At 38.3% G+C, this 69,983-nt stretch overlaps 3 protein-coding genes across 3 annotated transcripts; 1 reads left to right on the top strand and 2 right to left on the bottom strand.

The window, feature by feature from the left end:
• Positions 1 to 20,085: 20,085 nt before the first annotated feature.
• On the bottom strand, positions 20,086 to 23,482 carry LOC118814871 (elastase-1-like). The gene is made up of 8 exons (XM_036580722.1): positions 23,391 to 23,482; positions 23,143 to 23,249; positions 22,950 to 23,050; positions 22,742 to 22,867; positions 22,368 to 22,504; positions 20,607 to 20,752; positions 20,350 to 20,499; positions 20,086 to 20,231 (listed from the first exon to the last, which is right to left on the bottom strand). The coding sequence occupies exons 1-8, from the start codon at positions 23,428 to 23,430 to the stop codon at positions 20,220 to 20,222; spliced, it is 819 nt and encodes a 272-aa protein (XP_036436615.1). The 5' UTR covers positions 23,431 to 23,482; the 3' UTR covers positions 20,086 to 20,219.
• Positions 23,483 to 28,908: 5,426 nt separating this feature from the next.
• LOC118814870 (elastase-1-like) lies at positions 28,909 to 30,709 on the bottom strand. The gene is made up of 8 exons (XM_036580721.1): positions 30,659 to 30,709; positions 30,411 to 30,517; positions 30,218 to 30,318; positions 30,011 to 30,136; positions 29,730 to 29,866; positions 29,403 to 29,548; positions 29,146 to 29,295; positions 28,909 to 29,024 (listed from the first exon to the last, which is right to left on the bottom strand). The coding sequence occupies exons 1-8, from the start codon at positions 30,696 to 30,698 to the stop codon at positions 29,013 to 29,015; spliced, it is 819 nt and encodes a 272-aa protein (XP_036436614.1). The 5' UTR covers positions 30,699 to 30,709; the 3' UTR covers positions 28,909 to 29,012.
• A 3,849-nt stretch (positions 30,710 to 34,558) lies between these two features.
• LOC118815130 (elastase-1-like) lies at positions 34,559 to 36,403 on the top strand. The gene is made up of 8 exons (XM_036581067.1): positions 34,559 to 34,650; positions 34,762 to 34,868; positions 34,961 to 35,061; positions 35,143 to 35,268; positions 35,413 to 35,549; positions 35,728 to 35,873; positions 35,981 to 36,130; positions 36,252 to 36,403. Exons 1-8 carry the CDS (start codon positions 34,608 to 34,610, stop codon positions 36,261 to 36,263), a joined length of 822 nt encoding a protein of 273 aa, XP_036436960.1. The 5' UTR covers positions 34,559 to 34,607; the 3' UTR covers positions 36,264 to 36,403.
• The last annotated feature ends 33,580 nt before the right edge of the window (positions 36,404 to 69,983 follow it).

Raw genomic sequence — 69,983 nt, 5'->3', positions numbered from 1 at the left:
TACATTTCCATTTACATTACGTTTATGGCATTTGGCAGATGCTCTTATCCAGAGCGACTTACTGATCATTTCACACATACACAAACTATGTTTCGCTAATGTGAAGTCTTTGAAGCTCAACTAGAGCTGCAACTCCAAAGCTCATAGCACTTAGACAGCATATTAAGTGATGTTCTGGCCTTGAATGCTGCAGACTGGGGTTAAAATCCCTATTTAGGCAGTAATGCTAATGTCTTTGACTACCTTAAGACCTCTTAAAACTTTGTTTAGTTCCCATTGAAGCCTGATAACTGTCTTCCCCAAAATCTTGAAGTAGTGTGAAAGGATCTTGCCTGGAGTATGTAGGGTTAATGAAGATACTTCACACCTTTCCTTAAAGATAGAAGATGTATGGGACTGGTGACCCAGTAATACACTGAGCTGACTTCATAAGCCTGTGGAGGTGTCTGTGGTCTGATGCAGTGGCTCTAGAATGGTTCTGGAAAACTTAGTGTTTTCGCGTCTCCAGTCCTGACATTCATCAACATTCAAGAACAGTTCATTCAGCAGGTTCTGGCTCCTGAAAGGACTCTAGATACTAAAACTAGAGCTTGTTTAGGCAGAAACTGGAGCTCTGGAAGATCATGGAAAAGTACCGCAGTCTGCTCAAGCAGGTTTTTCAAAGATTACAGCTTTTGCTGGGAAAATGATAAGAAAGAACAATGGGCCTCATTCACCAATATCTTTTTAGGTCCTAAGAAAACATCTACATGAGATTCATGATGTTTTCTTAAACCACAGAACTGTTTGCACCTTTGTGCTCTTGAGCCCAATATGTTATTTTTTTTAAGTATGTTTTTTAATTAAAATGTTACAGGTTGTCTTCAACTTTTCTTGCATATAATGGGTCTGATATCTAAAATCAAAAACAGTTTTTTTTTAATTTTGTTTTTTAAATTGGTAGTACATTTAGGGTAGGTTGCCTTGAGGCAACATTGCCTAACAATGGAAAGAAATTATACATCGTGTAGGATGCTGATATATTACATAAAAAATGAGCAACTACACAATCTGTTAAGCTTGTAATAATAGGAATGCATAAAAAAAGAATAATTTAATGTCATATTATTTTCAAGGAAACCATGTTCACACAATAAAACTTTTAAGTAATGTTGCAATTTATTAAATACCACACAATCATTTAAAATCACAAATAAGAGTGATTTAAGAGTAAAACATAAAAAAACTTATTTTTCAAAAAAGTATTTGTCAAATAATGGGAATTGTCCTTCTCTTTCTAAACTAATGGTACTAGTATCATACATTGGATGTTCACCTCTACATGACACAACTGATATAGCACTCAGCCTCTGTCCTCTAAAATTGAATACACATTAAATACTTTATAAGTCAAAAGTATTTAACAGATAATTTGAATCATATTTTTGGATTGGTGAAACATGACAAAGCTTTTATGAGCTTGCATGTGTATCATGTTATTGTAAAGTGAAGAAAATAAGTTTGTTGCCTTGAGGAAATATTGTGCAAGATAGAGTTAACTAAACATAAAATAATAATAATAAAAAACATTAAGGCAGCCTGGTAACTAACTTTTTTATGTTAATTAGTTACTAAACGATTAAAACATCACTACAAAAAGCTTTCACTTTCAATGTCAGTGCCACTACAAGCCCTCACTGAGAGTAACTGAAATAAAATAAGTTTGTTTCCTGCTAATGAGAACTGTGTTGTGGTTCATGTGTTTCTGTTTTTAACTTTGTTGTGATTGTTATCAGGATGGATTCTCGACAATCGCCTGTCTGCAGGTTTTCAAGAAAAGGGCAAAGCATTTCTTGGCAGAAATGATTTCAAATTATTTTTGGAAATCTTACTACTACTTACAAAATACAAATGCTTTTTGATAAAAATGAAAAAAAGGATAAAAATGCATGATCACTTTTTAGCATATAGACAGTTATTGTGGATTAACATGTACAGAAGTGTGTCTGTGTAGAGGATGTGTTCACTTATTTTCACTGAGAATCAACAAAACATGGAATTTGACCAGGGGAAACCAAACGTTTCCTACTTACTGTATAGTACTGTGCAAATGTCAGACACCAAAGTTAATTTATTTAATATCCAATCAAAACGGGCATAAAGTACCAGTTATTCTTTTTGCGGTGTTTGAAAAAAGGACACCTTAATGATTACATATATACAGCATTTAATGTAAGTCAATGCAACCAGACTTTTTTTAATTAGTAATTTTGGGCCATTTCTTTTGGTTAATTCATCATGAAATTTACACACAATGTGAAGGCCAACAGGTACTTACAAATTATTATATTGTTCCAACAGCAGCGATATGTGTGTGTGTGTATATATATATATATATATATATATATATATATATATATATATATATATATAATGTATGTACAGTAGCATTCAATGTTTTTTCTTTATTGTATTGCATTCATCAAAGCAAAATGTGTCTACTTTGAAATATCTGATGTGTAAAACATATTCTAGCTTGTTTTACATAGATCCATATGTGTTCTCTCATAGTTTTGTATAGTATATATATATATTCAGTAACATCTTTTTGACAGCTACATATTCTTTCAGACCTATAGCACTAAGCTTTAGATGTTGTTTTTTCTAATGGCAACAGTTTTGGTGGTCTACCAGATGTTGCATTGTTGTCTCATTTTCTCTGTATCTTATTCTTTGAGTCCCCTACCTTCCACAAGTAGATTATCTTTACGTCTACTTTATATTTTGTGTGATGTCTCATGTTCTTGTTATGCAAAATGTCACATGTCCACACTTGGGACATTTATTGGTAACACTTTACAATATTGTTTCATATTGTTCTGTAACTGATGTGCTGTATTCCAAACAATTCTAACAGTAGTGAAATACACTACACAGTGTGCAGTCTCTACAATATAATGGATTATATCCTCCATTTCTCTTCACAGAAACAGGTATCCTCAGAGAAGATAGGGGGCATCACACCACACTGTACTGACTGGTGTCCCTCACATGTTTGTTTGGATCAAAAACCTTAAAAGGCTAATGCACATCCTCATATTTGGCAGTGTGAACCAATTTGCACATCAGCCTACAAATGGGACAACTGCTAAAATACTACAGTATTCAGTAGACCAGTCTGCTTACATCTCATCTTTAGAAAAGAAAACACCATTCTTTTCTGCAGGAACGTGTGCCAGTGTTTCTTCTGAACAGCAGTTCTCCTTTAAAGTCATTTTGAGGGCAGGGTCAGTTGAAGAGAGAGCTTGGGGAAATATCTGACTGTGTATGTGTCCTGCCTTCAAATTCACTTGGTTCTAAAAATCACCAAGTGATTATGTTATTACTGTCTGTTAGATAATGAAAGAGGTGTTGCTTTTCTTCATTAGGAGCTAATGATGATCAGGAACAGTATTATAAATGATGATCAGGAACAATATTATAAAGTGAAACACCTGGTAACTCATCATTAATGAACTAGGAGTAAATGACGATCTGGAACAGTATTATGATCTGAAACACATGGTAACTCATCATTAATGAACGAGGAGCAAATGATGATCGGGAACAGTATTATGAAGTGAAACACATGGTAACTTATCATTAATGAACTAGGAGTTAATGATGATCAGGAACAGTATTATAAAGTGAAAGACCTGGTAACTCATTATTAATGAACTAGGAGTACTGGAACAATATTATAACATGAAATACATTAGAAATAACCCCCCTAAAAATGATGTACTGTAGTACAAAAATATCTAATGAAATTTTGAAAAAAGTAATTGTAAATAAGTTGTTTATTGATGGACGCATTCACTTATTTATGTTCAAAACCTCCATTGTGGAAGCTGCAAGGCGTAGCTGTGGCCAAAAGCTTGTTGGTGCCTGTCAGGGCAGTAACCCGAGAACCCCCTGGTGGACGCCGGTGGTGAGGGAGGCCGTCAAGCTGAAGAAAGAGGCCTTTAGGGACTGGATGGCCCGAAGGACTCCCGACTCAGCAGATAGGTACCGACAGGCAAAAAAGGTGGCAGCTGCAACAGTGGCAGAAGCAAAATCCAGGGCGTAGGAGGAGTTTGGTGAAGCCATGGAAAAAGACTTTCGGTCAGCCTCAAGGAGGTTCTGGACAACTGTCCGGCGACTCAGGAGCGGTTGGGGTGGCTGTGCCCAAGCTGTATTTGGTGGGGGGGAGAAACTCGGTCGGTGGAAGGAGCACTGTGAGGAACTCCTTGATCCAGGAGGCATGCCTCCCTCTCAGGGGACAGGGCCAGAGGCTTCTGGCGTGTCAAGCTTCATTTCCCTGGTGGAGGTCACTGAGGTAGTTGGCAAGCTCTTCAGTGGCAAGGCACCAGGGGTGGATGAGATTCATCCAGAGATGTTTAAGGCTCTGGATATTGTGGGGCTGTCGTGGCTGACATGCCTCTGCAATATTACATGGACCTCGGGAACAGTACCCTTGGACTGGCAGACTGGGGTGGTGGTCCCTATTTTTAAGAAAGGGGACCGGAGGGTGTGTGCCAACTATCGGGGTATCACACTGCTCAGCCTCCCTGGGAAAGTCTATGCCAAGGTGCTGGAAAGGAGACTTCGACCTATAGTTGAACCTCAGATTGAGGAGGAACAATGTGGATTCCATCCTGGCTGTGGAACAATGGACCAGCTTTTCATCCTCTCACAAATTGTTGAGGGGGCATGGGAGTTTGCCAACCCAGTCTACATATGTTTTGTGGATTTGGAGAAGGCTTACGACCGTGTTCCCCGAGATATCTTGAGGGAGGTCCTCCAGGAGTATGGCGTGCCGGGGCTACTACTCTGGGCCATTCAATCTCTGTACTCCCGGAGTGAGAGCTGTGTTCGTATACTCGGCATTAAGTCGGACTCTTTCAGTGCTAGCATTGGAGTCCACCAGGGTTGTGCCCTGTCTCCACTCCTGTTCATGATATTCATGGACAGGGTGTCAAGGCATAGCCGAGGTCAGGAGGGCATTATGTGTGGAGGCCAGAGGGTGGCATCTCTGCTATTTGCAGACGATGTTGTTCTTTTGGCTGGATCACATGGATGCCTCCAGCACGCACTGGAGTGGTTTGCAGCTGTGTGTGAAGGGGTTGGTATGCGGATCAGCACCTCCAAGTCTGAGTCCATGGTCTTAGCCCGGAAAAGGATGGCATGCCCACTCCAGGTAAGGGGAAAGGACTTGCCCCAGGTGGAGGAGTTTAAGTATCTCGGGTTCTTGTTCACGAGTGATGGGAAGAGGGATCGTGTGGTCGACCACAGGCTGGGAGAGGCGGCAGCAGTAATACGGTCGCTGTACTGGACTGTAGTGGTGAAGAGGGAGCTGAGCCATAAGGTGAAGCTCTCTGTTTACCGGTCGGTCTACATCCCGACCCTCACCTATGGTCATGAGCTGTGGGTAATGACTGAAAGAATGAGATCACGAATACAAGCGGCAGAAATGAGCTTTCTTCGCAGGCTGGCGGGCTACACTCTATTTGATAGGGTGAGGAGCACGGCCATCCGGGAGGAGCTCGGAGTCGAGCCGCTACTCCTCCGCATTGAAAGGAGCCAGCTGAAGTGGTTCGGGCATCTGATCCGGATGCCCCCTGGACACCTCCCGGTGGGGGTGTACCAGGCACGGGCGACCGGGACAAGACCCCGGGGTCGTCCTAGGACCCGCTGGAGGGATTATATCTCCAAGTTGGCCTGGGAGCGGCTTGGGGTCCCTGGGAATGAGCTGGAGGAAGTTGCGGGGGACAGGGTCGGCTGGGATTCTCTGCTCTCCCAACTGCTACCGCGACCCTATCTGGACTTAGCGGTTAACGATGATGATGATGGTGATGTTGTCCCGTTTGATTATTATATTTCAAACATACATATTTATGGTTACTTCATTATTTCGAGACATAATTATTCCAGAATTTGATTTAGTTTTTATTTTCCTTCTGTTTTTAATGTTTTAACTTTTTCTGTTTCTTTTCTTATGCTGACTTTTTTTTTTCTCTTAATCTGTATAAAACACTTGGAGCTGCTTTATGATGTATGAAATTAGCTATATAAACAAAGTTTTGGTCCCACTTTGTATTAAATGCCTTGTGATTATATATTAACAATACATGCAACAGCAATGTAACTACTAGCGATATATTTGCTGTTATACAACAGGTACTTCCAGCCATACAAGCTGATTGGTTGAGAAGTATTTTTTCACAATCACTCTGCTGATACGCCGTTGCTAAGCAATGACTGACAGCTGTAGGAGATGCTCAAGCCATTTGAACGTTTTTACTTCTTACTTTGCCACAAACAGAGAATGGACACTTTTAAGATCACATTTGACCGACAGCCGATTTGGTCAGACTCTGAAGATGTGACTACATGTTTGATGAATGGTTTTGGGTCCATTTCTGGCTGATTCCAGGTTGTTTAGCTGTTCTTCTGTGTCACAGCTGCTGACTGAAAAGCTACTCCATCATAATGACAGTTTGGGAATTTAGTGTAGTCTCATCTTCAGAGTCTGACCAAATCAGACTGAGCCATAAAACTGACGCAAGATCAAGTTTACCTCAGTTTTGTCAGTTTTTGCCAGATCAATATTAATATTGTTTTGTTCCAGACAGTCTGTAAAACATCTTACAGGCCATTTTGTTTGGCAAATTGTATTGGATTAATTTCTGGCTGATCCAGGTTGTTTAGCTGTTCTTCTGTCACAGCTGTCGACTGAAAAGCTGCTCAGTGGTGATGACAGTTTGGGAATTTAGCGTAAGGAGCTGGAGAATGAACTGCCGGCTGTGCAGCGAGTGAGCGGACTTTGTTACTCTGACGTAGTGACAAACTGCTTGATAAGGAACTATAATTTGGCGGAAGGAACTGAGAACATTAAAACATATTAAACGCCGCGTTCACGGCCCAGTTTATTAATTTATTACTTTATTTATTTAACTGTTGTATAAAAGCAATAGAACATTTTAAGGTTATGTGTTATTGCAAATAACATCACAGCTGTGATGTTCTACTGTGACCAAATCACAGCCGTGATGTTATTTCACAATGACGCACTCCCTCTCGTGTTCTATTGCTTAATTACAGATGGATTACAGACGTCCAGCTGTATATGTGTATCAACAAGTATACAGAAGCGTATAAAGGTATATAAGCTTAACATTGTGACAAATGCAGAACACTTTTTGGTGCTAAACAGAACAATTTTCTAAAAGGTTCTATATAGAACAATATTCAACACATTCTCCATCAATCTGAAGACTAGTTCCAATGGGGCCTGATGGCAGCCGCGAGAGCCGGCAGGAAGGTGGGGCCCGAGTGGGAATGAAGCCCGAAGAAAACGGCAGGGAGAGGAACTCCGCTCCCGCAGTGAGGCCATATAATTAGCCTTACGTTCGACCAACCCCCCACTCGTGGTGTTCCTCTCCCTGCTGTTTTCATCAGGCTTCGTCCCCACTCGGAGCTCGGGTCCCGCCTTCCTGCCGGCTCTCACGGCTGCAATTGGGGCCCGGTGGATGGGCACACACCACAGTGATGTATTTCACCAGCAATTCTCTCTATTGCATGTGTAATCACATTGAAAAAGAAAGTAGAAAATAGAAAGTATGGATTTACAATTCACATCAAAATATTTGTTTGTATACATGTTGATACATATATGTATTTACATAAGCTGTATTGTATGAATCCAACTGTGAATGGCAAACCAGTTGTTACATTGTTGTTGCATGTATTGTAAGCAAACAATTACATATTACATTACTTTTCTTTAGAGACACAATGTAAAGTGGGGCCATTCCTTCTTCTTCTTCTTGATTTTGATTTTTTTACAGATAAATTAAAGGGAAAACGTAAGGCCAAAATTTTCTTAAGATGTTTTATGCTGATGACCACTGGCCTTGAATCAGTCACCTAAAATATTAATTTTTAGACCTCCTGGACATATTTCTCAGTGATGCTCTGCCATATTTTCCATTTGGGTCAGGGAGGCCAACATCTAGAATGGTATTTACCAACCCGGTCTTCAGGGACCCCCAGACAGTCCATATTTTTACGTCCATACTTTACTTACTTTTAGTTTTATTTTCTCTTCCCTATGCAGGAGCAAGAATGTCGGTCTGGTCTAGAGGTACTTATCAGTACTTATCAACTGCCTGATAAGACCCATCTGTTCCAGAACACTGACCTAGTGATTATAATCTTCAACTTTTAGCTAGTTGCATCAGTTACTCATCATGCCTACAGTGCAGACTGTTGAACTACAGATATCAGTTGGAAACTGTTTAGAAACGTTAATTGTTTTCCCCCAAAATAAACCCTGAGTATCACTTTGTATTAAATCACAATTAATAACTCAGTGGTGTGTTAATATTTTACATATTAAACATAGACTCATGTCTTGCGCTAAGCAAAGAAAGCTGGGTATTTTGCACTTCTACAAATTTTTGTTGTCAACGTTGCAAACTGTGCTCTCCCCAAATACATCTTTTTTGGACACTGTAGAGGATGTGTAGAGTAACTTAAAATTGTTTTAGGTCAAAAAGTGAGCTTCCACATTTTCCTGTTGCAAGTAGTTGATACAGTGAATATTAAAAAGCTGTTTTAGTGGTTCTTATTGACTGGAAATTGACAGTTCCCAGTCAAACATCCAGGCAAATATGAAGGAACATGTTATTATATGTATTATACAAATAGAATTTTTTTTTCCTTTCGTTTTATGACGTGAAATTGATACAGGATCAAGTTTTCCAAGATCACCTTTACTCCAGCCTGAAACATCACTCTTTAAAAAGACGGTACTACAGGGGTTCTTTATTAAAGAAAATGGTCCTGTCTAGAACCATGAACACTCAAAGAATCCTATGCATGAGTAAAGGCTTCTTTGCATCATTAAAGGGTTCTTCAGACTAATGGAGAATGTGCTGTAGTTGATTCTATAGTATATGGAATCTTTTTGAAAATGGTTCTAAAAATCACCAAAAAAGATTCTTATATTATTATCGTGTCAAGCTTATATTTGATTATAATATTATATATTTTAAAAAAGTAATTTTTTATGGTTACTTTATTATTTTTTTAGAAATAATTATTTTAGTATTTGTTTTACTTTGTATTTTTCTTGGTTTTAATGTTTTAACTTTGTCTGTTTCTTCTCTTCTGCTGACTTTTACTTCCCTTCATCTGTGTAAAACACTTTGAGCTCCTTTATAATACATGGGAGGTGCTTTATAAACAAAGTTTTGGTCCCACTTTGTCTTAAATGGCTCTAATAACTATGTAGTTTCTTATTAACAATACATGCAACAGCAATGTAAATACTACTGATGTATTCACTGTTACAGATGGATTACAGATGTACAGCTGTATATGTGCATCAACAAGTATAGAGAAGTGTATCTTCATAGTTGTGACACCATATTGTCTTTAATGTAATTACAGATCCATAAATGGATGAGGGAAATTATGTTTGTGAGAACTGCTATTTTTAGAAATACTTTTCTGACTGTAATGTGTGTGATTATCTACACTCAAAAGTCTTCAGACTGATACACCACCAAAAAGGGTATAAGGGTAAAAGGAATCATTTTCTAAAAGGTTCTATATAGACCCATATACAACTCATGCAAAGAACCACTTAAGCATGTAATGATTCAGTGAATGTTCATGGTTCTATTCAGAACCATACAGGCAATTACAAACATTTAGTTGGCTGTAAAATGTACTTTTTTGGTATGATATGGCATGTGATGTATTTCAACAACAATTCGCTCTATTGCATATGTGTAATTATAAAATAGAAAATATGGATTTACAATTCAAATCAAAATACTGTACTTGTATATGTATCAACATGTATACTTGTATACATGTTGATACATATATGTATTTACATAAGCTGTGCAGTGGTAATCCAACTGTGAATGTATAACCAGAAGTAATATTGTTGTTGCATGTATTGTAAACAAGTAATTACACATTACAGTACTTTACCTTAGAGATACAATGTAAAATGGGACTGTTTCTTCTTTTTCTTCTTCTTGATTTTGGATTTTTTACAAAATCCAATTAAATTAAAATTTAATTACAACATAAGGCCATAATTTCTTTAAGATGTTTTATGCTAATTGCCACTAGCCTTGAATCAGTTACCTAAAATATCAATCTGTAGAGCTCCTGGGCATATTCCTCAGTGATGCTTGGCCATATTTTGCATTTGGGTCAGGGAGGCCAACCTGGTCTTCAGGGACCCCAAGATGGTCCACATTTTCACTTCCATACTTTACTTACTTTTACTTTTATTTTGTCTTCCCTATGTGGGAGCAAGAATGTGGGTCTGGTCTAGAGGGACTTACCAGTACTTATCAACTGCCTGATAAGACCCATCTGTTCCAGAACACTGACCTAGTGATTATAATCTACAACTTTTAGCTAGTTGCATCAGTTACTCCTCATGCCTAGAATGCAGACTGATGAACTACAGATATCTGTTGGAGTTTTCTTAGAATTTTTGATTTTCCTCCAAAATTTGGTTTTCCCCTAAAATTAACCCTGAGTGTCACTTTGTATTAAATCATAATTAATCACTCAGTGGTGTGCTAACATATTACAGATTAACCATAGAATCTTGTCTTGCACTAAGCAAAGAAACCTGCATCTTCGGCACTTCTACATATGTTTGTTGTCATCATTGCAAACTGTATTGCCCACTTCTCCCAACTCCCCTCATTTTCCCATGCCAACTAGCTGATACAGTGGATGTAAAAAGGCTGTTTTAGTGGTTCTCATTGTCTGGAAATCAACAGTTCCCTGTCATACATCCAGGTAAATATGAAGGAACAAGTATTATACAATTAGAAATGTTTTTTTTTTTTTCTTTTTGTTTCAATATGTAGAACTAAAACAGAATCAAGTTTTTTCTAAGATTACCTTTAAAGTGGCATTCCAGCCTAAAACTGCACTCTTAAAAAGACTTTGCTTTAAGGGATCTTTATTAAAGAAAATGTTTCTATATAAAACCTTAAACACTCAAGGAACTCATTGCATGATTAATGCCTTCTTTGCATCATTAAAGGGCTCTTCAGACTGATGGAGAATGTGCTGTAGCTGGTTCTACAGTATATAGAATCTTTTTGAAAATGGTTCTAGAAATCACCAAAAAAGATTCCTCTATCATTATAGAGTCAAGCTTGTTACAATATTATGTAGATGCTTCATAGAAGCCTTCTAAAAAAGGCAGAGGTGTGGACTCGAGTCATATGACTTGGACTCGAGTCCGACTCAAGTCACGATTGATGACTATTTAGACTCGACTCAAGAAAATTGAGAAAGACTAGCAACTCAGACTTGGACTTGAGTGTCATGACTTGCAACGACTCAAGGTTCAAAGTGGAAGAAACGTGGGGAGCCTCACTGCACATGGGACTCTCTACACAGCAGAGAGAATGTGAATGGATTTGTTTCCTGCCATAAATTGAATAAACAGTAATGTTGTCAGGTGTCTGTTACTGTGCTTATGCTTTGCTTATTTTATTTCTGAAGAAAAGAGAAGTGTTAGAGCTCAAATTTGCCTCCATAAGCGATTTGATCACAAGCGAAGCATCAACAGCACTAATGCACCCTCGCTCAGCACTTAAACTCATCTTACTGCACAAACTTGCCAGGCGGACTGATCATTTTCCTCCTGGTAGTTTCAAGTTTCAAAGTTTTATTAAACAAAAGAAACACAGCTCTATTTGTTTTAAGAGCTTTAGTAGGTAAAACAAGCACAACATTCATCATGAGGCTAATGTTGACTTTTTATTCACCAGCTTCATATGCAAATTTTCTGTTACATTTTGAATTGTACGGCAGGCCGGGGAACGTAACGTAAAAGAAACAAACATCCACTCCTCAGCGATGATGTGGCAGAAATTTTAGAGTTTCATATCAACCTGTCCCACTAGACTCGGACAAACGAGCTGGCTATCTTGTGGATTATAATCTACAACTTTTATCTAGTTGCATCACTTACGCATCATGCCTACAGTGCAGACTGATGAACTACAGATATCAGTTTTTCTTAGAAATTTTGATTTTCCTCCAACCCTGAGTGTCACTTTGTATTAAATCACAATTAATCACTCAGTGGTGTGTTAACATCCATCCATCCATCATCTAAACCGCTTATCCTTCTGGGTCGCGGTGGGGTGCTGGAGCCTATCCCAGCTGTCATTGGGCGGAAGGCAGGATTCACCCTGGACAGGTCGCCAGTCAGACAGACACACACATTCACACACACACCTAGGGGCAATTTAGCATGTCCAAATGGCCTGACTGCATGTTTTTGGACTGTGGGAGGTAACCGGAGTACCCAGAGGAAACCCACGCAGACACGGGGAGAACAGGCAAACTCCACACAGAAACGACCCTGGTCACCCAGCCGGGAATTGAACCCAGGCCCTTCTTGCTGTGAGGCGACAGCGCTACCCACTGCGCCACCGTGCTGCCCTGTGTGTTAACATATTACAGATTAACCATGAATCTTCTGCACTTCTACATATTTTTGTTGTCATCAACCTATAGGCCTTGGGAGCAGTCATGGGCTGGACGTCAGGTAACCAGCCTTGTGACCGGATGGACAATGGTTCAATCCCCTGAGCTGACAGGACATGACTAAAGTGTCCTAACCCCCAGCTGCTCGCTGGGCGTCGTGGATAGGGCTGCCCACCACTCTGGGCAAGTGTGCTCACTGCCCCCTGGTGTGTATACGCATTCACTAGTGTGCTTGTGGGTGTTTCACTGCACAGATGGATTGAATTTCCCTGTTGTGGGATTAATAAAGGGTAACTTAATAAATACAGCAAATGCCCATGGGGTCCAGTATACCTAAATATGAAGAGACTGATGAAACAGATTGAATAAAACATTCTCTGATTAACAATCAATAAACTAAATATTGGCTGACTAGACAGTTTGGAGCTGTCCTAAAAAGGTAATATAGGGGAGCAGACTATGGACTGTATGCATTGGAATCTGTGACAGGGGTGAACTTCAAAACTCACAGAAGGGAGCTGTACCAGATGACAGTTTAAGTTATAGCTGAGGTAAACCTCTGAATGTATATGGAGGGTTGTGTAAGATGGCCCTGTGGGGAGTTGCGCAAGAGGGCCCTGTATGGAGGGAACAGCCTGATACGGATCAGACCAGAATGGGTTTTTAAAAAAAAAGGACACCGTATGCGTTTGGTTTTAAGGGTTACCAACAAAGGTGTAAGGTTTGGATATGATGGGGACTAAAATGGTATGGAATTGTGTAAAAAGGGGTGGGGAGATTACCTCATCACCCAAGAGGGTAATAAACAGGGATGTTTTGAGACGATATTCACATTGTGGTTGACTGGGAACCATCTTGCCATTTGATGCTTAATAAAGCAAAAGCCTTTTCCTTCCTTCCACAAGAACTCAGCGGCTGAAGTCTTTTTTTTTCATTCCTTTTTATCTTTTTTTTCATTTTCATTGATATTCTTTGATTCTTTTAATCAAAGACATTAGATTACAGATAGTTATTGGGGCAATAGTATAGACAAAATTAGAGTTACTTATAAATGTCCAGACTCTGGGCAAAAAGAGAGAGCTCTTGCCTGCTACAAGACCAATGCTAAAGCCAAGCTAATGTACTAGATCATACCATCACCCCACACACGGTAGACTGGGGTTTGACCTCCAACCCATACAAAGTCCCTGAGCAAGATGACGTGACATTGTAACCATTTTCAAAAAATGGTTCCATGTAGAACCATAAACAACACATTATCCAATAATCATCATGCTCTATGCAAAGAAACAATGAAGCATTTAAACGGTTCATCGAGTGTTCTTGGGTTTGTCTTGAATAACAGGAATGACTACACCGTTCAGTACATGTTCACAGTGACAGGGCATATCTCAAATACTTGACATGTAGCCTAGGTTTCTTTATGGGAAATCATGTTTCTTTGTTTACTTGTTTATGTTAAATATGCATGACCTATAAACTTGCTCTGCAAAAAGGTTTTCACAACTTTCTTCTCTGTACATCATCCTGATCACCTGCAAAGAAGCTGAGAATCCCCTACTTTAACAATTTCATGGCACTTGAACTGTGCATTCATTTACCTGAACGTAATGTTTATCAAATAAGGGGTTTTAACATGTGGCAAGCATAAGAAAGCACAAAGAACATGAGTCTACCTGAGAGTGGCAAGGAGCAGTTCTTTGGAGTCCGTACTGGATACATTCACTAAACTGGATCTGCAATCTGACTGCTGGATCTGTTGTAAAATGTTTCTCATTCATTTGAGTTGTTCCAATCATTTCAGAAGTCTTATAATAAAAAAAATGTGATATAAATATTAGACAAACTGGTGCAGTCTCAGATTGTATCCATAGCTCCACTATTAAAAAGGGTTTGTACCATGAAGACGGCATGAATTAATGACTTTTAATTCCCAATGGATGGTTCTGGAGGGAACCTGCTTTGTAGATGAGATGTGAAGAACCTGTTAGAAGTTTGAGAACCTTCAAGTATTATAGAGGTTTTCTATCAATTAATGGCAAGCTATGGGATTCTTCAGTGTAGATTTGTGTAGATTAATATTGAGTTCCCCAAGCAGCAAAAGATCGATGTTACTCCTCTTACTCTCAGGAGCGCTGTTGCTCTGATCTGCTTGACCACCAATGCCATCCTAAACTTTTATTGCTCACCGGTCCCACTTTATATTAAGTGTCTCTAATAACTGTGTAGTTACATGTGCACAACATATGCAACAACAGTGTAACAACTAATAATTAAGTCACTGTTACAGATGGATTACAGAAGTACAACTTATAATTACACAAGTGTATCTTAATAGTTGTAACAGCCTATTCTCATAGCTCATCTGCCCTCTGCAGGCCAGGTGCTCGCAGGCAACGCAGCCTATCATAACAGAGTGAGTGACAGCTTTATCTCTTATAGATAACACTGAGAATAATAATATCTCTATGGTTCATCAAGTCTCGTCATCTGTTTTTGTTGCCACTTGAAAGCCAGTCTCCTCCCTCTCTCTGTCTTAGCTTAGAGACAGAGTTCATTGTCTACAGTAGACAATGCTACCTGCAGTAGCATCACCTAGTGGTGTTCTGTGGTCAAAGCAACATGGTCTGTGCTGGTGGTACAGGCAATGCTGCTGGTTGTACTGTAAGAGCAGCATTTTTTTCCAATTTTTTAAAAAATATAAGCTAAACCGAACAGTTGCTAACTGTGTGTGGTTTATGGTCTCTCACTGTAGGATGACTCTGGTGGTCCTCTGAAGTGTGCAGTTGGAGGCAACTATGAAGTCCACAGACTTACCAGCTTTGTGTAAACTGCTGGTTGCAATACCATCAGGAAACCCTACTGTCTTCACTTACATGTCTGCCTTCCACTCCTGAGTTTAAATTAATTTTAATTAATCATGCAAACAATAACCTCCTTGTACATATTCTGGAATAGTGAAACAGATCATTCCCTAATTTGATAAACTGGCATAAATTCATGAATTCAGTCAGCACTTTATTCACATCAGATCACAGGCTAAAAGGAATGCAGCAGCAAAGGGAGGCGGTATTCTGATAATGATTGAATCCTGAATCATCTATGCCACAGTCCAAATATATACCACAATATATACCAATAAAGACTGATAAGTAAAAATGTAATTTTCCATTCATTATTTGAGTTACAATTGTTTTCAACACTCATTAACTCTTCACTTTTCTCATCCACTTTCACATCTACTCCTTTATTAGGAACAATAGATTCTTTTTCCTATCCTCTTGAGAATCAGAAAAAAATTAAGTTCGAGAATTTCAGCAATTTTAAGATAAAATAAATCTACTGGCTGAAAAACTTAAGTGATATTTTTTTAAAAATCACTTTTTATTTTTTCAATGTAATGTCCTTTATAGTGGACAACATGGCAGTGCATTGTAATTATGTTGATGTCCTATTTCTTGTTTCCTATACTGCATCAGACCAAAACCCTGCAACATCAGCAAGTCTTTTTTTTCCACTTGCAAAATAAAACAAAATACACCCCTGACATTTCAGCAGTCCACTCACAAGCATGTGTAAAAAAAAAATGTATTGTAGAAACATTCTATATTGTTTTTCACCATTCTGTTGATGTTTTATGTTCACTGATACATCACATATTGCAGGGGTAGACACTTCCACACAGCTATGTTGAAGATTTCACAAAATAAAAAAAATTATGAAATCCATTCTAGTGATAAATATGTGGGCCTTAAGACAAACCCTGCAAACATTTGGAAACAAGTGCTGTGGGCTGATGAAGTAATCACTGAACTCTTTGGTCCCACTTTATAAAACTTTATATTGTGTCTCTAATAATTGTGTAGTTACATGTAAACAACATATGCAACAACAATGTAACTACTAACGATTTGATCACTGTTACAGATGATTAAATTACACATGTATAAACTTAAATTTTGCCTCATGTAATTACACAAGGGTAATAACATAAATGTAACTACATTTGTAATCAGATCGGAACAGCCATTTTTTCAGAAGTGTTTTCCAGCAGTGAAAGGAAGTCTGTAATAACTTACATTAAACCATTATTTACACTGTATCTGCCAGCTTTCCTAACATTTAGCCAGCATTTATGTTGCTAGTGCTGCAACACTGTAACCAGTTTCAGCTTTAAACCATTCTGTAATGTGACAGAACAGCAGACGACCCCTTATCTTAAAATGGAACTCTTATAACATTAATTAAATGTGTCGCATTTCCCTCCAAAGTAACATCTACATTACCCCTCCATTATTACACAGTACCTACATAATAACTACACAGGAACTGTCCACTTATTTTAGAGTGTTACTTTAACACTGCACTACAGGAAAGTTTCTGTGTAGTTGTTATGTAGGTACCATGTAATTACAGAATGGTATTAATCAATGTGATGTGATTAGGTTACCTTGTTACAACACAGTTATTCCACAGTAATTGCATAAAACATGCATGTAAAACATACTTCCTTTAACTGCTGGAAAAGACTTCTGATCTGTAGTGTACCAAAAAGATACACTTGTGTAATTACATGAGGCAAAACTGAAGTTGATACAAATGTAATTACATAAGGTGTACTGTAATCCATCTGTAACATTGGCTTAATTTTCAGTAGTTACAGTGTTGTTACATATGTTATTCATGGGTAGCTACACAGTTATAAGAGACACCTAATATAAAATGGGATCAACCCTTTGGCCAGAATCACCAAGGGTAAGTTGGGAGAAAAAGCATGAAAGGGGATCGATCTATCTATCTATCTATCTATCTATCTATCTATCTATCTATCTATCTATCTATCTATCTATCTATCTATCTATTTGCCATCACCTACTTCAAGAAACTCAAGCTTAAGATCTTGGTAAGGCCCTCATAGTCCCCTAACTTGAATTTCAATGAAAATACTTACAGTAATACTTACAGTGCATGGAAGACAGGCCAAGAATATTGCACAACTGGACATGTTCTGCAAGCAAGAGTGGGTGAAAAAATCATGAAATAGAATAGAAAGAGTTCTAACTGCCTACCTACATTGCTGTGTTATCTGCCAAAGAAGCTGCTACTAAGTGCTGACTTTGCAGGGCGTATAAGCTTTTACAAATGATATTTGGTTCAAACACTTTTTGCTTCAAAAATCAACAAAATTTGAAGTTAGGCCAAGGGTTTTTTTTTTTTGTTGCAAAAGGATACAAATAGGCGCACTTAGAATGAAAGAAAAAATAATTTATGTTAAACAAAATACATCCTTATGCATTTAGTTTAGTTTTTGTAACACATTGCTGTTAACAGGCTCTCTCAGGAGTTAACAGACTCAGAAGCTAACCCTCTTAGGTTGACATTGTCGTATGTGACATCAAACGACGTCGTATATGAAAGAATCAATATCATGGGAATGCTAGACACTTACTTTTATTTTACCTGGAAGGGACATGCAGCGTTCCCCAGATGTATTCTTTTATGTACTATGCGCCTTGATGTTATATATGACATTGTTGACCTGAGAGGGATAACTTAGCTAACAGGCTACTACAATAATATATGTGCAATAATATCTATATAGTTTACTCCATTAGATTATTCAGTGTAAGTTTATTGTACTGGGGCTATATTTTTAAACAAAATGAAACCTGAATGACAAAGAAATAGTGCTGGTTGTTGACTGATGCTGATCATTTGTAAACGACATGCATACAATGCAGTTGCTAATTGGATTGAATGTCCATTTTCCTTGATGCACATTGTCACATATCAGAATGAATTGCCAAGCCTCTCTTGTAAAATAAGAAAGAAGAGATGGAAGAAAATGAACACTAACAACGTTTAGGCTCGAATAATTCAGAAAAACGGATCATTTAACGGACCAGAACTTTGTTCATTGTGCAGTTTTAGAATTTGCCTGCAGAAGTGAAGGATTTACAGTTATGAAAGAAATGTTGGAAAACTTTAAATTAACACCTTCAATGGCCAGAGCCTGTCGGCAGGCCCAAAGTTTTATGACACACTTCAATAATCTAAGAACAGCTCAGCCAGCTTGCATTGAAGTAGTTACAGAAAAATGAGCCCTAGTATGTAGGATGTGCGCATGTGGGTCATTTCAGGACGCCGGTTTGTTCACATTAATGACAGATTTGAATCACTTAGCTAAACGAGTGTGAACCATCGTGTCAGAGAGGTCGGATTTGAGCAAAAAATCGGATTGAGCAAAAAAATCGGATTGAACAATGAGGCTTGTAACGTGAATGTAGCCTAAGTGAGTTGCTGTAGTCAATTCCTTTGTATTTATATCTCTGTATGTGTAGGGGCGGCACGGTGGCGCAGTGGGTAGCGCTGTCACCTCACAGCAAGAAGGGCCTGGGTTTGATTCCTGGCTGGGCGACCAGGGTCCTTTCTGTGTGGAGTTTGCATGTTCTCCCCGTGTCTGGGTGGGTTTCCTCTGGGTACTCCAGTTTCCTCCCACAGTCCAAAGACATGCAGTCAGGCCAATTGGACATGCTGAATTGCCCCTATGTGTGAATGTGTGTGTGATTGTATATGTATGTATGTCTGTCTGTCTGTCTGCCCTGCGATGGACTGGCGACCTGTCCAGGGTGTATCCTGCCTTCCGCCCAATGACAGCTGGGATAGGCTCCAGCACCCCACCGCGACCCAGAAGGATAAGCGGTTTAGATGATGTATGTATGTATGTGTATTTCAGTAGGTCAGTGCCTATAGTTTTTTATCTGCTAAAGAAAATTGTGAGCAGCGTTGTCCCTTGTTGTCTTTTATTTGCATGTGTCTCACAGCATGAGTTTTAGAAGAACTGATGAAGTCTATTATGTACATGTATGGCAGTACATACCAGTCTATAACCTGAAACTTCACCATGTTATTTGCTGGATTTGTTTTTTATTTGTTATTTGCAAAATTAATAAGCATAGAATGAGCATCTGTAGGTTTGTCTAAATAGTGTTAATTCTGTTCTTCAGTTTCCTGCCCTGGGCAGGTGTGCTCACTGCCCCCTAGTGTGTGTGCATTCACTAGTGTGTATGTGCTTAACCATACAGATGGCTTAAATGTGGAGGTAAATTTCCCCGTTCTGGGACTCATAAAAGGTAAATTAAATTGTATATGGATTCATTTTTACAATGATATGTTTACATTTGCAACCTGTGTTTACATTTTTAATCATTAAAATGTGTCACTGAGCATGTTTTGGTTTTTTGTAGTATTAAATCAGATTTTGTGTTTTTAGTGTTTTTGGGTCCCATATTTATATCATATGTAAAATTGAAAAAATAATTGTCAGGTAATATTGGTGATGTGGTGCTGAAAAATAAAACTAATATTGGCATGGTAATCAACTTTAATGTTGTGTATATAAAGGCCAATTTAAAGTGTTCAAAAAAGATTCCAAAGGGTTAATAATTGATTCTATTGGAGTAGATGTGAATGTGGTTGTGAAAGTGAAGAATCTCAACAACAATTACGTGACTCAAAAAGCGAAAACAAATTTATTAGTTTGCATCCTTTATTGGCATATATTGTGCAGACATATTTTAATCAAATATTTGTAGAGTAGACTAATCAAAGTGAAGGAACTGAAGGATTCCCTCTGTGTCAGGATACTGTCTCCCTTTTCTGCTGGGTTCCATTTAGCCTGTGATCTGATGTGGATAAAGTGTTAAATGAATTAATAAAAGCTAAAGCCAGCTTATCAAATTACAATTTGTATTATAGCAAAATATGTAAGAGATTATAATTTAGACAGTTATATCTACTTACACCCTGCACCCAGGAGAGGTAGGCAGACACGCGGGTGAAGACGGTGGGTTTCCTGATGGTGTTGCAACCAGCAGTCGACACAAAGCTGGTGAGTCCGTGGACCACATACCTGCCTCCAACCACACAGTTCAGAGGACCACCGGAGTCACCCTACAGCAAGAGACCACAAGATTAGTCCTTATCAGTTATTTGTTCTGAGATTTAGAATAACAACCATAATAATACCAAATATAATGTATGAAAAAAGCTCTTCTCACATTGCAACCAGCAGCAGTTCCTGCACCGCCAGCACAGATCATGGTGGTTTTGACAGCAGTGCCCCACCAGGTGCTGCTACTGCAGGTAGCATAGTCCACTGAAGGGAGTGAAGCCTGTCTCAGCTGAGCAGAGAGAAAACCTCCATCTAAGAGAGATAGAGAGGGAGGAGACCGTTTAAACTCATGATATGAGCCTTCAAGTGGCAACAAAAACAGAAGACCAGGGCTACAACAAACCAAGGCTTGTGAATATATTATTCGTTTGTTCTTCATTTGTAAGGGGAAACCACATCACAAAGGTTGCAGGGCTTAAAATGATGCTTAAAAAATTAGACACAGCTCAAAAAAGTCAGTATGTACATTTACACAGTTTACCTAAGACTAAATAACTTCTCCTTTATGATTTCTCTGATTTTTCTTTTTTTAATCCTGTTTGATAGTCGCTCTGCATCTGTAAAACAACTCAACATTTGAGATACTATTTCTAATATAGAACAGCATTTTGAATAGGTTTAACTTATATTTAAGGAATTTGTATAAAACAGATTCATGTTTGCTTTTCATATCATTAATATTATACTACATTTGAAAAATCTGTATTTTATTACAAAAATTAATTTGTCACAGAGATTGTGGTCAGTGACATTATCAGAACTCTTACATTACACTTTAACACAGTATTGTCAGCTTTATTAAACTGCTTCTTTGCGTCGAGGCTCATCAGAGAGGAAGCAGCTCAAGGCATGAGAAGGTAAGTTCATACTTCCTCACTATATTTTATTAATTTATTAATAATTTTGTGTATCAGGCAGCACATAACTTCTATGTGTCACTGGTGTTATGTCCTTTAATGGCTGGACAATTAAATTTTGTCAAAATAATGTTGTTTTTCATTTTTATTACTGATTTTAAATAGATACACAAGGTCACCTGACCAACAATGAGTCAGACAATTTACAAAATCCTCAGTTTTAACCCGAATGTCACTGGAGTCACAGTCACTGGTGTTACACCACATTCAGATAACAACACTGACATGTTGTGACACCAGTTACTAATGTTAATGTCATGAATGATCAGAACACTTGAAAAACTAATAAATACAGAAAATGGATATTTATTATTGGTAATTTCATCATTTTGCTACCCTGGCTAGGTCGGCCAAACAGAGCGGGGGAGAGGCAAAGGCTGCATAGGTAAAGGTTTAGGTAAAGCTAGTTATTTGAAAACAAATATTGTTTTGTTTTGACGCATGTCTTTTGCTACCTTGTAAACAACATAATATATTAATTCTTTTTTTGCTGTTTATTGGGAAACATATTCAGTGTCAGGTGTACTGAACGTTTAGACTTAGGCGCATGAAATGTGAGAGATTATTTTTTTAAATTAGCATGTTTACAATTACCAACATAACAAGACACAAAGCAAGCACATTCTCTGTGTTAATATATGCACATTTGGATGAAAAAGTTTTTGAACTCTTGGAACCACCAGTACTTCTGCAGGAACAGCTTCTAAAATATTAAACAACTGTCACTGGTGTTGCAGATTTCTCATGATAACGTCTTCTCTTTGATGAAATATTGACTGTATTCAACCAGAAATATTAGAATAATTCATTTTTGCTCTGATTTTTTAAAATCAGTAGTTCAATTTCCTTGTTCAGTGTACAAATTATTATACATATCAGTATCCACCTAAATTCCCGCTCCAAATAGAGAATTTTCAATGTTATCGTTAATAGATAAAGTTGTCACTCACTCTGTGTGACTCCCCAGCCGGTGATATAGCAGGCCGTGTTGCCTGAGAGGATCTGGCCTGCAGAGGGCAGAGGAGCCAGCTGCACGTAAGAGTTTAGGATGGCGTCGGAGGTGAGGCGAATCAGGGCAATGTCATTCCTGAGGTGAGGTGAACAACATTGATTATTATCTGCTGTGTATACTTCATCTACACTATACTGGACTTTCTCAAAATAAATCTGTTTCAAGTTTTTTTGGAGAACCTTCAGTGTTAAGACTGCAGCTAAGAAATAATAGACTACAGCAATAATGTTCAATATTTACAGTACAATTTGCTATAATAAGCCTTTTAAAATGATAAAAAACAATTTAAATGAATAAGAATGTTCAACAGACCCAGCAGTCAGATCGCGGTTCCAGCTGGGGTGGATGTAGATGGCACTGACTCCAAAGAACTGCTCCTTGCCACTCTCAGCTAGGGTCAGATCATGCTCACCAAGAACAACAAGAGACACCACAATGCTGCATAAGAAGACAAAAAAGGTTTATTGTATGAAATTTCAGACAAATATTTTGCAATTGTTGCTGTAAGATGCTTGCTTACCCGTCCACACACTGAGCAGTGGTCAGCACCCAGTTCTTTTTGATCAGCACTCCTCCACAGACGTGGTTGTAGCAGGTGCCACTCTGAGCTCGCAGTGAGACCTGTGGTAATGAACAAAAGACACATGTTACATGCAAGAACGTGCGTTTTATAGTGTCTACAAGGCTTATCTGTCACAAATTATGGTATTTACCTGCCAGGGCCAAGCATTGGGACTGGTTACTGAACCACCAACCACTCTGTTCTGTACCTGTCCCTGTCCACCCTGTCCAGGTGGGGCGACCCCAGACTGACCCAGCACTGCCATCATAAAGAAAACATACAATATCAACCAAATCAGCTTAAGACAAATAAACAGCTCAGTTAAGATCTTGGATGTTGCACCCTTAAATGTGATTATGCTACACTTTTAGTCAGTACTACTGTTTAGTCAGGACTCACCAAGTGCAGCGAAGGTGGTGAAGTAGAGGATTCTCAGCATTTTTGCAGACGTTCAGGATGATGTGCAGAGCAGAAAGTTGTGAAGCCTTTTATACAGTGAGGATCAGGTATCAGGGGGTGGGGTTGGATGCACTTGGTTGCGGTTGGATACAGGTCCTGCCACTTTAATACAAACAAAAAACCCGCTACACAATGATTTCCTATAAGGAACTTCAACCTAATATGTGAGGCATCTGAGGAATGTTCATTGTTCATGTACAATCAGCTTTTGGGAAAGCTGTAATTATTAATTCAGAAAAAAATGCAGAATCATTCCTGGTACTATTTATTTATTTTTCAGTAATGCTTTATAGGAACTACATATACATGAAGCATTCATGGCTTATTTTTTTATTTTTATTTTTTATTTTACCTTTATTTAACCAGGGTAGTCACATTGAGATTAAAAAATCTATTTTACAAGTGAGCCCTGGGCAAGAAGGCAGCACACAAAACAATCAACAAAGAAACAACACGACCACAACCAGCAGAATCAAATCAAGGTTAAAACCAAATTAAAAACAAGAACAAACAGAATTATACAGTTCTTTAACAAGCATCTTAAATTCACTCAAGGAAATAAACGGCTCCAGTTTCAAATGTTTTTGCAGATCATTCCATGCAGATGGAGCGCTGTAACTAAAAGCTGCCTCGCCGTGTTCAGACCGTACTATCGTGACGTCCAGCTGAATATAACTACTAGAATGTAAATTGTATTGAGACTTATTTATTAATATGAAAGCAGACAATTATGAAGGAAGCTGACCAATTATTGCTTTATAGACAATTTGTCTTCGCACTGAAAGTGAAGGCCATCCAACCATTTCATAAAGTTCACAGTGATAAGTTGAATATCTAGCGCCTGTTAACACTGAATGATAAACAGAATCCAGTGAGTGCAGTGTTGTCTTTGAAGTATACCTATAAAAAATATTACCATAATCCAGAATAGGTAAAAAAATGAACTTCAGCTAGTTTTTTCGTGCCTGTTTAGTAAAACAAAAACTATTCCTGAAATAAAATCCCAACTTCAACTTCTTTATCAATTGTTCCACATGCAATTTAAAAGGTTATCATCTAATATAAAACCCAAATATTTATAAGATGAAACTAATTCTATTGATCTGCCCAGCACTGTATAAATTTGCAAAGATGATCTCAGTATTTTTTAGAAAATAACATATATTTTGTTTTTTGATCATTAAGAACAAGCCGTAGAGAGCTCAGATTGTGCTGAATAATCACAAATCCATCCTGTAAGTGTGAACGAGCCTCTGCTGGTGATGAAGCAGAACAAATAGATAATAGTATCCTCTGTATAAAAATGCATATCAGCATTTAAAACATTATTGCAGAGGTCATTAATATATATTGTGAACAACAAAGGCCCCAAAATGGTTATTTAAATGCTGTGGTTTTTCTAATTCTAGGAACCATCAGCAGGCCGTTATTTTGTGAGCGGAGCGTATATGTGGGTTCGTATGACTGAATTATTAAGATTAATAATAAGATACTGCAGGTTTAGGCCATTAAATGATTTATACGTTAAGGGAAGGATCTTATACTCTACACAAAATTTAACAGGTAACCAGTATAATGATGACAGGATTGAGGACAACAACCCTAATGACTGGTCTTGCTAATTAGTATGGACAAAGATTGCACAAAATTCTCTTATCAGCTCCACTACTGATATTACCCCCTTCCAGTGTACTCTAGGATTTCAACCACCTGTTGCTTTGTGGACTGGACCGCCCTCTAATGTGGTTAATAAGAGCATGTGATGCAGTGAAGAAGTCTGGGAGGAGACACACCAGAGAATATAGGCAGCACTCCGACATAATAAATATCAGGCTGACTGTCATTGTGGCAATAATCCCACCTATCAGCCTGAAGACCATTTCATAAACAACATGCCCCCACTTCCGGAAGGGATTAACGGGACCACAGTCTATGCTGTACATCTGTTGCTGGACACCAGAGATCGGATCTCTTTCTTGATTGAGGTTGGATACAGGTCCTTCATGTTTAATATAAACAAAAAAACCCGCTATGCACTGATTTCCTATGAGGAACTTGAACTTAATATGTGAGGCATCTGAGAAATGTTCATTTACACGTGTGATCAGCTTTTGGGATAGCTGTAATTTTTAATACAGAAAGTTATGAAGAATCTTTCCTGGTACTCAAGTCAAACCTGTTTAAATGAAAGGGCTCCAATTATTCCAAAATATATTTCAGTAATGCTTTACAGGAACTACATATACATGAAGCATTCATGGCTTATTTATAGCCTGTAGAGTGATAGTCCATTACAATTGCTTAGTCATTTTGAAACATTCATTATTGAGTAATAAAAATACAATGAAAATAATTAAAAACACATTCAGTGATGCTTAGTGTAAATTTCATGATATAATCAGTGATTAATTCAAATCTAAGCCTACTCAAGAGAGGCCCAAATTACATTTGTTGATGTGTTTATCATCATAAAGCTTCAATGACTGATATGAAATTGTATTACCTATGAACTGTACAGTAATATTATTAGAAAATTTTATTATCACATATTCAGGATGACCTCCTTGTGAAATATTCATGAAAATTTCTTATAATCATGAACAGTTTTCATGCAATGTGTAGGAATGTGAAATGACATTAATTTACACTGTTTGTATTTTAATCATTAACGCTTTTGGAATGTTATGAAGGGATCAATGATGAATGTAAGATGTATTTCTCATGAATATTGTTTACTCAGAATCAAGTTTGTTCTCCAAAAAGAATGAAAAGATGCAGATCTATAATCAGACAAAACAAAGACAGTAGCAGGGGGTCAAAACCAGTGAAAACCAAACACAAGAAAAAGCCTTGAAACTCAGGTTTTGAACACAGAGACTTTGCAAACACACAATGAAAACACAGGGGTATTTTTAGCAGTCTTAATGCCCTTGGAATGAGCTGCAGGTGTGTGACAGAGGAGTAGAATGGGTGGAGCCAGGGAGAGTTCAAGTCATCTAGTTTAATGTGAAATATCATTCTCCTTCATTTCAAAAGGGATTCAAAATTCATACCCAGTTAAAATTGCAGGTGCAGCTCTGTTTGCACCCTGCACCTAAAACAATACCTGCTGGCAGACTTAGACCTTTGCCCATACTTAATCGGCCTTGGTCTCACATCGTTCTTGACTTTGTCACAGATTTATCAGAATCTCAGGGTTTTACTACTATATTTACCATAATAGACAGGTTTTCTCATGGTGCATTCCATTGCCTTCCATCCCAACCGCTTTTCAAACTGCAGAAATTTTGGTCAATCAAGACTTTCAATATTTTGTTGTCCCAGAAGATATCTTGTCAGAAAGGAGTCCTCAGTCTGGTTGGTTTTCTTTGAACATATATGGGTTTCTGGTTATGACCCACAATCTAATGGACAGTGTGAACAAGTAAACCAAGCATTAGGAAAGTTCCTCCGAATCTTTTGCTACAACATCCCTAATGACTGGTCTCGCTAATTAGTATGAACACAGATTGCAAAAAAATTCTGTTATAAGCTCCGCTACTGGTATTATCCCCTTGCAATGTACTCTAGTATTTCAACCACCTGTTGCTTTGTGGACTGGACTCTCCTCTGTTGTTTCCATGGTGGACAAGTGGATGTGACACAGTGAAGAAGTCTGGGAGGAGACACCCCAGAGAATAGAGGCAGCCCTCCATTGTAATAAACAGCAGGCTGGCCATCACTATGGCAATAATCCCACCTATCAACTTGGAGACTGGGTTTGGCTCTCAACTCAGGGCTTCAGGTTTGCTGAGAAAAGTAAAAAGTTAAATCAGAAATAACATTGGTCAGTTCAAAATTCTTGTAAAAATTAATGACCTTACTTACAACCTTGATTTGCTTGCTCGTTACTGTGTCTCTTAATAATTTCATGTTTTTCAGAAAGGATTAATGGGACCCCAGTCTATGCTGTACATTTTCCAGAAGGGATTAACGGGACCCCAGTCTTTGTTGTACATCAATTGCTGGAAACCAGAAATCTTAGAGGTCAGTTGCAGTACCTGGTCAACGGGGAAGGATATGGCCTTGAGGAGCAGTGCTGGGTGCCTGCTGGTGACATCCTGGACCCTGGATTGATGGCGGACTTCCACAGTCAGCAGCTGGACAAGCGCGTTCCTCATCGTCTGGGTCGCCCAAGGAGGGTTTCCCCCAGTCCACTCCCTGGCCAACACCGTAGGAGAATCTCATCTGTCCAGCTCCATTTCGGGCCTCTGGTCATGTGGGAAGTGATTGTCACAGTTGGCCTCGTTTCTTGGCCATCCTGGACTCCTTTGGAGGGGGGGGGTTACTGTCATGCATCCCTCCAGCTCCAACTTACACAAGAACTCCATTTCCCAGACTCCTGTGGGGCATCACATGACTGTTGGACTTCCACGATCCACCAATCATCCTTCACAATTACCTGAATACTGATCTGTTGCACCTGCTCTGTTTGTCATGTGACCAGTCTTTAGTTTAGTGTAAAAGCCTGGGATTAGGGTAGTTACTTTGCAAGGTATTGCTTTTCTTTGTAGAGCTGCTGAGTGTTTCCTGATTGATATCCTTGCATTATTGTGTACTTGACCCCATTTCTGGATTTTCTGACTTATCGTTTTGGCTTTGCCCTTTTTGAATATGCTGCCTTTGTTATCTTTTTCTGTCTTTTGTCTTTTTTGGATTCGATCTATGTCTGTTCACTGACTACAATTTTTGCCAAACACTTCACAAAGAAAGCCTCATTTCTTGTTTTTATCACAGTGTCTGGCTAGATCTGTCAAGTCTGATATAGCTTTCAGTCAGAGTTATGATATTGGCAACTCTTAAAAATTCTAACACTGAAAGAAATTAAAGCACAACTTTGAAAATAAGCTTGTCTGCCTGGAATAAACACCTTTTTCTTGAACTTTTTTTGAAAATGCAAAACCATGACCTGACCTGTCATGTTCTAATCAACTTTCATTAGTAAATTCCTTTTGATTTATACCTCTGTATTTGTAGTTTTTGTCATCTGCTGAAGAAAAGACCAGAGCAGCGTTGTCCCTTGTTGGTTTTTTTTTTATTTCTATGTGACTCATAGCATGGGTTTTAGAAAAGCTGATGAAGTCCAGTATGTACATATAGCAGTACACAACAGTCAATAACCTGAAACTTCACGTTATTTGCCAGATTACGAAGTTTTGCTGTTGTTGATTGCAAACAAGTACAGGTGACTGAGCAGGAGGTATGCATTTGTAGGTTTATCTGAGAAAAGGAACATATATTATCAACTCTGATTTTCATCTTTAGGACAAATAAAGTAGAAAAGGCACCAGTTTAGATTTGATGTGGATGAGAAATGTAAACAGACCAGAGTGCTCATCAATGATTATATGACTTAAATAAAGAATGGGAGACAATGTTCTTCAGTGTTCATCCTTTATTGGCGTATATTCTGGGTACATATGTATTTAGATCAAATATTTGTAGAATAGATGAATCAAAATGAAGAAACTGAAGGATTCCCTCTGTGTCAGGATACCATCTCCCTTTTCTGCTGTGTTCCATTTAGCCTGTGATCTGATGTGGATAAAGTGTTGATTGAATTAACAAGAGCTAAAACCAGCTTATTATATTACTGTTTGTATTATTGCAACACATGTAAGAAAGAGATTATGAATGCACAGTTATATCTACTTACACCCTGCACCCAGGAGAGGTAGGCAGACACGCGGGTGAAGACGGTGGGTTTCCTGATGGTGTTGCAACCAGCAGTCGACACAAAGCTGGTGAGTCCGTGGACCACATACCTGCCTCCAACCACACAGTTCAGAGGACCACCGGAGTCACCCTACAGCAAGAGACCACAAGATTAGTCCTTATCAGTTATTTGTTCTGAGATTTAGAAAAACAACCATAATAATACCAAATATAATGTATGAAAAAAGCTCTTCTCACATTGCAACCAGCAGCAGTTCCTGCACCGCCAGCACAGATCATGGTGGTTTTGACAGCAGTGCCCCACCAGGTGCTGCTACTGCAGGTGGCATAGTCAACTGAAGGCAGTGAAGCCTGTCTCAGCTGAGCAGAGAGAAAACCTCCATCTAAAAGAGACAGAGAGGGAGGAGACCGGCTTATACTCATGATATGAGCCTTCAAGTGGCAACAAAAACAGAAAAGCAGTACCTCAATGAACCAAGGCTTGGTTGGCATCATAACTGATTGAATGAAGTGAATATATTGTTATTTTTTATGTTATCTTTAAGAGATGAAGTTGTCACTCACTCTGTGTGACTCCCCAGCCAGTGATATAGCAGGCCGTGTTGCCTGACAGGATCTGGCCTGCAGAGGGCAGGGGAGCCAGCTGCACGTAAGAGTTTAGGATGGCGTCGGAGGTGAGGCGAATCAGGGCAATGTCGTTCCTGAGGTGAGGTGAACAACATTGATTATTTTCTGCTGAGTATACTTCATCTACATGTTTTTGGAGAACCTTTAGTGTTAAGAGTGTAGCTATGGATACAGTTATAGACTAAAACAATTTAAATGAAAAAGAATGTTCAACAGACCCAGCAGTCAGATCGCGGTTCCAGCTGGGGTGGATGTAGATGGCACTGACTCCAAAGAACTGCTCCTTGCCACTCTCAGCTAGGGTCAGATCATGCTCACCAAGAACAACAAGAGACACTGCAATGCTGCATAAGAAGACAAAAATGTTTATTGTATGAAATTTCAGACAAATATTTTGCAGTTGTTGCTGTAAGATGCTTGCTTACCCGTCCACACACTGAGCAGTGGTCAGCACCCAGTTCTTTTTGATCAGCACTCCTCCACAGACGTGGTTGTAGCAGGTGCCACTCTGAACTCGCAGTGAGACCTGTGGTAATGAACAAAAGACACATGTTACATGTAAGAACATGCGTTTTATAGTGTCTACAAGGCTTATCTGTCACAAATCATGGTATTTACCTGCCAGGGCCAAGCATTGGGACTGGTTACTGAACCACCAACCACTCTGTTCTGTACCTGTCCCTGTCCACCCTGTCCAGGTGGGGCGACCCCAGACTGACCCAGCACTGCCATCATGAAAAGAACATACAAAATAAGCCAAACCAGCTTAAGACAAATAAACAGCTCAGTTAAGATCTTGGTTTTAGCACCTATAAATGTGATTATGCTACATGTATACATTGCAGTACCGTTTAGTCAGGACTCACCAAGTGCAGCGAAGGTGGTGAAGTAGAGGATTCTTAGCATCTTTGCAGACATTCAGGACGATGTGCAGAGCAGAAAGTTGTGTAGCCTTTTATACAGTGAGGATCAGGTATTGAGGGTGGGGTTGAATGCACTTGATTGATTGATGACTGATTCCTATAAGGAACTTGAACCTAATGCGTGAGGCATCTGAGGAATGTTCATTGTTCACGTACAATCAGCTTTTGGGAAAGCTGTAATTGTTAAATCAGAAAAAGGAGGGGAATGTTTCCCGGTACTCAAGTCAAACCTGTTTAAATTAAAGGACTCTAAATACTCCCAAAATAATATTTCAGTATTGCTTTACAGGAACTACATTTATATATATATATATCACATCACATATTCAGGACGACCTCTCTATGAAATATTCGTGAATATTTATGAAACTCATGCAATGTTTCATGTAATGTTAAGAGATCAATGATAAATATAAGATGTATATCTTTTGAATATCATTTACGTAAAAACATATTTTAGTCTATTACTTGTTCAATACTCATTAATCAATGTTGACATTCCTTTTTTTCAAAGAACAAATGTGATTTTAATTAAATGCCCCATTTGAATGGTTGACTTCACATTTACAACCTAGAACTTTCCCTCATGTCTCAAACTGTCCTCTGATTGACTCAGACTCTGAGTGTAGTATTGATAATCAGAAATTTACAGCTAATATATGAATAAAAGATGACTCAAAATTCAGGTACACAGTGTGTGCATGCTTCTAAGCTGAGAGAGTGGGGAAGGTTTGGGAAAATGCAAAAAAGGCCACAAATGGCCTTGTTCCAATCCACTATGCTTCCCCTCTTTCCCTCAAAATCACGCCAACTGGCCCTACAACACATTATAACAGATAAATAACAAAAAATATGACAAATATTATTATAAAATTAATAATATTTAGCTCTGTCTTTTAGTTTTCATTGATTTTGAGCATTAAAAATATCTGAACATTTGAGTTTTAGCATAAATCCAAGAGGACAGAAAATCAATAAAAACATGGCCGCTTTATGCTAATTGTTTCTTTTTACTCATAATAACCAATAGGATGTATCACCATCAGAGTTACTGCACTTTCAGCTCACAGACACTCCAGACTAACAACTTCTGAAAAGGTGTCTGAGGTGCCACTTGTTTTGAAGATAGCTATAAGCAAAGAAATTACAAAATTTTGCAGGCGCTCGGTAAATTTTTTTATCAAAAATGACCCAAAATCATAAAAATAACAAATTTCTGTTAGCATTTACATGTTAAGCCATGGAATATCTGAGTAGCCCAGGGACTCCTGAAAATGACAACATATGGTATGTGTGACTGTCACATGTAAATACTTTAAATTTGCAACTGTAATTGTGATTGACCAAAAATACAGAAAAAAAATCCCAAAATTCTAGGGTTCTAAGGGTTAAATGATATTCATGAGATATACAGATTACATTCATCATTGATCCCTTTATAACATTCCAAAAGCAACACTGGAAACACTGGAAATTAACGTCATTTCATATTCCTACACATTACATATAATCAGGGTTGGGATAGGCACTGAAAAATTAGTAGTAGGCTACTTTGTAGTAACTTTCCCAAAATTTGTAGCTAGTTACAATTTAGCTACTTTTCCAGAAAAAGTAGTGGCTACTTTTTTTAGCTACTTTTTGAAAAGTAGCACACTACTTTTTAAGCTACTTTCAAAGTGCGATTGTTTGAATGTTTGCGAATCTCTACCTGACACACCAAACAAGCCCAACAAGACACTGATAGTGTGAACAAGACACTGCATTTAATCATGTGCCAGAAAGAAACATACAAATGAAAAGCTGCAAATATGCAAAAAGATCAGCAAAAAGTGAGTTTAAGTGTAACCAACAATCAAACTTACACAACCAAAGGTGTGATATCCAACGAAAATTCGAGCTAAGTCAGGCAAAGTCAATTATTCCAGGGTTTTCCTAAATCAACAAAAATAACCGAATACAAACCAAACAATTTTGTGCAAAGAATTGTCAACTGTTGAAATAAAACTGCTCCAATTAAAACATTTCAGCAAAATGTACAGACAGACATGACCTTTATTAAACTTCAGCAACACTTCAGCCTCAAAATTCTCATCAGTGACCCTGACTCTGTTTAGGGTGAGAATCAGGCCTGAATAATCTCTCCACTGCTGCAGAGCTGTTGTGGCTCCACAGCAGAACAGGATTTTTAGGTAAAATAACATAATAATCCTCCTTTGATGTAAAATCATTATAACACAGAGTTCTAAAACATTTTTTAATATAATAATAAATGGTCTAAAACGCTGGAGTCAATGCATAACTGCTAATTCACCAACCTTTAACGCTGAATACTGATGCGCAGACTGCTGGTCACACAGCAATGCAGACAACCTCGCCTCACAAGTAGCTAATTGAACGGCATAGAAGAGAAAGATTTACGACGAACATCGATGATTTGGAGACAAATGGACTTATTTGCATTTATAATCACTCCAGCTGGTTTCCTCATATGTTTAATCTGCAACAAGTCATGAAGCTTAAGTCAGCTTATCTTTTTCCTGCTTCTCATTTGTATTGTCCCTCAGTACAATCTGGCACCTCAGGCACCATTTAAGGTGGAACAGGACAATTTGAACGAGAAGCAAGCGAATGAGAACCAACTTCAGTGTCATAAAAAGACAAACATTGAGAGACATTTTACAAGAAACTTGCGGAAAAGTTTCCAGAGATGCGAGAGAAGTGGCTATACCTGACATAAAGGTTAAAGCAGAGCAAAGTAAGTCTGTTTTTTCCTTTATGTTATATTTTATCCTGTACTAGTACATCGTCACATACTGAGACATATTTACAGCCAAGATGATAAAACGGACATAAAATGCTGTGGCTCCCAAGGTGGTTTGATTTTCTGGAAAGGACAAAATGGCTGTTCTTAACATTTCGGTGTCCGACCCCTGAGCTAAGCCTGTTTGTAAGGGTGAACAAGCATCAGGGTGGGGCCATCGCATGACTGCACAATAGTGACTAGCCCAGTTAACGTCATTATATGGTTCACATTTTCAAAAATGTAGTGAACATTATAGCTATAGTTACCCAAACGTTTGTAGGCACTACAGCTATTAGCTACACTTCATAAAACTGTAGCAGCTACAGCTATTAGCTACAAAAATTTTTAGTAAGCTACAAAAAGTAGTGCGCTACTTAGCTACCCCCCCATCCCTGCACATAATGGTGCATGAGTTTCATAAAATGTTAACTAATATTTCATTCAGGTCATCCTGAATATGGGACAATAAAATTTCCTAGTAATATTACTGTACAGTTCATAGGTAATACAATTTCATATCAGTCACGGAAGCTTGATGAAAATTTAATTTGGGCCTCTCTTGAGTAGTATTACTGATTATATCATGAAATTCACACTAAACATCACTGAATGTCTTTTTAGTTCCTTACATTGAATTTTCATTACTCATTATTTAATGGTTTAAAATGTCTATTAAATTGTAACGAACTATCACTCTACAGGCTATAAATAAGCCATGAATGCTCCATGTATATGTAATTCCTGTAAAGCATTACTGAAATATTATTTTGGAACTAAATGGAGTCTTTTCATTCAGACAGGTTTGACTTGAGTGCCAGGGAAGATTCTTCACCTTTTTCTGACTTAAAAATTACAGCTTTCCCAAAAGCTGATCACACGTGTACAATGAACACTTCTCAGATGCCTCACATATTAGGTTGAAGTTCCTTATAGGAAATCATTGTGTAGCAGGTTTTTGTTTATATTAAAGTGGCAGGACCTGTATCCAACCGCAACCAAGTACATCCAACCCCACCCCCTGATACCTGATCCTCACTGTATAAAAGGCTTCACAACTTTCTGCTCTGCACATCATCCTGAACGTCTGCAATGATGCTGAGAATCCTCTACTTCACCACCTTCGCTGCACTTGGTGAGTCCTCACTGAATAGTTGTGCAATATATGAGTGTAGTCTGATAACATTTATATATGCAACAACTGAGATCTTAAATGAGTTGTTTATTTTTCTTGTTTATTTGGCAGTGCTGGGTCAGTCTGGGGTCGCCCCACCTGGACAGGGTGGACAGGGACAGGTACAGAACAGAGTGGTTGGTGGTTCAGTAACCAGTCCCAATGCTTGGCCCTGGCAGGTAAATACCATGATTTGTGACAGATAAGCCTTGTAGACACTATAAAACGCATGTTCTTGCATGTAACATGTGTCTTTTGTTCATTACCACAGGTCTCACTGCGAGTTCAGAGTGGCACCTGCTACAACCACGTCTGTGGAGGAGTGCTGATCAAAAAGAACTGGGTGCTGACCACTGCTCAGTGTGTGGACGGGTAAGCAAACATCTTACAGGAACAACTGCAAAATATTTGTGTGAAATTTCATACAATAAACATTTTTGTCTTCTTATGCAGCATTGCGGTGTCTCTTGTTGTTCTTGGTGAGCATGATCTGACCCTAGCTGAGAGTGGCAAGGAGCAGTTCTTTGGAGTCAGTGCCATCTACATCCACCCCAGCTGGAACCGCGATCTGACTGCTGGGTCTGTTGAACATTCTTTTTCATTTAAATTGTTTTAGTCTATAACTGTATCCATAGCTACACTCTTAACACTAAAGGTTCTCCAAAAAAATGTAGATGAAGTATACTCAGCAGAAAATAATCAATGTTGTTCACCTCACCTCAGGAATGACATTGCCCTGATTCGCCTCACCTCCGACGCCATCCTAAACTCTTACGTGCAGCTGGCTCCTCTGCCCTCTGCAGGCCAGATCCTGTCAGGCAACACAGCCTGCTATATCACCGGCTGGGGAGTCACACAGAGTGAGTGACAACTTTATCTCTTAAAGATAACATAAAAAAAAAAAAAGAATCATTTATTTACTTCCGTCAATGATATGTGATGCCAACCAAGCCTTGGTTCATTGAGGCACTGGTCTTTTATTTTACTGGGCCCAAATTATGAGTTCAAGCCGGTCTCCTCCCTCTCTGTCTCTCTTAGATGGAGGTTTTCTCTCTGCTCAGCTGAGACAGGCCTCACTGCCTTCAGTGGACTATGCTACCTGCAGTAGCAGCACCTGGTGGGGCACTGCTGTCAAAACCACCATGATCTGTGCTGGCGGTGCAGGAACTGCTGCTGGTTGCAATGTGAGAAGAGCTTTTTTCATACATTATATTTGGTATTATTATGGTTGTTTTTCTAAATCTCAGAACAAATAACTGATAAGGACTAATCTTGTGGTCTCTTGCTGTAGGGTGACTCCGGTGGTCCTCTGAACTGTGTGGTTGGAGGCAATTATGTGGTCCACGGACTCACCAGCTTTGTGTCGACTGCTGGTTGCAACACCATCAGGAAACCCACCGTCTTCACCCGCGTGTCTGCCTACCTCTCCTGGGTGCAGGGTGTAAGTAGATATATCTGTGCATTCATAATCTCTTTCTTACATGTGTTGCAATAATACAAACAGTAATATAATAAGCTGGTTTTAGCTCTTGTTAATTCAATCAACACTTTATCCACATCAGATCACAGGCTAAATGGAACACAGCAGAAAAGGGACACAGTATCCTGACACAGAGGGAATCCTTCAGTTCCTTCAATTTGATTCATGTACTCTACAAATACTTGATTGAGTGTATGTATCCACAGTGTATACCAATAAAGCATGAAAACTAAAGTACATTTGTTCTCTTTATTTGGGTCATATAATTTTCACTCTTGGGTTCTTCACCTTTCTCGTCCACATTAAGATCTACTCCAATAACATCCTTCAATAAAACTAAAATGATGACTTTTGCAAAAGCCTGACTAAGCTTCTTGTACCACTTGTTTACAGTGCAAAACTCCTTTAACCCTTCCAGCTGGGAAATCAATGCCGCTACCTCTACCATCTCACCCCTAGTCACACTTAGCTATCATCTTCTCTACAGATCTAGAGTCTCAGGGCAGCACAGTCATTTTTATGGTCATTGATTGCTTCTCTAAAGGTGTCCATTTTGTTTTGTTTCCGCAGCTACTTAGTGCTTTTTAAACATTTGTTTAATAATGCGCTTAGATTTTTTGGTGTTCCTAAAATATTATTTCTGATCAAGGTTTGCTTTACACGTTTGGTCAGCCTATAGGGAACGTTTGGGTATCTCCATCGGTCTTACACCTGGTTATCAAGCACAATCTAACAGACACTGCGTGTTTGCATGCACGTAATAATCAGATCATAATCAGATTTCTGCAGTTATCCGATTAAGCAAATGATCATATAAATACCATACGATCCAGAAATATGATTAAGAAATCCAATAAACAGGCTGGATGTTAGCTCAGTAGTCAGATTGCTCATTGCCTGTGAACCTGTGATTGCTGCCTGGCTCATGTAGACCTGGAGTTTCCCCATTATCTGATTACTCAAGTGCATATAAACTTGTAGATCAGATTACTGACAAAATCTAATTTCTGCAGCTATCGGATTATTAAGTGCAGGTAAATGCACTCAATGTAAAGGATGAACTTGAGCCTTGTAAATAACTGTGAGTTTGTCATAATAATCAACATGATTGGGCACAATACTTACCCTGAGCTGAAATCGCCCAAAATTCCTTAACCAGTTCCGTCATGGGCATGGCCCCATTTCAAAGTATTCTTTGAACTATTTCCTTCTTCTTCTTCTTCTTCTTCTTCTTATTATTATTATTATTATTATTATTATTATTATTATTATTATTATTATTATTTATTCTACAGAGCTTATACCATTCATTGATTAGAATAAATCAGTTTTTAAGAGTTTCTGTTATACTGCAAGCCCCCATGATGCCCATCTGAAATCAGATATTATGGTTTGTTTCCTGCTTACAAGAAATATATGCTTTGTGAATGTAGGTCAGTTGGTCTCAGGTTGAGAAACTGGTTGTCAGCTGTTGGTTTTCTGACAGCAGGCTGGGAGGGTCTACTGGAAATACTTTTTTAGAAACGTTTTTATAACCATGCCATATTTCTTTAAACAAGGCCATAACCTGGGGTATATTTACAGCTGATATTGAGAAACCTCTGCAGTTTTTCACAGTCAAAGTGAAAAATGAACATACATATCTAACAGTACATTTTGTGTAAACGACAGTGTCCAATGAATTATGTTTTTAGTCTGCACAAAAACAACCCCTCTACAATAGGGACATTTATTTTCTGGTATTATTATGGCTCAACTAAAAGAGTATTTAATAATATCTGATGGAATCAAAGGCATCTGTCTGATGAAGACTGTTTATTAAGTTCAGTCAAGTTGAGTCCATCTGCTGGCAACCATATGTATAGTGTTTTTCCAGAATATTTAAATAATTACTAATGAATTGATTCTTCTCGTAATTAGTGCATTCCATTTTGGGAGCACCCACCTTACTAGTCACTGCCCTGAAAGGCACCTCTCTTGTTTGGCAGCATTTGTCCTGTCCTCACCCTTCTTAATGAACCGGCTTTATTTCTAACACACAATAGATGAAAAACTACTTATAATTTTTTACAAAATGCACTTAGAAAAAAAGGATCTCACACACAATCAGCTAAACTGCTAATATGCATTTTATTTTATGAATTCTAATCTGATTTATGTGCTACTAGTCTAAAAGTTAGCTGTCAACATCCACCTAGCACTAATGTCACTGTGATAAGCATAGCAATACAAGATAAACAGAGCAGACAAAAAGGCCTTATTGTTCTACTACTATAATTTCAGAACTTCTACAATGACAAGTAAGTCAATAAGTATTTTTCATTATTCTGGGATAACGTCAGTCTGTAGTTTTGGTTCTGCCATGTTTTCCCCCACATACACTGTAAAAATTAGCTGTTTTCAGCAGTTCAGCACAGTTTTCTCCCCATAACAGCCCCTTCTTCCACAGCCCGTCAGCCAGCGCCTATCCACTGCTGTAACTTCAGTCCCTGAGAACAGAAAAACATCTACAGAATCAAACTGATAATTTTTTACACACAAAAAGCGCTACTAAATAGTGAACAGCCAGTATTGTAAACTGGTTTCTCTCTGTTGAAGAGCCACTGTGTTTACGCAGCTAGCCCAATACTTAAGCTAACTAAGGTTAGTTTCACCTGCAAGTTACAAATGCAGCCTGTCAGGTCGTGGTAGACAAGTGAACTGTCTAAATTTCACCACATGACTCATTTCTAGCAAACTACAAACACAAATATGTTAAATATGTTACACAAATATAGCAATCAAGCTAAACAGTGAAGAAAGGAGTAAAAAAAATAACTTACATTTGTAAATGTCTCGGTAGGATGAAACAACCACTCCGTCCACCATGTTTATTAAACTGAAGCGATGGATCTCTTGGCTGGTGAACCAGTGAACAGTATTGTAGGATTGCCTTCACTGAGAAGGATGCATGCAATGCTGTCCTCAGATTTGGTCAAAATAAAGCACTTTAAAAGACAGCTGACCTATGATACCTTCAAAATGGGACAGGCTTTGTCCAATGAGCATGCAATGCTGCTTTAAAATGCTGAATCTTTTCATTCTGTCCTTTCCCTCCTCAACTTTCATTAAAAGGGCCTTCTGATCTTCCTGATTTACCATGATGTTTCTTCTGCAAATTTCTCTCCAGTCTTACTTCTCTTTTTATATGATCATTATTCATGTTAAAGAAGAATGGTGATAGTAGACACCCCTGTCTCGCTCCTTTGCCAATGTGGAACCAGGCTTTTTGCACATTTTCTATCAAAACTGTGGCTTGTTAATCGGTGTAGGGGTTCCTCATTAGATCACTGAGATTCCATACCCATTTTCCATAACTTTACAGGAGCTGACATTAGTGATAATTGTTCCAATTGTTCCGCACATCTAGCAGGTCTCTTTTAATGTGAGGATATAATCTGTGTCGAATGATGCTGAGCATAATATTACTGGTATATTGCAGCATAATACATATATAAGTGTATATATATAAAACATTCCCATAAGAAGAATATCTCTGTTTTATTTACAACGTTTTTTCAGTTAATAGAAATAAACATTAAAGAAAGACATGGGGAGTCCTGACTGTTTGTGACTGTCCATAAAATTCCAGAAAAATTAATGCGCATTTATATTTACACTGTTAATTTAAAAAAAAAAACGAGAAAGAAAGAAAATGGTAGATGAAAGAAGCTCATGCAAATTCTTAATTTAGCTTTTACCTGAATGCCAGTGAACTTCCTATTATCCAACCTGTCCTCATTGGCCAGGTAAATGTTTCATTAAGCACTGAAAGTGTGTCCTCTCATTGCACATTGTTCACACACATAGACACACTATCTATATTATTTTATGCTTAGAAAGTCATGATGTCCTCATTTTTGAATGCTTTGAGGTGAAATACAATTATTTGCACCATTTCTTTACGCTATTCAATCATAGATGCTGAAGCATATTGTTGGCTTTGCTCTAGCAGGCACTTCATTTGCCTTTTTACAACATTATCAACTGCTGATATGCAAGTATGGTATGTGCTGTCTCATCATGAACAGTGACATACCCTGAGAGTTTCACTAGTTTACGGTAAGAATGTGAGACGTACGGTCACGTACAGGCAGCTCAGACACAAAGAGCAAAGATCTAAATCTTAAAGGAGTAAGTCAGTGTTAGTATAGGTAGATAATTTAGTAGCTAGCAAGCAAATTCAAAGATGTTGCACATTCATTCTGGTATATTCCCTTGACTCTTGGAGACTGTATCTCATAGATGCCCTAGTTTCCAAATACAACTATGCTGTGCCATCATCATCCACAGCAATGTCTGTTTACTATTTGCAGACATAAATAAACCATTTAAATGCAGTGATTCATCTTGTTAACTACTGGCTCTGTGTATTATGTACAGGAGAGCAATCCATAATGTCTTCCTTCAGTGTTTTAGAACAAAGGTTCTCAATTTCAACAATTCACAGCCCACACAACCAACCATAAAAAGCGTCTGTGGCACACAAGAAGATTTAACCAACCTATCATTTCAAATAAAAATGAATATAACTCAATAATCAAAGTAGCCTATGGAAATTCGCTTGTCTAAATAATCATCCAACAGTGGATGATTTCCACACGATCAAAGAGAGAAGTGTTTTATGTTGATTTGAACTGAAATTATGAACAAAACTCGTGCAAAATTTTGGATGCCCCTGGTCAAATTACGTTTTGTTGAAAAACATGTGGAAAATACACATAAAATGCTATCTTTTGTGAAAGTTATGGCACAGATTAAATTGCATTTTTTCCCAAATGAACAGAAAATGTATACTAAACATTGCACAAAAAATGCTGTATGTAAGTAATTTCCCTATAGAGAATATGTTAACTTACTTTCAACAAAGCATATAATTTGACTAGCAGTGTTCAAAAATTTTACTTATGCCAGTCATACATTTTGCCAGACCAATCAGTGAGCTTGACCTAAATATGATGTTCTATTTTTTACATATAATCATCACATCAATAATATTTGGTAAAATATTTGCATTGCAGTTTGGCCAACAATGGCCCCCTAGCAGTACCACCATGGCCCACAGGTTAAAAAATGATAATATCACTGCTGCCTATATCTCCTAATGACCTTTCAGCAGCTGAGTCCATTCCAACATGGCTGCAAACAACAATCTGTAAACTGGTTGACTGCCTTAGTGAAAGTTTCATAATTGTTAAAAAAACAATGATAAAACACAAAGTTCATCAGGTTGCTGAGTGTGGTGTATGTATCTATGGGTCTATCAATGCAGAAAGCTGCATATCTATGACTTGCTTCAGCTTTGAAGGAAGTAAAGTGGTAAGAGCACAGATTTAATTTTACTCACACCTCAGTCTCTCATAGCTGCATTGCTTAGCTTGTTAGTTTCATAGTCATTATCATGTAATGAATGAATAATAAGTCTCAAGTAAATATTAGGCTTAGCACTTTAAGCCATGGTGGTAGATTTTCCTGTTAGACCTGTTTGAACACCTGCCAGAATCAATGTTAACACTCAGCCTGAATATCAGACAAAACCACATATAGTGCGGGGAAGGAAGTAAACAGATTTGTTTTTGTTATTCAGTATACTTACAGTGTGTGGGTATATATATAAATATATATATATACATATATATATATATATATATATATATATATATATATATATATATACACACCCATAATGTCTTTTGTTTTTGTACTTATAAATATGCACAAAAAAGTATGTACTTGTAATCATAATCAATCAATCGATCAACCCTCATTTAAACTCAGGATACATTGAGGGAGACTATTCATATAGTAACTTAACAAGTTACAGATCAGATAAGGATAAAATAAATAAAAACATATATTAATGAAATAAAAAGAAACTGAAGATGTAAGCAATAAATTGACCATAATAAAATAAATAAAAGGAATAAAAAGAATAATAAAAAGTAAAACAACAGCTAAAACATACCAAAAATCATGTTAAAAGTTAGGTAAAATCTAATAAAACAGTGTCAGGCTGAGTGGAGGTGGTTAGAGACTAAGTTTAAAATGTTCATGTGAAACCAGAGAGTCATGAACCCTCCCACAGTCCAAAAAAACATGCAGTCAGGCTGATTGGACACGCTAAATTGCCCCTCGGTGTGTGTGTGACTGTGTATGTCTGTCTGTTTGCCCTGCGATGGACTGGCGACCTGTCCAGAATGTATCCTGCCTTCCGCCCAATGACAGCTGGGATAGGCTCCAGCACCCCACCGTGACCCAGAAGGTTTAGATGATGTATGTATTGAAAATTAACTTGACAAAGAAAAAAAAAATCAGGCACCATAAATTAATAACATTATTACTTTATTGCAAAGGCTTTCATATCTTCAAGACATCTGTGGTAAGATATAATTAGCTATTTGCAGCACTGTGGTTCAGTTTTGGCCTAATCCTCTCAGCAACCCATCTTCAGGTCCCTATGTTTACGAGGGTTCCTCATATGGACTTCAAATCACTTCTTTCTTTTTCAGAAAACAGTCTTGAGTTGTTTTGGTTTTATGTCATCCAGCTTCTCCTCAGATTCAGTTAATGAGATTCAATTCTCCTCTAATATGTCTCGGTACATCAAAAATGCAACAGGTAATGTGAAAATAGCATTTGCAGAGAAACAGCCCCGTGTCACGACGGTGATCTTTATTTCTCTAAACTTCATGAGCCGACTCATTACCACAGCTCTATTTTTGTTCTGTCTGACCAGATTATGTTGGTCCAAAAGAGTACGGAGTTGTCGACATGCTCTTATACACATTTTAGAGGCACATCTCTGTGCTTTTTTAGCAGAGATGTTTTAGTGTGGGCTGCAGGAACAGAGATGATAGTGGTGCAATTCATTGCTTAGTCTTCTCTGTGTAACTGTTGTTCCTGCTTTCAGGTCACCCTGCAACTTTTTTCGAGTGACTGCTGACTCATTGGTCGCATACCTGTCCAGGATGATTAGCTGTGGCTCCATGAACTTTCTACTTGCGTATTATCAGACCACTTGTGCTGACAGGGATGTTTAATGTCTTTACTATGGCTGTGTAGCTTTTTCCATTCAAGTGTTGTCTATATATGTTGTCTCTGAGTTGCCTCTGTCTTCTTCACAAACAATGGCAACATCTTTTATAATGAAAAGTGTAATTTCTACAAATCTACAAGACATTTATTTATTTATAATTTGCTAGTTTGTGCTGCAGTATTAATATCTAGAATGTTTAAGTAACTTTTAACTTACATTTCACATTTTCTCCCCACTAATTGTACATTTTTGTTTATAGTTATAAATACATACTTTTTTGGTCATATTTGTAAGTGCACAACTCAAAAGACATTATATGTATAGATTTGAAGTGGATATGTGTTCTGAAAGTACATTAAACAACACAAATTAAAGTGTCTAAATACAAGTTTTCTACTGTATCTTCAGATACAATAGTACTAGCATATGACAATCATGGTCTAACAGGCCTGCATGAGGAACCACAGCAGTTACTCTTAATATAGTTCAAGTTCTTATGAAGCTATTTACTGTGTAAGGCATTTAATGAGCACTGTTACTGGATTAGATGTAAATGTGTTTGGAAAAGTGAGGAGACATGCTATAATTTTCATGCTTTATTGATTTATAATGTAGATTATACGTTTACATTTGGATCAAGTACTCATGAACTAGCTGATTCAAATTGTAGAAATGCTTTATAGGATTTCCCCGGTCTCAGGATCTCCATTTTCTGCTGTGTTCTGTTTAGCCTGTGATCTGATGTGGATAAAAAACATAAACACAGCTAGTTTCTAAATTGCTGTTGGTGTTCTTGCAGACTTTGTACAAGGAGGTTATTACTTGCACAGTTAACCCTTTAAAATCTCAGGCTTATTACTGTAACAAGGACTTTAATAAGGACTGTAATGCAAACTGGCTGAGCAATTCTTAGGTTTGCTTTCAATAAATCATTTCTACCAGAAATTTGTGAAAGAATTGAAATAACTCGAATGAATGAGGCGCATCATGCACAACAGACCCAATAGTGTAATCTTATTTCCAGCTAAAGTGAATGTAGATGGCACTGACTCCGTAGAACTGCTAATGGCATGCACCTGTCCCCTGGGCCCCGATGACAGCCATGGAAGCAGGCAGGAAGGCAGGGCCCGAACTCACGCCAGTAAGAAAGGAGAGCAACAAGTGAATGGGGAATGGCGCGAGTCCCAAGCCCTGCTTCCTGGGGGCCGTCTCCAGTCCAGCAGTGAGGTAACTTTAATTTGCCTTGTGTTCAACCTGGGTGGCCGAGCTGACGGGGAGGCGGACCAATGAGCTCTTGTTCCCTCTCATCTCAGATGCCCTTAATGAGAGCCAGCTAAAACTGATCTGGCTGGCAGCTTGAGCGCCTTTGCTGAAAAGCTTACACTGGATAAAAGGACTGAATGTCTAGTCTGAAGCCACTGAAAAGTGGCCAGCGTAGGTTTTGGTTGTTTGGTTTTGTTTTTGGTTGATTGGTGTGAAATAAAAGTGAAATGGCTGCTGCCACCCTGAACCCTGCCTCCAGCATCCTCCTTGAGCCTGGGGTAGCGCATGCCAAGCTACACTTCTCCTTGCCACTTTCAGTCAGATCCTGCTCACCAAGAACAACAAGGCAATGGGGTATGAGATGAAAAACAGTCAATTTATGGAATGTTTATTAACATCAGGTTTTTGCACTATTGTGTTAAGCAATGGTTGCTTACCTGTCCAGACACTGAGCAGTGGTCAGCACCCAATTTTTAATCAGCACTCCTCCACAGACATTGTTGTTGCAGGTACCACTCTGAACTTACAGTTAGACCCATGGTAATGAGCAAAAGAGACATGACACATGCAAGTGGGTCACAACATGGGGACTGGACAGTGTTTTTTAGAACCTACAGAAGAGCTGCAACATTCAGTGTGACCAAACAGTCACAATTTTCACATTATACAACGATACTGGACAGAAACACCTTCATATCTTTGCATACAAATAGTCTAATGTATAGCAAGACTTTTAGGATTCATTTCAGTGAAAAACCATAGAAGATTATGTCCGGGTCCCATTCAATGTCTAGTTAGCAGTAGTCTCTAAGCCAGCAGTGAATACTGTTCTTTAACATCAAAAAGTGTGATGCTTCACTGATCCATCCAGATGAAGGTCTACCTTATGACCATTATCTGTGGTTTCGGTTTAATTAGAAGAATCTTATCAGGCAGTTGATAAGTTACTGTAGTTGCTGGTCATGGGGATGCCCCTGAAATAAACTAAAACTGAGAGACTTAGCACAAGTACAGTAGAGCATCACTGAGAAAGATGCCCACACTCTTAAAAGTAAAGGTGCCAAAGGTTCTTTGGAGTGAGGACATAGAAGAACCACATTTGCTTCTCTAAAGAATCTTTCTGCACAGTTCCTCAAAGAACAATTTTTGTAAATACTGTGTGAATAAGTGTGAAATTTAATTTACATCGTGCCTTTCTTGAATGCATGGATGCTTCACAATTACAAATCAGCAGCAAACGAAGCATACACATAAGCACACACACACAAACACACACACACAGTTCCCCAGCTGGCAGGGGCTATGATGTATAGTTTCGCAGCCCAGTTAAACTTCACTGAAACAGTGTCAGGTCCCTGGCTGGCTCTCAATCTAGTCAAACTCCACTACCGTAGTAATGAGTGTCCCGATTCATGGCCTAGTCACACTCTGCTACCATGTTAAAAAATGTCCCTCATCACAGCCTTGACAAACTCTGTGACTGTAGTGAAAAGTGTCCTGGCTTGCCACTTAGTCAAACTTAGTCTACCATGGTTAAAAAGTGTCCCTGTTCCTGGTCTGTCAAACTCCACTGGCACTGTGGTGAAAAGTGTCTCTGGCCTAATACAACTCCGCTGCCACAGCACAAAATCTCTGGCTTGCACCGTAGTCAAACTCCAGTACCATAGAGCAAGGTGTTCCAGCTCATGGCCTAGTCAAACTACACTAACATAGTGAAAAGTGTCCTGGCTTACAGGCTAGTCAAACTCTGCACCTGTAGTGAAAAGTGTCCTGGCTTGCAGCTTAGTCAAACGCTGCTACCATGGTTAAAAAGTGCCCCTGCTCCTGGTCTGTCAAACTCTGTCGCTGTGGTCAAAAGTGTCCTTTCTCGTGGCCCAATAAAACTTTGCTGCCACAGTGCAAAGTCTCTGGCTTTCACCCTAGTCAAACTCTGGTACCATGGTCAAACTACACCCTAGTCAAACTCTGGTACCTTGTCCCAGCTCATGGCCTAGTCAAACTCCACTACCGTGGTGAAAATTGTCCCCACTCAGGGCCTAGTCAAACTCTGCAGTCACAGTACAAAGGTCCCTGGCTTGCTGCCAAGTCCAACTGTGCTACTGTGGTGTAAAGTGTCCTGGCTTGCAGTCTAGCCAAACTCCATGATCCAAAGTCTCTCAGCTGGATTTCAGTCAACAATGGAAAACTCCCAGACTAGCAGGTAAAGTTCACAACAAATAAGTCACAAACACCACAAACAATACAAATCAAACAAACAAAAACCAGATGTAAAGTGGTGGTGAAAATGCACGGTGTTCGTACAGCAGACCCAAACATATAAGGACACACACATGCAATGTAATGTGTTTTCTTGGTCGGTGCAAACAGCAGTGTTCCTGGAGACTTTACTGTTTTGATGTAGCTGATGCAACTTTGTAGCTATAACAAGCCCATGCTGAGCTGAAGTGGGAGTTTTGGAGCAAGAAAACGCAATATGTAGGTCAGGGGTACTCAGAATCAGAATCAGAACCACTTTATTTCACCAAGTATGTTACACATACAAGGAATTTGTCTTGGTAACATGTAATATACTAAACAGACCAGGCAGCACACTGACTGTTAAGTAAGAAAATAATATACAACCCCATATCCAAAAAAAAGTTGGGATGCTGTGAAAAAGGTAAATAAAAACAAAATGCAATGATGTGAAAATCATTTAAACCCTATATTTATTTGAAAATAGTACAAAGACAACAAATCAAATGTTGAAACTGAGAAATTGTATTGTTTTTTTTGAAAAATATATGGCCATTTTGAATTTGATGCCAGCAACACATTCCAAAAAAGTTGGGTCAGGGTCAACAAAAAACTGGTAAATTTGTATAAGACTGAAAAAACAGCCAGTGGTTAATTAGCAACAGGTCAGTAACATGATTAAGTATAAAATGAGCATCACAGAGAGTCTTTCAGAAGTAAAGATGAGGAAGGGTTCACCACTCTGTGAGTGACCGTGCGATCATACAGTGCAACAATTCAAGAATAACGTTTCTCAACATAAAAACACTATTTGCTGGCCGTGATCTTTGGGTCCTCAGGCTGCACTGCATTAAAAATAGATATGATTCTGTAGTGGAAATCACGGCATGGGCTCAGAAAAACTTCCAAAAAACACTGTCTGTGAAAACAGTTCGGCATCCACAAATGCTTATTAAAACTCTTAAATGCAAAGAAGAAACTATATATAAACAGGATCCAGAAACGCTGCCACCTTCTCTGGGCCTGAGCTCATTTAAAATGGACTGAGGGGAAGTGGAAAAGTGTCCTGTGGTCCAACGAATCAACATTTGAAATTCTTTTTGGAAATCATGGACACTGTGTCCTTGGTCTAAAGACCACTCAGCTTGTTATCAGTGCACAGTTCAAAAGTCAGTGTTCATGATGGTGTAGGGGACACCATGCACATGGCATGAGTGATGTGCACATCTGTGAAGGCACCATTAATGCTGAGTGATATATACAGGTTTTGGCAACATATGGTGCCATCAAGACAACATCTTTTTCAGGGAAGGCCTTGATTATTTCAGCAAGACAATCTCAAACCACATTCTGCATGTATTACAACAGCATTGCTCTGTATTAAAAGCATCCGAGTGCTAAACTGTCCTGTCTGCAGTCCAGACCTGTCACCGCTGAAAAGATTTGCCATATTATAAAATGAAAAATATGACAAAGGAGACCCTGAACTGTTGAGCAGCTGAAATCCAATGTCAAACAAGAATAGGAAAACATTTCACTTTAAAAACTACAGCAGTGTCTCCTCAGTTCCCAAACGCTTACAGAGTGTTGTTAAAAGAAGAGGTATTGAAACACAGTGGTAAACAGGCCCCCGTCCCAACTTTTTTGGAATGTGTTGTTGGCATCAAATTCAAAATGGGCATATATTTTTCAAAAAAGCAATCAAATTTTTCAGTTTTAATATTTGATTTGTTGTCTTTTTACAATTTTCAATGAAATATAGGGTTTAAATGATTTGCACATTGAATTTTTTTCATTAACATTTTGCACAGCGTCCCAACTTTTTTGGAAATGGGGTTGTAGAATGATTTTTTTTTGTTTGTTTTTTAATGGGGCACAGCAACCCTTTGCATCTGTCCTCAAATCAAACCCTGGGGGTACCACGGCAAGATCTTGTAGAGTTGCCATGTCAGGCAGCATTAACTAAGGGAGAGCCATAAGTTAATAGTGGAATGAGTGGACCTTACTTCTGTTAATATGTGAAATTATATATAAAATAATACTTTCATTCAAATGAGGGGATTCTTTTAAATAAATAGAAAAAGAAACAAGCTTTTACTTTCAACACCACCACCACCTTAAGTGTTATTTGTTTCCTGCTTACAAAAATGCACATTGTCTATGATTCAAGTAATTCTGTTTCTCCAGATTGTTGTTATCAGCTTACTGGTAGTCAACTGAAATTCTGGTTCAGCATGTTTTTGTGCCACACTTGTAATCGTGGAGTGTCCATGTGAATTTCGGCCTGGGGTAGTCATTGGAATTTACCATTGCAAATCCTTTTTAGAAACCCTGCTGATACAATGCCGTGTTTCTGTGAACAAGGCTGTAGCCCAAGGGCATATTTAATCCTGTAGTCAGTTCATGGTTCTCTTTTATCTCTTCTCATTAAATCCAGCCTCAGTGCTTGGGTAGCCCAGATTCTGGCCCCTCATGAAGCTCCAGCTAATCCTGCCACTACTTTCATTCTGTCCATCCTGGTCGCTGTCTAAGTCCATGCCACAGTCTCTGTCCTGGTAATTGTGACTGTCCCTGTCTTGATCTCTGTCACTGCCTTTAGCATAATCCCTGCCAATGCCTTTGTCCCAGTCTTTGTCCTTGTCCCACTTGATCACTGCCTCTTTCCTCATTCTTGTCATTGTCTTCTTCTTGATCCTCATCCTGATCCTGGTCCCTATCTGTGTTCCTGTCCTAGTCCTGGTCCTGGTCACTGTCCAATTTTTCACTTTCTTTGGCCTGGTCTTAGTCACTGTTTCTGTCCCAGTCACTGTCACTGCTTCTGTTTGTATGTGTCATTGTCTTGTCCCCAGTCCTGTCCTGTTCCTGTTCATTGTCCTGATTCTAGAACCCTATCTATGTTCTGGTTCCTGGCACTATCTCTATTCTGGCTACTGTCTCTGTCCTGATTACTATCCTGGTCCTGGACACTGTCCCTGTCGCTACCTCTGTCCGAGTCGCTGTTCCTGTCTCAATCCCTGTCACTGTCTCCTTCCTGGTCTAAGTCTCTGTCCAAGTCTTGGTCCCAGATGTGGTTCTTGTCTCTGCCCTGTCCCAGTCTCTGCCTCTGTCCCTTATCTCAGCTTCTGTCACAGTTCTGGCTCCAGCTTCCCCTGCATATCCGGTTGTGGTTTCTCATTGGATTTCGATACTGTATTTCAGGAGCTGTGTGTTGGTAAAGGAGACACTATTAGGTACCACCATCACTTGGCTCTGCTTTTCTTTCTTTTCTCTTTAGCATCATGCAGTCAATCATTATTCAGACCTATGTTTTGTGAGTGTCTGTGTTTTTCAGTTCTGTCTGTTTTTTGTTTTTGTGAGGTGCTGTATACATTTTTCCTGCATTCTTAGTCTTCTTAACACATGCCTTAATGTAAAGACTTTGCCTTTTTTTGAGTTCATTACAACAGCCATGAAAGATTTAGATTGAGAGGAAACATACTTGGATTCTTGGATCTTGAAATATTTGTCCAAATCCAACAGGATCTGACTGTTTATCTTGGATTCAATCAAGTTTGGAGGTCTTTTTCCAAATATGTGTCAGACTCGGTCATGTTCAAATTTTAGGTTCATGTTTTCACAGCCCACCTTTTAAAAGCTTTTACCTTGAACTTCCCCATGCTTTAGTTTTCTCCTTACTGTATTCTTCACTATGTTCGGCACTTTAAATCAATTTTTTGCTCGGCACACCGGAGTCACCCACTTAACATTGATGTCCACAAAGCCTTCACTCATGACAAAACAGGACAAAGCAGTAAAATACAGTTCAGTGCTACCAAAAGGACAGTTGACGTGTTTACCAAAACATATTTTTATATGTTTAGTATGTTCCATGCAATGTGTTCTAGGTGCAGAAATAGAGTTTAATATTAAACATAAATATATTTGTACTTGGGTAAGTTTCATACTTCAAACATGGCAATGTTTTCAGGTTGGGGTGGTGTCAGACAGAATTTTGTTAGACTCAAAGTGTGATGCTGTTCAGACCAGGCCCAGATAAAAAATTCTCATTCTGTATTTGGGTTTGAGGCCTGATGAAAACTTAGTTATTCTTAGAAATCCTAATAGGGAATGGTTAAGGCTCACATTATTTTTCTTTACTAACTACACATTCTTGAGCAATGTACTGTATGATTGGAGGGATGAAGTCATGCTTTTTCAGCTCAGAAAGAAGTGGCAACTAAAGATTCTTGTAGCATAGGTCTGATGGAGCATTTCTAGAACATTCAACAGCTCTGATGATTGTAAAGTCTGAGTGTATAGAACCAAAGATCTCTAAACTTTTGCAAAAATACTATTTATACTACATGACTCATTGTTCACTGAAATGAATAAAGAATATATTGTTTTTTAAAAGATTTGATTAAGTTAGTTGTGCCCTTAAACCTACATAATTACAGGGATTATTGTAGATAAAATTCAAATGGCTCAAAACATTTTTACTTTTAATTTCAGTCCTGCCGCAAATCCTCATGATGGTCAAATGAAATGTAATATAGTGGTTTCCTGCTTCCTGCTTACAAAAACCCACATAAAGGTTTTTTTATTTCTTTTAATTGTGTGGTTATTCAGTTGAGTTACTGGTATCCAGCTAATGATCTCTTAGTAGTAGGTTTTTTAGACACAGGCACATTTCTGGAGTATCTGTGGAAATTCACCATTACAAATCCTTTTCAGAAACCCTGCTGGAACAATGCCACATTTCTATGAACAAAGCTGTCACCCAAGGGTATATTTGCATGACATAATCCAAGCCTGGATTGGCTGGATTGGCCTTATTGTAAAGGGTCTTGCATTGAGATTCCTGCACTGGCTCCTAGACAGATCAAAACTTTTACCACCAGTCCCAACTTAAGTTCACAACCTGTCAGAGGTCTTCATCAAGGAGAAGGCTTAAATTTGACCTCCACACAGGTCCTATGACTGTGCCATTGACTTCCTCCCAGGCACCACTGCTCCCTAAGAGAGGGGAGTCTGTATTCTCTTTCGGGTCCCGAAACAACAGGTATGGAGGAATGCATCAGGAAGGCACTAGAACTAGGGTTCATTCAGCTGTCCACTTCACCGGCCAGAGACTGCACATTTTAAAATGGTTTGCAGGAAGAATCAGACAGAATTACAGCTGAAACACTTCATCGCATGGTGCCGTCAGTCCCTAATTGTCTTACAAAGGAGTGGCAACATTACAAAATGGCAAATGCTTTTTTGAAATATTATGCAAAAATCAAAATTTAAATAAATGTTAATTAAAAAAAAAGAATTCATGAGGTGAATGTTGTATGAACAATAGACTGATCGAATAATAAAAAAAGTGTTACTAATGTGAGTCTGATGAGTCACATGAGTCACTTCTTTTTCACACCCTGTCAAACTGATGGATCATGAAAATGTACTCAGTGACACCCATGTGAGAGAACTTTGTACGGTGTACATGAGCACGTTTCTCAGACATCAAATCTTTTACCTAGAAAGCAGGTTAGAACATAAGACAGATCAATGGCATGTTTCTGTGACAGGTGCCATAACGTACATGCAGAGTCAAATGATATGATTGTCAAGTTTTTTTTCAGGTCAACAGCTGTAATCATGATGACATGACATATACAAAAAGGCTGTCAGTCAAGAAAACTTCACTGAACATCTTTGTGTGCATCCTAACATGGAGATACTAAGGATAAACCAAGGCTTAGTTTCTATGTGGTTCATCCAAATTACAGTTTAATGTTTTAATTTACCTGCGATGGACTGGCGGCCTGTCCAGGGTGTTTTCTGCCTTCCGCCCAATGACAGCTGGGATAGGCTCCAGCTCCCCCCCATGACCCAGAATGAGAAGCAGCTTAGAAAGTGTGTGTGTGTTTGTGTGTGTGTGTGTTTAATTACATAGCATGAGCTCAATTTTCCATTAAAATCCCACATGCTATAGAAAAAAAGTGTAAGAAAATGGGTTGTTTGGAGTAATAATAATAATAGAAGAACCACTTTTGGTTACCTAAAGCAGGGGTTCCCAACCACTGGGTCACAGACCGGTACCAGGCCATAGATCAATAAGTAGCCTAACTACTAAAATCCACTGTTTCACTATTATCACTGTTAATATTATTGTAGCAGTATTTTTAATCAAAGGCTTATTTTTTTTTTTTTCCATTAGCATGATGGTGGTGGGCATGCATAGGCTAATCATATGTGTTGTGGCATCACAGAACACCAGTTTGTGAAGTTGTTAAAAAGGTTAAGAATCCTTGACCTAAAGAATATTTCAATGTATGTTTCTTTTGTAAATGAGACGTGTGAGTATGAAGAGCCTTTGTAACCTCTTAAAAGGCCAGTGCCTGCATGTAGGTCCAAACTTTTATTACATGAATCACAGCAAAGTCTCCAGTTTGCAGCATTATTCCATGTAATTACTATGTAGTTACTGAATTATAAGCACTATAATGTCATAATCCTGGAATTTCCAGGAGTTTAAGGCTGAAACCTGCTTTTATATCAGTTAAAGTGTTTTCCTACAACTACAAGTTCAAGCAAAGAAGCATTTATGAATCTTTATTTTTATTATGGTTGATCGAAGATCTGTTTCTTGCTTGTGTTTTCTGCAAGGCAGGTGGTTTAGTTCTCAGATTGCTGCGATTGTTTTCAGCTTGTGTAAGCGGTAATGATCTCATATGTCACTGTGTGCAGGGTGTCTCAACAAAGGTATTCAATGGAAATTTTACTTGTCTGTCAGGGCTAAACTTCACCATGATTAAGCACATAGATTAGCCGTGTTATGTATGGCATCGGTGCAGCAAAAAAAAAAAAAATGTTAGAATATATTTATTTATTTTAAATAATACAGTTGTTCATAGTTTACAACCTTTTAAATGGATCTTCTGAACAATAAATTTGCATTTGGCTCACTTTTGTTTGAAGTTTTTGAAAAAGGCTCTATGTAAGTAGTTGATCAGAGCTCACTGTATGTTAAAGGAAAAATGTGAGCATAATATATAATAATGTATAATTATTGTTTTGCATTGTTTTATTCAATGTATTTATTTGAGTTTAAACAGAAAAAGCAGGTGAATTGCTTGTGAGCACATGAAGTAATTTTTTGATTGGTTGGATGGAAGAATCATTGCTTTTCCAATGTGGCTAATGAATAGAAGCTTGTGTCCACCAATTAGTATGACACTGTTGGCATAATGCTAACTGGTGACCATTGGCCTTAATTCACTGTGAGTAACATTAACGTTTTGACAGAATTTTAACTCCTTTAAATAAGAATCAAAGCCATTAGATATTGTAGACACCATTATTGTGAAAAGGAAGTGGACAAAAAGGAGCACAATTTGAAGGTGATGGTGTTCTCTGAACAATGGACTTGCCACCCTAACATCATTGAACGTGTTTGGATCAAGACAAGTCAAAAATACAACCAGCATCTAAGACTGAAATTTGGAGGTGTGGAAGAATATCTGCAGATTTCTTTGAAAAACAGAAGGTCTCCTAAATAATGAAACAATAAATGATAAATAAAGTTTTATTTAGTTATTGAGGCTTTTGTGTAATTTTCTGTTAAATAAATGTGTTACGCTTTTTTTTTCTGCCACTGGAAATTATGATTTGCTCTTAATGACCATTTTGAGTGGGAATGAAATAAATGAAGGGCAGTCTCTGACTTGTCTTGTCCAGGTCTTACTATTACTAAGCACTCTTATTAAGTTCATAGGTATAACCAGTTCACTTGTGTAACAACCTCCACTTATTTTAATCCACCAATAGAATTTCTCTCTCATTGTTGTCACTCTGGAAAGGCTTGTCATAGTGTATGAATGAAGGTGAGATGAGATTCCAAACATATTCATTCTCATAGTTCCCATGTCAAAGAACATTCTAGAGTTTGCACAAGAAGGTTTCATTAAAGCTTTTGACTGGAAGAGGAGGGAAAAAAATACCAGAGCAAAGGCTTGCTTATGTGAAAAGAGCCAAAACAGGTAGAGAAACTGAAAGCATGAACACAATAAAGAAGTCATTGCCTGCTAAGAAATGAGCTGGAAATAAATGTGCCTTAATAATGCCCTAAAGGCCTGTCAAGCTAATATCTGATAATTAACTGGTTTTTATTTAGATTATTAGCAATGAATATGGAGAATGAAGAATTGTGAATGCATACTGTGTAAATAAGGTATATACAGCGGTATTGAACACGTCACCAATTTTCTAAGTAAATATATTTCTAAAGGTGCTATTGACATGAAATTCTCACCAGATGTCGGTTACAACCCATCCACACATGCAAAGAAATCAAACCATAGTTGTCCATAAATTAAGTTATGTGTAATAATGAGAAATGACACATTAGACAGCATAAAGTGTATTCATAGCAATTTCATGCAAGCTTTCTGCGAGGGAGCTTTTGGAGGCATTAAACTCTGCAGACGTCTGGTTCCTATCACCACCTATGTGAACAATTGTGACTGCAAATTTCTCTAGAATGGAGCGTTTTACATCAAACCACTCTGAATGACTTAAGCATTGAATTTCCCTTTACTTTTACTTTGAAAATCAACAAAACATGTCAGTTGGTGTACAAACTTTGGAATACGACTGTATGGTGAAATGGTGTGTGTTCATAGAGTGTGAACAGATGCAAACACATTGGGGTGAGGGCCCCTAAGAAGACACAGCATTCACATCTATTAAGTACAAATGATCTACACCAACATGAATGAAAGTAAGAAGTGATTTATTAGATCATGTATTAATAAATTGTAATGAAATAATGAAAAAGAATCATACTAAAGCTTTCCAAGAGGAACAAAGTCGTTGAGCACCAACTCCTGCCCCGAGGCCTACTATTTTTACCTTCGCTTATTTCCTGGTTAGTAGACAGAAGTTGCTCTTCAGGTTACATTGTCTTATTTCATCTTTGCCACATCAATGTGACAGACTATTACATTTTACTGTTGACAGGAGTCGTGCTGCAACATGCCTAGAAGTCAGTTGTGTGTATCTGTGCTTACAGAAATCTTTTATAATCTTCCATTCTCTGAGTGCTCTGTGTGCCTTTGATGAAGAGCTGGCTTCCTGCTTTCCAAGCAAGAAAGTATGAAAAGGTTTGAGTTAATAAGTGAACATATCCTCAACAGAGAACACATTTCTAAATATTTTAAGGCACGATCACTGTTTATTAGATGGATTTAACATATTGGGGCAAAACAAAAACTAAAATATGGCCTTTATGAAAGTTATGGTACCACAGGGCCTTTGAGGGGAGGTGATATTATTTATGTGTTCCAGATACTATTAGGTGTACACCAGATACAAGGTGATGAGCACCCAATACTATCAGGTGTGCACCAGATACCATCATGTGCACAGTAGTTACTGTGTGATTCTGGTGCACACCTGATTTTTGCATATATATATATATATATATATATATATATATATAGATATATATTATGAACTGCATCCCTTCAGGGGCTCCATATGGCATATTTTATAGTATTTTTTTTTTTTTTCTGACATGTTACACTCAACAACAAGAAAAAGAAATTGTGCTGTAAAATTTACAGAAAAAAATCCATCAACAAAAATCAATAAAATTTAACCAAAGGTGTTCAGACTCTTGCATATGACTGTAAGTAAGGTAAGAGTTGAAGAAACTAGGGACATATTTACAAACCACATTTGACATTAATGACCCCTTCAATGGTCAGGACCAAATGTTTATTACACAATTATATGAGAATTGTGTAATAAAAAAGAATAACCTAGTTTGCATTGTAAACCATGTAGTTATTGAATAATACACCTTACCATGTAATATGTCTGAGATTTTGACCAGCAAGCATTTAGTGGTTCTCAGTGTGCACTGAATAAACAACCAAAAATTAATAAATGCATCCAGATTCATGTAGCTTCTTCATTTTTGGTGTTAGGCTGACATGCAAGCTCTGGGTTCTATAAAAAAACTTATTTCCCAAAGAAGCAAGCAAAAATCAAGCTACTTATCCAGTGCAGTTATCTAGCACCACTACGTTTGATCATAGTTTTCGTCTTCCCAATCTGGAAGTCAGCAGAGGCTGATACAAAGAAGATATCCTTTCCATGACAGTGCTCTTGAAATCACAGCAACTGTACAGAACCCAAAGAGTCAGCCACATACTGGAGGCACTGTGTAGTGGTGCAAATTGGCCTCAGTCACTGCATTGTTCATTGTGTTACCCATCTATTATTGGTCCATTTGGCCAATTTTCACTTGCGTCAAGGTCATTTAAAAGCAATACTGACATTTTTTTATTATGTTTCTGTGCAATTTTCTATTACATGTTTCCTGATTGTTTTCCTGTTACAAAAAAAGTCTAACTTCATGACTGGAAGTTAAATAAATGAGGATGGTCTGACTCTTGTACAATACTGTACATAGGTAACATGAGTGCTCATTAAATAACCCCTTAAATGTCCAGGGCCAACCAGCAGGCCCAAAGTTTCATTACACACTTCTATCACCTAAGAACAGCTCAGCCAGATTGCAAGTTCTTGTAGTTACTGAATAATAAGCCTGGGATTTTAAGGGGTTAATGCTTCATACATTAAGTGCTCAATTTAGTGTCTTAATGTGGCAGTTAAGGACCTTCATAAGTGTAAGATTGAGCTGATGAACGTGAAAAGTCAGATAAACAACTCAAGAAATAACTACAAGTAATTACAGAAAACTCTGTAGTTGGACTAACACACACACATCTTCTAAGCCGCTTATCCTTCTGGGTCACAGGGGAGCTGAAGCCCATCCGAGCAGCCATTGGGTGGAAGGCAAGTGGGACAAATAAAAGTGTCTTAAGATAGAAAATCTTAAACATGATGTTTTTTTCTTAAGTTCATATGTAAAAAAACAGTGGTTTTGGTATGAAATAGATATATGGATTTCATACAGTGTTCATTAAAACTTTTTCCCCATAAGAGATGAATAGTGGAATGTTGAAAAAATTAAATCTGGCACAAATGATGTCACAAAAGACATCTCTCACACTTCCCCTCATAGATATTATATACAGACTCACATACGTACTACCACACATATTATATATACATACATATTAGCAACCACCTGGGATTCCATAGCAATGGCCAAGCAACATTTTAGCAACCATCTAGGATATCAAAGTAGCAACCTAGCAACCACTTGGTTGCTAACATGTTTGAATTAACATAGCAACACCTCAGCAACCACCTGGAACACCATAGCAATGGCCTAGCAACACCTTAGCAACCACCCGGAATACCTTCTAGTTTAGTTTACTGTTGGATGTACAACCAGGAAATGCTGGTGTGGCCTCTTAAACAGACAGACAGATGGGTGGATGGACAGATGGACGAACAAACAAATGAACAAACAAACAAATAAACAAACAGACAGATGACAGGAAGACAGATGAGCTAGCCTGATAGCTCAGTTATGCTTGCTAGGTTAGCTTTCGCTTGGTTGTTAGCTTTCACTTCGTAAGTTTTACTGTTTGTGAGCAGTTTTTTACAGTTATGAACCACAGCCTTGTTATTGGTGAGGATACGTCTTACATATGCAAGACCCAAGATTAGGACCTCCCAGTTTACACCAAAAGAGGCAAATTTTGGGAAAACACATCGACATTTATTGGGCATTGGACACATGCACAGGACATATTTTGTACATTTGGATTTTGTGACCACAAGTGCAAGATTAGCCTACTTAGAAAGAAAATACAGATTTTGTTTCCCAAGGGCTTTAAGAATAAATGGTCTTTTTTAAGAAATATAATAAGTTCTTCAACATTTTCTTAGCCTTATTACCACCTCACATATTTTAGACTGTAATAATTGAAGGTAAGCCTCTTAAACTGCCATGTCAAATAATCTCCATCATGTCTAGTTCTTGTTTGAAACAAACAGTTCAATGTGATTTTTAGGTGAAATCACATTGTTCTAATGAACAGTATGATTTCACCTAGCATAACACAAATTACATATTAGTGCTTTTGAAGGTCATAAATTTTTCTCATGTTCTCAATTTGTATGTAAACAAGCTCCAAAACATACCATGTACCACTGCACCAATGTATCAGTCCATGCATATCAGTCCATATGCAGACATTACGCTGCATAAACAGCCAATCAGAACAAAGTTCCATTACTTAGTCTTAAAGGTATAGTAAAAAAACTATTTAACAATTTAACTCTCTTTAACTCTGATGAAAAGAGGCTGGAAAATGGTAATATAAAAATAAATTATGGCTGTCCGTCATAGACATTACCTTACAGACACACATACACACAGCCACACATAGTGTATATACACACATATTAGCAACCACCTGAGATACTATAGCCATGGCCAAGCAACACCTTAGCAACCACCTGACCTGGGATACCATAACACCACCTTAGCAAATGCCACAAATTCTATAGCAAATTTTGAATTGCAATTTTTAATGAGGTGCAATACGATGCAGAACAGCCAATCAGAGCAAAGCTTAATTACATATATCAATCTTAAAGATACAGTAACAGTCTCAGTCTCCTCGATTCTGAGGGATAAAGAAAGGTTGGAAATAGTCAAGTATAAATGAATTATGGATATTTTTGTTAAATAAAACCACACACACATCATAAGCAGACCTCAGAAAAAAGAAAAATATAAGATATGGCCTCTTTAGAAGCCATAACAGACAGGAACATTTTGTCAGATGGCCACAGAAGCTGAAATAGCTTACAAAGTCATAGCCCGACTGAAATACGACCACCCAAGCGATAAGAAGAAATGGATTTGATCTCTGATTATGTCTTTAATACCTGGGATTATAGTCGATTGTTCATATTACCCTTTTTTGTGTGGGATTACTTCCCACCCCCAGACACTGTCAGAGTCTCAGTTAAACAGTGCTAATCTTTTGCATCATATTTCCATCAAAATGAAAGGCTACTTTTAGAGCCCTGTAAATGGTGACTGTTACTTAAGGGGATATTGTCCTGTTAAAAGCCTCATATCCTACTCTTTTCACTTTATTTTTCATGCGGTTTAATGTACCAAAATAATGTTAAATGTTAATGTTAAAGTTTCCAATCTCTCTTTATCTCTCAGAATGAAACAAGATTTTTGTTGCTGAAACTTTGAGACTAATATAAACAAATGAGCTCTGCACTGATTGGCTAGACTGCTTTCAAAAAGCAGTCTGGGTTGATCCATCCCTTATAACTTCAGCGTGAATGGGTGAAGCTAAACTGCTCGAGGCTAAATAGGTGGATATATGTAAATGTGTTGGTTTTTGCAGCATCACAAAATACTGAATTCAAAACAAGCTATTATTGCAGCTTAGTTGGCATATATGGGCTGGGCAGTGAACTTTTTTGACTTTAACAATGTTTGCATGCTACTTTAAAGGCTTTCATTTAAATAGGGAAACTCAGTTCTCCACTAAGTGGGCCTTTTAAGTCTTTCTTTACTTCTCTCTCCAGCTTTGGACCTCATCTAAACTAATAAAATCTGTATTTGGACACATCCCTGCAAGGTTGATTGCTATGATAGCATCTTCACTTACATGCAAAATCTTCAGGCAACCATTTTTAGGCTTTTGGTTAAGCCTGTATGGTCCTAAATGATTAGATCTGATTCCCAACTATATTTAACCCTGATAAAGATTGGCAGCACTTGCAAATCCAATTATGTGGCTGGAGACTGGATGATTTTTCAGCTTGTCAACCAGATCAGCACTTTTTACATGAATACATATACAGCTATAACAGCTTCCACTCTTCTGGGAAGCCTTCTACAAGATTTTGGAGAGTGTCTGTGGGAATTTTTGTCCATTCATCCAGAAGAGCGTCTGTGAGGTCAGACACTGATGTTGGACGAGAGAGTCTGGCTCTCAATCTCTGTTCTAGCTCATTTCAAAAGTGTTTGATGGGGTTGAGGTCAGGGCTCTATGAGGGCCAGTCAAGTTCTTCCACACCAAACTCACCCAGCCACGCCTTTATGGAGCTGCTTTGTGCACTGGGGCTCAGTTATGCTGGAACAGAAAAGGTTCTTCCTCAAACTGTTCCCACAAGTTGGAAGCACAGACTTGTCTAAAATGTCTTGGTGCTGAAGCATTAAGATTCCCCTTCACTGGAACTAAGGGTTCTAGGCCAACCCCTGAAAAACAGCCCCATATCATCATCCCTCCTCCACCAAACTTTACAGCTGGCACAGTGCAGTCAGGCAGGTAACGTTCTCCTGGCATTCGCCAAACCCAGACTCGTCCATCAGACTGACAGATAGAGAAGGCTGATTCATCACTACACAGAATACGTTTCCACTGCTCCAGAGTCCAGTGGTAGCACTTTACTCCACTCCATCTGACGCTTGGCATTGTGTATTTTGATTGGCCAAGAAAATCCATTTAATGAAGCTTTTAATGTACAGATCTTTTGTTCATGTTGCTTCCGGAGGCAATTTGGAATTCACAAGTGAGTGATTCATCAGAGGATAGGCACTGTGCACTTCAGCTCTCAGCGTCCTCAGAGTTTGCGTGGTCTACCTCTTTGTGGCTAAGCTATTGTTGCACCTAGATCCTATCATTTCACAATAATAGCATCATCAGTATGTCCCATTTTACTGCCAGTGTTTGTCTCTTGAGACTGCAAGGCTATGTGTTTAATTTGATCCATATGTAATCTGCTGTCAGAACAAAACCTCATATCTCTAAAAAGGTAACTTTACAGGACAAGGAAAAACTTTCTTAATTTTTGATGTAAGTAAAAGGATAATTAACATTTTTTTTCAAGAAATTTTGGACCATTTTTCTCTATCCCATGAGGATGTTTGATTTGGCCCACCAGAAAGGAAAGAACAAATATATTGTTCAATTATTTTTGGTTTGTATGTAAATATGTTATATATTTTTAGATTTTTTTAAACTGTATTTTTCAAGTATTTCAGTAACAAAATATGGTATTACTTTTGAATAGGAAAGTGTTTACGAATGTAGGAAAATTAGCATCAACAGGAATTAGATCATAAACACCTTACAAATCATTAATAAGCAGTTATAACGTATATAATAAAAAGAGCATTGTGACCAAATAGTGAACCCACATTCATTTATACTGTTAAAGCTCAGATCTTGCTGGTTACTGATCTTCCTGTCTTTTTCATCAGTCAGCATTAAACCTGTCAGCTTCATCACACATTCATATTCATCAGCTACAATAGCTCACTGTTGACCTTTTAGTAATATGTTACAACTGTTGATTAATGGGGCGTCACGGTGGTGCAGTGGGTAGCGCTGTTGCCTCACAAGGGCCTGGGTTTGATTCCGGGCTGGGCGACCGGGGTCCTTTCTCTCCCTGTGTCTGCGTGGGTTTCCTGCTGGTACTCCGGTTTCCTCCCACGGCCCGAAGACATGCTGTCAGGCCAATTGGACATGCTAAATTGCCCCTAGGTGTGAATGTGTGTGTGATTGTATATGTATGTCTGTCTGTCTGCCCTGCGATGGACTGGCGACCTGTCTAGGGTGTATCCTGCCTTCCACCCAATGACAGCTGGGATAGGCCCCAGCACCCCACCGCGACCCAGAAGTATAAGCGGTTTAGATGATGTATGTATGTATGTTGATTAATGATTTTAGTGTTTTATGACTGAATTAATAAACTATTCATAAGCCATGAAGGTAGTCTTATTGTGAATAGTACCCAAAATACAGAGTAATATTGTAAAATACATTAAAAAAAGAAACCCACTTACCTTCTTTTTTATTTGTCTATTGTTTTGTCTTTTTTGTCAGTGGCCCCCCAGTCTTTGGTCCCCCTGGACTAAAAGTTTGGGCACCCCTGCTCTAGACACTACTGCAGCACCACTGTAGGAAGTGAGTTTAAAACAGATGTAGAGATGGTCAAATTTTTCATTTTGGCCAGAGTGCCACTCAGTTTGCATTGTAGTCCATGCAATAATAAGCCTTACGATGTAATAAGCCTGTGATGTTAAGGGGTTAATGTGCACATTTCTTTATTTTCCCTATCTCTCCCCTGAGGGAGTTACCCAGAGGCAGTTGCCTTAGCTGATATGCAATTATATGTCTCTATTTTACCTTACACCCTTTGACTGGGAGGCAAGCCGCTATGCTGTGTATTAACATATTGAAAGCTTTGGAAATCATTTCTAAAATGAGTTCAGATGCTGCTGTCAAGAATGCATCAAGCCAGCCGCGCAGCCTGAATGAACAAATGCGAGCCGCAAGCTCAGAGGAGAGCTCCCTGAATTGTATGTGTGAGAGAGAGTGAGAGAGAGAGAGAGAGAGAGAGAGAGATTTCAACTGACAGTGTATCAGGTGTGGAAAAGTAAACAAGGGTTTAAATTACTGTATAACAGCTCAAAAAATATAGTCCTGTGCAAAAGTCAGAGACCAACATTTATTTATTTAATTTCCAGTCAAAAGAGCTATTAAGTACAAATTATTCATTTTTCTGTAGAGATATTTCTGAGGAGATCAGATATAAGACAATCCACCTGCATAAAGAAGGAAAAGGCTTAAGGAAAATAACTGAAAGAACGTGAGTTCTGGAAGAGCTGGTAGACACCAAACTGCCCCCATCAGATAAACAGCACTCAAAGTTTTTATCTTTGAGTGAGAAGAGAAAATCAAGCTCCACTCTTGCTTCAGATCTGGGACTAATGAATAAAACATTTTTTAATTGGGATTTCACAGATCATAAGAAGGAAAAAATTCAACCAACTTCCATGACTAAACTTTAATAGTGTGCAAAATACCTTTGAACACCACTGTGAACATCACCACAACTTTGATTTCTTTGAAATACTGAAAGCAAGTCAGTAACACTTTAATAACAGGCCCAAATAACTGCTTAAGAAAAAGCTACTTAATAATGATCTTCTAATTTGTTCATAATTGTTAATAATTATGTAACAGTTATAATTAAATGATAAAACATATGCCTTGCTAAATGGTACCATTTCACTTATTAATAATGTACTCATATACGTATGTACTCATATTAGACATATGACTAATCAATTGTTATTTTGAATAGATGAAATCTAATTGTTAATGTAATCTGTTAATAGTGATATAGTTATTTGATACTAACAACTTACATATTATAAATTATATATCTTGAAATATTAAGCATTTACTTAGTTGCATAAAACAGTTCATAAAAATTCTGAAGGAACTGTTTATATACTGTTTTAAATTATTAAGTAGTTATTTACCATCTTATTACTTTGTGATGCATGTCCTTGTCCCCAAAGCACAGCAGAACTCTCGGCCTTGGCTAATTACGCTGGTGCCTGCTCGAAGCATCGCTGGATGGCTGTGGTCCATGCCACCAGGCCGCCACAATGCTCCGCCAGAAGGTCCTTGCCAGCCAACATCCTGGCTCTGCTGTTGAGCCTCGTCATGCTGCTTCCTCTTCTGCCTTCTTCGCCATGTTGCTTCTTCTTCCACAGTTCTCGGCTGGGCCCGGTCTTCTCTAGCTTTCGCCTTTGGGTTTCTGGAAGCACCATTTCACTCCAGTAGTGGGTGCTACCCCACTTCTGACACCAGTGTGGTGTAAATAAAGAAGACGACACTGCCCTTTGAATGAATGCTCTTTATTGAAGACAGCAGCAGTGGAGGATTCCCACCAAGCGCAGGGCACAGCGGTCCACGTCACCAAAAGGCATGCACTTCCACTACATGGTAGGCACATAAACCCCACTATACAACCCCAGAACCCCACACAGCATAGCGCAAGTAACATGCCAACATCTCAAACCCACAACAAGAAGTTATTTACAGGGCAAACTCTCTTGTTTACTGGGACCGGTGCCTCCAAAAGGCTCATGCGCATGGCCGATCTGCATGGCTGAATGAGCCGGTAGCAGGTTGCCACAATATATTTATGAAAAATGTTTTCATTTTTAGTACGTCACCAAGTAAATGGTTAATAATTCAATTTATAGCACTTACTGATTATTGTCTTTAAAATATGTTAGATAGTGATTAGACAGGCTGCAATAAAGACAGAAGGTGGACACACTAAAAACATGATATATTTTATAAATTTATAGCATATTCAATTGTTGAGATTTCTGTATAATTTACTGTTAAATATACCATATGACTTCTAATTTTTCCTGCTGTTTTAACTGTAAATTAGATTTGTGAAGGGTTGTCTCAGACTTTTGCATAATACTGTGCATCAGAAAATAACGTGACTCTTCGTAATTTTGTGAGCATTGTTCATAAACACAATGTGGAAACAAGTCTGCTGAAAATTCTACTCAAAAAGTATGAAAAATGATAAAGTTTTATGGCATCCAGGTGACCATTCTTAAGTTTAAACAACACATTTTCACAGTGTAGATACCATTAAGAAGCTACCTCTCCATCTGAGGTAGAATGCTCAGTATTCAGAACTAAAATTACAATGACGCATTTCAGCACATCATTTATGTCTTTATAGCAGTCATGGAAAATTCCTGAAAGTCCTTTCTGTAATTTCCTCTACTGACATTTCCAAATGTGTGTAATTTGCGCATAGAATTTCTACAGGCAACGTAAAATGAGAGTGAAAGAGCACAAAGGACTGAAGACAGCAGCTTTGTTGATGTATAGGAGTCTCACAGAGAAGTCTGAGAGGTTTGACTGACATTTAGAAAAAATGAACATTTCTTCATGTGTTTAAAGAAGTGTACTACAAGAATGAAGGTAATGGAGAGTGAATTATGGCTTACCTTTATATTTACTATAAGTATGGCAGTTCTAGCAGATGTAAATGTTAAGTATGCGTTAAGAAATTTCTTGCAGCTGTAATTCACAAAAATTATATAGGTTGTACAGATTTGGCTGCTACTCAGATGGTTCAGTCTTTGGCCCTCTTAGCCAACAACATTTTTACATGAATAATTCTCTCATATTGGGCTGATTATGAAAAACAGAGCTAATAACAATCTAACAATCTCTGTTTTGCACTTGACATTTGTGTAAAACTACACATACATTTAATTAAGAGTGAACATACACACTACAGTTCACTATGTTAATTGTATACCACCATTTTTCCCAAAGGGTATTATATTGGGTAAATGTAGCAGCAAATATTGAAATACATTTATTTTTTATTTATGTAACTTAATGAAAAAATGTTATATTAAGAAGGCATAACTTCTGTAAAACCGTGGTCAACAAATAAACAGCAGAAATAGCTTTTTTGAACAGAGAGCCCACACTGACATGTTAGAGGGAGAGAATTCCCTTTGACTAATTCCACCTTTTCAGAGCAGACCATGAGGGAGTAATTAGTGAGATTGCAAATGCAATCCTGGAGTTAAGCTTCAAAGACCTACAAAAGCCACGCTGGGATCTTTTCTGCTCTCTCTGTAATCATTCTCGTATTGTTAAAACTCAGGTCAAGTCAGTTTTACTTCTATAGAGCTTTTTATGACAGATATTTTATGAGTCGCTTTCTAAAAATGCAGACCTGGTACACTAATGTCCTAAAAGCATGAAGAAGAACCACTGAGAGGAACCAAGACTCAACGCAAGAAACTCTTTAAGAACATGAAGAAGAACTATTGAGAGGAACCAAGAGGCAAAAGGAGAAACTTCCTAAGAGCATGAGGAAGAACCACTGAGAGAGACCAAGACCTAAAAAGAAAAATGTGAAGAAGAACCACTGAAAGGAACCAAGACTCAAAGGAAAAAAATCTTTAGGAACATGAAGAACCACTGAAACTCAAAAGGAAAAAACTCTTTAGGAGCATAAGAAAGAAGCACTAAAATAAACCAAGACCCAAAACAAAAAACACCTAAGAGCATGAAGAAGAACCCCTGAGAGGAACCAAGATTTAAAAGGACAAAACTCCCTAAGAGCATGAGGAAGAACACTAACAGGAATCAAGACTCAAAAAAAAAAAACAATTTAAGAACATGATGAAGAAGCACTAACAGGAATCAAGACTCAAGAGAGCATGAGGAAGAACCACTGAGAGGAACCAAGACACAAATGGATAAGCTCTCTAAGAGCATGAAGAAGAACCTCTGGGAGGAACCAAGACTCAAAAGGACAAAACTACCCGACAGCATAAGGAAGAACGACTGAAAGGAATCGAAACTGAAAAGGAAAAACAATTTATAAACACAAGGAAGAACCATTGAGAGGAACCAAGACTCAAAAGAACACAAGGAAGAACCATTGAGAGGAACCAAGACTCGAAAGAACATAAGAAAGAACCACTGAGAGTAACCAAGGCTCAAAAGACGATGAGGACAAAACACTGAGAGGAACCAAGACTCAAAAGGAAAACTTCCTAAACTCATGAGAAGGAAACACAGAGAGGAACCGAGACTCAAATGTAGAAACTCCATATTAGCATAAGAATGAAACACTGAGAGGAAGCAAAACTCAAAAAGACTCCCTGAGAACACCTCAAAGCGCATGGAGAACCATTGAGAGAAACCAGGACTCAAAAGCAGAACCTATCATCTTCCTGGCCACCTAGTGCAGATATGACCAAAGATAAGGGACTCACCTGTACAACAACAGAAACACCTGTTCAAAAACAATGGAAGGACCCTTGTGAGTCTGTTACAGATCTGAGGGGATGAGGGATGGGTTTCATTAGGATTTTAATGAAACTAATATCAATACCAATACTGCTTATCCATACCGATACTTATCCATACTCTTATTCATACTACTCTCCATAATTTGGTGGAGAAAAGAAAGACGTAGAATGAAAATATGTGAAAAGGCTCTGATCAACTCCCTACAGTTGAAAATATTAACAACCATAAGTACACCACAATATCAGTTACCCCTCGTCTTCGGGACAGCTTATACTAACTTAGGCTGCCTTGCAGTTTGTGATTTATGTGATGCAATTCATAACAGACTCAGCTTTATATTACTACCTTCCTGAAAAGCTGATTTAGGCTATCAAACTATCTTACCTGTAGGTTTAACATGAGGCTAAAATTGGCTTCCTATTCGCCATCTTTGTGTTAAAATGTTCCCGTTCCACATTAAATGATTCAGCAATTAATATTATAATGCCGGAGGTGGCAGAATATAACTATGAAGGTGGAATGGGAAATTCAAACAAGAAGCCGGTGGATAGGAAACTTTTTTGCCTTTATACGCAACTTCCACTTCACATTAATCATATTTAGCTGCATTATCATTAAATAGTAAAATGAGCTCACGATTTTTTACCCTTTCAGCCACGACTGTAGAACACAGAATTATATGCTTTCAATATGGTTACGGTAGTCAGAGGCATGTGAACGCTTTCGCCACACAGAGCAGAGCACCCATCCCACTGATCCAGTCTAGTACCAACCATTTGAAAATGCCAACTATGTAGAATGAATTCATGTTACAGAAATACTGACAGCAGCACCGTTTGTCCAGGAGCTTTCTGATATTTCAGTGCTGACCAGTCAGGAAACAGTACCAATTTAGTACTCGATATCTATCCCTAGAGGGGACTACTGATTATACAGCGAGATTCACTCGAAAGAGGCCCTGAATATTCTGTTGTAACTCCTGTTAGGATGAAGCAATCTGAACCAAAAAAATACACTACATACCTTGACGTATGTGTAATCAATTGCATTACATGCGATGCTGGAACTGATCTCCGTTTTTCTGCCAGACACATGTTGACGCTGCCCTCCATGTTCCTGAATGTATCTGATAGCATTAGAGAGGTTAAACATCACTATGGCTGTCCGGCGCCTACCTCATCGCTCCGACGCAGGGGTATCCCGGCTTGTTCGAAGCCCCATATAGTGAGGAGCACATTTCACATTGTTTTGTTCAGTTATTACAGAATATTCGGGGCCTCTTTCGAGTGAATCTCCCTGTACTAGACATGCAAAGAATGGAAGACATAAAGGAACAGGTAAGAAGTTCAAAATGAGCACATGACAGGTTTTGACCATCAAGAGATAAGTTAATGGTCCATGCAAGGGTTGGCAGTTCAGGAGCTTGACTAGAGCTCATGAGAGTTAGGCCTTGGGTACACCAGATGACTTTAAATGTCTTAATAGATTATAGAAAGACTGGGCAGCTCACACTATCTGACTGGTTTTTGCAGTTTTTTTGGGGGGCGACTGAAATATTGGGGATCACACACTAAACGATTAGGCATCACACACTACTCAACTTTTCAGCCTTTGCTGAAATTAACGGAATTCATTGAACTCACACAAATCACTTGAACCCACACAAACCTGTGTTCTCCCATTACTAGGAAACCCAAACACAGTAAAGAAGCAGCAGGTAAACATGTTTAAGTGTATCATGGATTTAAAAATGTGATCAGTTGGTATTTTTAGAGTTATAAATGTATATAAACTCGATGGTGCCTTAAACTCAGCTCATTAAAAAGCTTCACTCCACATGTGAAAAACTTTTCACCATTTTTCTTGGTTTACTTGCTGTATTTTCTTTTTTCACACTCTCAGCTTTCTTTGGCTGTTGGAGTTTGTTCAGATTGAGTCATTGACCAGTTTACACTAGATCACACTCAGAGTTGGGTCAAAAACATCAAAAAGTTGAAAATGTTTGATAAACTCCGACTGGTCTGAAACGCAATCAGGAGGCCAAAAATCTGAGTCTGCACCCCTCAAACACGACTCGACTCTCTCTCCAACTGTCGACTCTGACTGACCCAAAAATCTGCAGACTAGAGCCGACCTGCTCAGGCTCAGTCAGACTGAGAATCGGGGCTAAAATTGGGGTAAAAGTCGTTTAGTGTAACCCCAGCTTTAGACGTTTATGTTTTTGTATCTAATTTTTTTTTTTTCCTGGTCCAATGTTCAAGGATCTGCAAATGCTCCATATATTCGCTCAACCCCAGCAAAAATGTGGACCTTCTGGGAGCAAGGGGATGGGGTTTGGCTGGACAAGTGTGGCCAAACAGTCAAAAATCCTGCCTGGTGTCAAACCCATAGAAGTTCTTTCAAAATTATCTTTTTTTCAGATAAAATGTTTTATTCATTTATATTGTCACTGAAATTTTATTTACATTTATAACAACATATTAGTCTGTTTAATTATATTAATACCTCTTTCAGTATTTATTTGTTTTAGGGGCACTGATAACATCATTAAAAGAAGTTTTACTTGGTCCTTTAACTTGGGTTTTAAGACATTGCTGATTCACAGGCATGGAATATGGGGCTTGGTTGTTGTCATGACCACAAA

Source organism: Colossoma macropomum, unplaced genomic scaffold (genome assembly GCF_904425465.1).
Source record: "Colossoma macropomum unplaced genomic scaffold, Colossoma_macropomum, whole genome shotgun sequence".
NCBI lineage: Eukaryota > Metazoa > Chordata > Actinopteri > Characiformes > Serrasalmidae > Colossoma > Colossoma macropomum.
Note: the sequence above shows the minus strand (reverse complement) of the source record. Positions and strands in the feature narration are given on the sequence as shown.

Bases quoted from the DNA above. Each gene is read 5' to 3' on its own strand.
- LOC118814871 (XM_036580722.1), bottom strand. From the start codon at position 23,430: ATGCTGAGAATCCTCTACTTCACCACCTTCGCTGCACTTG. The intron at 20,753-22,367 runs GTGAGTGACAAC...TATCTCTCTTAG, and splicing joins CGGCTGGGGAGTCACACAGA to ATGGAGGTTTTCTCTCTGCT. The intron at 20,500-20,606 runs GTGAGAAGAGCT...CTCTTGCTGTAG, and splicing joins GAACTGCTGCTGGTTGCAAT to GGTGACTCCGGTGGTCCTCT.
- LOC118814870 (XM_036580721.1), bottom strand. From the start codon at position 30,698: ATGCTAAGAATCCTCTACTTCACCACCTTCGCTGCACTTG. The intron at 30,518-30,658 runs GTGAGTCCTGAC...TCATGATGGCAG, and splicing joins CACCACCTTCGCTGCACTTG to TGCTGGGTCAGTCTGGGGTC. The intron at 30,137-30,217 runs GTAAGCAAGCAT...CTTCTTATGCAG, and splicing joins ACTGCTCAGTGTGTGGACGG to CATTGCAGTGTCTCTTGTTG.
- LOC118815130 (XM_036581067.1), top strand. From the start codon at position 34,608: ATGATGCTGAGAATCCTCTACTTCACCACCTTCGCTGCACTTG. The intron at 34,869-34,960 runs GTAAATACCATG...TCATTACCACAG, and splicing joins CCAATGCTTGGCCCTGGCAG to GTCTCACTGCGAGTTCAGAG. The intron at 35,550-35,727 runs GTGAGTGACAAC...TGTCTCTCTTAG, and splicing joins CGGCTGGGGAGTCACACAGA to ATGGAGGTTTTCTCTCTGCT.